This window comes from Limanda limanda, chromosome 10 (assembly GCF_963576545.1).
Source record: "Limanda limanda chromosome 10, fLimLim1.1, whole genome shotgun sequence".
Classification (NCBI taxonomy): domain Eukaryota; kingdom Metazoa; phylum Chordata; class Actinopteri; order Pleuronectiformes; family Pleuronectidae; genus Limanda; species Limanda limanda.
Window position 1 is genome coordinate 27,490,609 of NC_083645.1, and position 71,628 is coordinate 27,562,236.

The 71,628-nt window shown below is 42.8% G+C and overlaps 5 protein-coding genes across 6 annotated transcripts; all 5 read left to right on the forward strand.

Annotated features, from left to right (window-relative positions):
* Positions 1-10,327: 10,327 nt before the first annotated feature.
* On the forward strand, positions 10,328-16,884 carry LOC133012081 (bifunctional UDP-N-acetylglucosamine 2-epimerase/N-acetylmannosamine kinase-like). 2 transcript variants are annotated; one of them, XM_061080044.1, is made up of 13 exons: positions 10,328-10,387; positions 10,618-10,766; positions 10,918-11,164; positions 11,249-11,456; positions 11,547-11,699; positions 11,810-12,022; positions 12,613-12,700; positions 13,147-13,357; positions 13,580-13,709; positions 14,255-14,476; positions 14,863-15,045; positions 16,281-16,397; positions 16,645-16,884. In XM_061080044.1, exons 1-13 carry the CDS (start codon positions 10,349-10,351, stop codon positions 16,878-16,880), a joined length of 2,196 nt encoding a protein of 731 aa, XP_060936027.1. In that variant the 5' UTR covers positions 10,328-10,348; the 3' UTR covers positions 16,881-16,884. The 2 variants fall into 2 exon arrangements, with proteins under 2 accessions (XP_060936027.1, XP_060936028.1); XM_061080045.1 differs by lacking the exons at positions 10,328-10,387; positions 11,547-11,699 and having other exon boundaries at positions 10,672-10,766.
* A 3,977-nt stretch (positions 16,885-20,861) lies between these two features.
* On the forward strand, positions 20,862-21,286 carry LOC133011935 (migration and invasion enhancer 1-like). Its single transcript, XM_061079873.1, has one exon. The coding sequence runs from the start codon at positions 20,901-20,903 to the stop codon at positions 21,186-21,188; it is 288 nt and encodes a 95-aa protein (XP_060935856.1). The 5' UTR covers positions 20,862-20,900; the 3' UTR covers positions 21,189-21,286.
* Positions 21,287-25,599: 4,313 nt separating this feature from the next.
* On the forward strand, positions 25,600-26,718 carry LOC133011503 (minor histocompatibility antigen H13-like). Its single transcript, XM_061079228.1, has one exon. The coding sequence runs from the start codon at positions 25,600-25,602 to the stop codon at positions 26,716-26,718; it is 1,119 nt and encodes a 372-aa protein (XP_060935211.1).
* A 3,490-nt stretch (positions 26,719-30,208) lies between these two features.
* On the forward strand, positions 30,209-31,414 carry LOC133011978 (phosphatidylinositol 5-phosphate 4-kinase type-2 alpha-like). The gene has a single exon (XM_061079929.1). The coding sequence runs from the start codon at positions 30,308-30,310 to the stop codon at positions 31,400-31,402; it is 1,095 nt and encodes a 364-aa protein (XP_060935912.1). The 5' UTR covers positions 30,209-30,307; the 3' UTR covers positions 31,403-31,414.
* Positions 31,415-37,362: 5,948 nt separating this feature from the next.
* Positions 37,363-38,718, forward strand: LOC133011262 (nuclear factor 7, ovary-like; the record flags this gene model as incomplete). The annotated part of the gene is made up of 1 exon (XM_061078947.1): positions 37,363-38,718. A coding segment is annotated over exon 1 (1,356 nt), but the record flags the coding sequence as incomplete, so codon positions are not given.
* Between the last annotated feature and the right edge of the window lie 32,910 nt (positions 38,719-71,628).

A 71,628-nucleotide genomic window follows, 5' to 3' on the forward strand; every position in this document is an offset into this window, starting at 1 on the left:
GACGTGGCTGAAGACAAATATTAACTTTGATCACTTGTGTTTATGATTTTAAACGACAGGCTTGTTTCAGGGACATATTTTATTAACCTGCAGAAATATCAGACAGACCTGGACACTGTTTGTTAGGATTATGTAAAAAATGTAATGATTTCCATGACTTTTCCACATTTTCATTGAGTTTCTAAATAATTAAATCTATCAAATGAACAGGATGAGTGAGAAAAATTTGTTGAATTCAAACTTGGTTCCATAAACGTATTGTTTTTAGGAGGAAGGAGATCAGCTGTAGCGTTTCCAAACATCTCAATCTAATGTCGTATTGTGGATGTTGACGCCACACTCAGAAGCCCATTATTATTTTTAAATATTTGCCATATTTGACGTCTAATGCAAAAGAGCAGAACTTGACAGAGATATTATTACATAAAGTCTCTGTGTATTATTAATATGAGCTGTATTTAGTTTGTGTTGTGATGACAGGGTCAGTGAAGGGTTCAGTCCTGTCTCAAGCAAACACAATTCAATCTGAGTATTATTGATTATGTGCACAGAAGGCGTCTGTGTGTGTATGTAAGTGTGTGTGTGTGTGTGTGTGTGTGTGTGTGTGTGTGTGTGTGTGTGTGTGTGTGTGTGTGTGTGTGTGTGTGTGTGTGTGTGTGTGTGTGTGTGTGTGTGTGTGTGTGTGTGTGTGTGTGTGTGTGTGTGTGTGTATCCCAAGTGGCTCATTGTCATCAAACCAATAAGATGTAAATTTGTCCGTTTTTAAAATCTTCCTCCGAGGACTGAGACAGAACGAGCAGATCAATCCAGCGGAGGCGTGGCCTGTACCACCCCCCCGCTGGGCCTCAACTCACTTTCACATGCACTGGATTTAAAGGACGGACTTTGATGTGTTGTGTTAAATAGCTCAACCCTCTTTGTGACCAATTAGGCTTCTAACAAAAGCGTTTGAGAGCCACGTCCTTTATTTGTTGATGCTCCACTTAGAGAGCCGAGAGACAATACTGTCCATTAGCAAGAGGGAAAAATCAATACACCAGAGATTAATGGGCTTTTTAATACAGCACAATTATATTCAGATGTGTCTGGATGTAGCCTCCAGCTCTAAAAGGTCTATTTAATTTCCTGCGTATAAGACCACACACTCACGACTGTTATTATGTCGGACAGAGGTCGTTCCTCCGGTGGCAGATCTCCAGCGACGGGAGCCGAGTGATCCCGGGCGGATCGATACCTCGCCGCTCAGGTTACCAGGGAACGAGCTGTAGGACTCGGCCTCTGGTGAAAATGCAGAACTCTCGTTAAAAAGCAGAGAAGGAAAATGTAAAAATCTCAGTGGGCACCTATACTCATTGTATCTGGTCATGTCCTAAAATACAAGCATATCGGACGGGTGTTTTGCAAGATTTGGAATAAATATTTGGTGGTGTTGCACATGGACCCTCTTTCCTTAATCCTGGGTTATAGTCCAGGCAAAGTAGCCCATTTTGGAGCCAAAAATAGAAGTAATTGTAAAAGAATTTTTTTCAGCATAGATTATTTCTATGAGGTGTCCAGAACAACATACTAAAAGTCCTAAGAAATCCTAGTTGAGGAAATATGTTTAATTCTCATCAATGTGTGCCAATAAGGCATCAATACACCCCAAAAGACTATTTTTTCCCTTTACTCCAATCAAAATGAGACTTTACACAATGAAAGTAGCCATGAAACGTAACATTTTTTATATTACAAGTTTCTTTGAAAATGAATTTATGTATGTATTTGTAATAAATATGAATGGTATTTGCCTATGCAAATTAGGACATATTCAATGTCTGCTTCACTCTTCAAAGGGACAGTTTATGAACATTTGGATCCATATCTTGACTTTTCCAGCTCTGCAGAGGCTTCAGTGCTCTCGAATGTTGTCCTCGGCTAGCCTGAGGCTCTTTGTCTGTATCTTGTTGTCATTGCACTGATTGGGTGAATGTGAGTTGTAAGTATGTATAGACTGTGTAGACCAATGTTGTTCTGAGTGTTGTTTTATTGTTGTTATGTCAATATATAAAAAGCTCAATAAACATATTTGTAAAAAAAAAAAAAAAAAAAAACAGTGTTAACAACTAAACATGGTTTCGAAGAGAAGTTGTTTTCCTCCAACATCTCAGAACGGAAACGGCTCCGTGTTCATCCCACAGACGGAGTCGATGCTCAATACGTTTCTTACGAACTGGAGTAAAAAGGAAGTTATTTTGTTTTGCTTATAACACTGACAGTATTCGAATATGTATTTGAGAATCAGAGTTTTCACATGATATCATCAGAACTGCAATATACTCTTCATGATGTTTTAATCTGTGTAAAACCACCTGAGACTAGGAGTGGTTGCACTTTGCAGAAGCAGCATCCTCTTTCACGGAGTCGGCCATGTTTCCACAATAGCGCTGAATGGACCAGCTGCCAACTGCAACCTCACCACTAGAGGCCACTAAATCATCCACTATTTATCGGGATTGTGTGTGCAAGCGTTTAAAAGTCAACTTCCTGGTGGTAAACTTGTGATAAAGACGTTTCTCCACTTTCCTTTTTCTGCTTTATTTAAAGAGACACACACACACACACACAAACACACACACACACACACACACACGGACATGCAAGTGTGGAACATTATAATAAGTTTGTGGAGGCAGGGTGAGTCCACCGAGGAGACGTGGACCCACTTGAGCGTGACCGAAGGGAGCCACACAAATCCAAAAGAACACCTCGACTCTACAGGGGAAAATAATATATTATCAAACACACACACACACCAAGGAACTCCCCCATTAAGTTTAGACACACACACACACGGGCGGAGTGTTGTTATCGGTGGCTCCGTGCTCCAGCAGAGGGCCAGTTATCTCAGAAATTAATGACAGCAATAAGCAGCAGCAGGAAGACGCAGGATGATTAGCAAAAGCAATCAGGCTCTTTATTAGATTTATAGGAACAAAGACGCAATTCAGTCTGCAGCAAAAAACCTACAGGAAGACTAATGACTCATCTGTCCCCGAGCTTCAGTGACGAACGCACACAAAACTGCAAGGAGACGCCCGGCTCATAGAGCAATACCAGAGGAAATAGATTCAGGACGTGAGGGCGAACACTGGGAAATGCAAAGGGATGTTTCCAGGAGAAAATGGATGTGAGAGCCGAGTCAGCGAGGGAAGATAGAAAGAGGAACGAGTAAGAAAGGAATTAAAGTTAAAGTAGAAAGTTTAAAAGCAGGAAAGATGGAGAGCGGTGGAGAATAAGATGAGAGAACATGGAAAAAGATAAATAGGAAGAGATACGGAGAAGAATATACGAGAAAATGTAAAGAAAGAAGTGAAATGGAAATAGAAAGCGGCAGAGAAGGGAAGAGAAACAAAGTGATGCACAAGGAAGAATGAAGGGAACAACAATCACTTGTTTTCAGGAAACATTCTTCACAGTTTAATGAAATGTTCTGTACGTGAGAACAATGATGTCTGAGTCGCACGTTATGATGAGGTTTCTGTCTCAGGATGAAGAAGACGAGTGAGAAGTTCTCATAGACTTCTATAGAAACAACCAGTAGAGTCGCCCCCTGCTGGTTAGAGAGAGAATACAGGCACTTAAGCAGTCTACATCCATTTTTATTTCCCGTCTGTTGTTGTTATCTGATTTTACTTTTGTCGAGTGCTTGTTTTCCACAGAATCCCTGGTTGGAATGTGAAGTGAGACTCCTTTGTCCTGCCTGAATAAAGAGGAGGCAGCGCTTGGTGCATGTCAACGAGCCGCGTTCACTTCCACTGTTTGTTTACTGCTTTTCATAATCGTCCCTCCGCTTCCTTCAAAGTGGCGTAAACTCTCCCTTTCTTCCTCTTCCTGTTTTACCGGCGGTAACATCGACTTGTTGCAGAGACTTTTCAATCAGTCGCTTAATGAGCCATCAGACGGCGTGTGTTGCTCCCGTTGCTTCAGAAACCTGCGTCGTTTGATTTCCTCTCGGAGAGTCGCTGTCTGCAGTCAGAAAGTCTGAGGAGTGAATATTCATTAGAGCCTCAGCGGAGAGCAGGCGGAGGCCCGTGGATACTCGCCTTAAATCAGCTGCTGTCTGCTTTACAAATTACTGCCCTTCCTCCGCAAAATAATTGGCCAGTTTCAATTAGCAGCTGTCGGAGGAGACGACTCTGCAGCCGAGCGTTACACAAAATACTACAGCGGGAATTTTAATGATCAAAATATGTTATCGCAGCGTCACGCCACCGTACGTTTGCTCACTACTGTCACCTCCTCGGGAAAGTAATTACACAGGGCAGAGTGTGTGTGTGTGTGTGTGTGTGTGAATTCTGATTTAAATCACACATTTAAGAGGCTGTAAATAACTTTTGACTTTTGACCGACAGAATAACAGATCCTCCAATAAACAGCAGCTTGTTTCCACATCCAGCAAACACGTCACCATCACGCTGTGGAAGTGGTTCCCCAACACGGGCGGGAGCTTTAGAGGATTTCCAGAAATCAAATGAAATCATGTCGTTCAGTCCGAGTTGTTCTGAGTCAAAGTGAATTTAAAGCAGAGCAGATATAATATTTAGAGTTTTTTAATGACAGCATTTTACACGAAGGAAGAGAAGAGACACAAACACGTAAAAGCAGCAAATGTTTTTTGTGGATCAGCTTCACTGTAAAAACACAAATATCAAATCAAATTAAAAAAAAATCCGTCAGTCAGTTTTTATCTCCATCTTGTTGTGATGACACTCATCTCAATTTGAAGTTGATCCGATGAAAGCCCTGGTACAAGTACATCAAAGTAAAAATGCGGAATAAGGCCAAAATGGCCAATAAATGCAAAATAGCAGACTTCCTGTTGTGTTTTTCCAATTGCACCTAAGACTTTTTTGTTTGTCTGGTCATGATACACATGTGTATTGATTTTTGTGAAGACCGGTCAATGTGAACACGTTCCAGGGGTCTCGGGGGGGCACCGTTGAGCCATTTTGCGACGCCCATTGAAAATTCCTTCAGAATACGTAAATTTCTCACCACTTTCTAACTTTCTAAAAAATTTTGGTAAGAATTTGAGCATGTTAAAGCCCTCAAAAAGCCAATTCATTTGCCTGAATAATAATAATAACAATAATAAATAATCCTTACAATTTCAATAGGGTCTCACCTGACCTTTGATGTCAGTGCTCGGGCCCTAATTATAAAATCATAAATGCTTCTGATGTTGATTTGTGTAACGAAGCTTTTTGCTCTTGCATCTTTGCTGCTATTTACCAAAAACATTTTCCTCCAAGTCCAACTGAAATCAACTTTCAACACACAATTTTTTTCAAATGCATCTTTAACATTTTAAAATTACGAAATGACTCTATGAAATGTTGGTTTGTTATTGTTCTTCAACACAGGACGAATGATTCACAGAGCAGACAAAAATAAAACATGCCACTTAATTGTTGTTGCATTTTAAAAATATGACCAAATGCAAAGTGTCTGTGTGACGCTGAGCAGTTCCTCCGACTATCACAACAAACGTCTGGAGACTCGGTGGAACTCAGCTAATCCTGGACTTCTCTTGAGTTATGTTCCCACTTGAAGTCGGAGCTGTCAAACCTCAGAGCCGCTGATTCTAATAAAATCACAGCTTTTGTTCAAACAACAATGTGCTCGGGTTTTATTGGAGACAGACTCATTTATCTTGAGACGTGGACGGAGAGCTTGGTGGCTGCAGCGTTTCAAACCTCCTGACTTATCTGCCTCAGGACAGCCGAGTCCTCAGGCTCAAACTCCCGGCATCCAAAACACTGTTTCTCCTCTTTTGTGTTTTCATTTTGGGGCTGAAAGGAAGTGGTTGAAAGGCTCAGCTCGTGGCTCTAATCCCTGATAGCAGGTTTGTTTTTGTCCCCTGTCGAGAGTTTGTCTCCCGTCTCTTTCTCCTGGCAAACGTTTGCTGTGTACATTTGTTAGCGGCTGACTCAAATTCTATCTCTCCATCCCAGGTGGTTTTGATCCGCCGCTCCCTCATCTTCCCTCCTCTCGTCCCGCTCTCGTTCTGTCTTTTCTCTCCTCCTCACGTTGAAAGTAGCCAAACTCCTGCCCGGCTTTAAAAGGGAGACGAGAGGGTGACAGGCAGCCGGGGCGTGAAGAGAGAGAGGGAATCAAAGCCGCCGCTATCCGCCGTCACAAGTCGGTGCCGGAGAGGAGCGCTGCCCAGATTCCTGTTTGGAGCTGGAGAGCAGCAGAGAGGGATCTGCCAGGAGGAGCCAGAAGAGGTCAGAGGTCAGAGCGGGAACCAGACAGAGGTAAAACTGAACGTTTCATGTTTTACACAATGTTTGGCTCACTTGAACCTGAACAACTCTGGTTTTAACTCTGATAACAAACTCGCCTCAGGAGACTGTTTGAATGATCTCAGCTCTAAAATAAAAACCATAATAATTAGAACCTTCATTCTTTCCGCAGCAGAACGTCGAGGCCTCTGTCGTCTACTGCATCAGCTCGTATGCTTATTATCATGTTATTACGTTACCTTCAGCTAAAGGTTCAGCAAGTGATGTTAATCAAACCTTATGTTTAGAAAAGAAAAAAGCCTTAACGTGCAGTAGTCGGTGGTTTGATCTGAGGGGACATGGACCAAACTAAACAAATCAAAGTACACGTTAAATAAAGAAGGTTTCTGTCAGTTAAGGTCGTTCTTATCCCACTGATGTTTATATGTTACATCATCGGGGCAAGATGACGCGTTCGTATCCGAGGTATTTACGTGTCATCAATCTTTGTCAAGGTTTGGACTTAATTACCGACAGTAAGTGGGTCATAAAAATGTGTCCCTGCTCTTATGTTATTAAACTCAAATCGAGTACATCAGTCACTTCACTGTGTGGACAATACACAAACACAATCCATTACACTCGCTTGTGCTCGACATCTTGAACTGGAAAAGTCTCGTGATCGTTCCAGCCAATACTTTATATCGTGACGTCACACGGACAACCTTTGCATAACGCACATGCAAGCAGCTTGTCTGACACGCCCCCTAACGAAGCCACAGGTACTGTAAGTGGTTGACCAATCACAACAGACTGAACCAGCTGGCCAATCAAAGCAGGCTGGTCTGTATCAGGAGGCGGGCCTTAAAGAGGCGCTAAAACCAAGAGTTTGAGACAGAGGCTGCAAAGAGGAGCTGCAGCGATGGACAGTCTGAGGACAGCGATATGTTTACTGAACATTAGAGCGTGTGAACATTTTCAAGCATCAACCTGAAGATGAGCAGAATGTTTAAAGCTTCACCGACGACCTGGTGTCAAGTCGATATGAGCCGACGTCAGTAAATGTTCAATAAGTCGAACCTGTCCGTCCTCCATCGAGGGTTGTGTGAATTCAAACCTGTAACAATGCTCATGTTCACCTCGTGAATTCACTGAATGTGAGAGTTAAACATGATCTGTCGGATTAGAGCAGAGCTGAGGAAATCCAGATAGATTTTAAAATGCAAAATGGAAAAAACACAATATGTTATAAGGGCTGTAATTACCACTCGGTGAAGATAACATCAGAAACCAGCAAAGCAGAGACTGTTTGTTTGGCACGGAGACGACACCATCTATAAATTAAATTACTGGTAACTAACGGTGATTAAGAACAGAGGGTCTGAAGAAGGTTCTTAATTAGAGCAAACGCTATTATCCACACAGTCGCTAATCAATGAGGTAAATGCCAAAATAATCAATAGTCATATCATCCAAACATCGAGTTCATCTGCGAGCGATCGTTGAACACAGCGATCAATGGAATCTCGGTGGGTTTTAAAAAAGTGGACACCAAAGGCTGAAATATCCTCTATGGGGGTTTTATTGTGGATTATTTTTCTTATTCGCTTTTCTTTATGTTATGTCAGACTCTCTTTGTGGATTTTTCCTGGAATCGGCCTCGACAGCGTTCGTCCTTGGATCCGACAACGAGCCGCTCATCGGTGCAGATGATGTTGAATTGATGATCGTGCAGCATGTGTGTCTTTTATGTTATTTTCATCTTTTGAGTTGCGTTTTCTCTTTAGACTGTGTTCGTATAAAATAACTGAAATAGACAAGAATAAAGAACACTGGTCACACGCACTGTTTTTCCTACAGAATCTAACTTGATTAATTAATGTTGATGTGTGAAATAAACCTTTTACAGAGGAATTTAGAGGTTTTAATTTTTCTTACAGTATATCGTCTTAATTATTAAAAGATTAACTTATTTGTTTCAGGCTTCTGTAAGTAACACATCCTCACATGTGTGTCCCAGTGTTTTTAATCCGTGTGTGAGGCATGTTTGTCATTGCTTTCTAGTTTTAATTCAGAGAGTGAAGAAGCTGTAAACGAGCGTCCTCGTCATGTGCTCACATGTCGGCCACATGTTTAGATTCCAGAGCGGAACCGTTAACAGTCGCTCGGAGTTAAACAATCCCGGCTGTCATGCACAGGAACTCAACATGAAAGCTGAATACATCAGAAATGGATTTTCTTCCGCCATTGCACATTCAGCCTGTCAACCTGCCGTCATTAGGGGTCAGGCCTGATTGGAAGGCTCTTTTGAAAATCAGGAGTCTGTGATTATTCACTATCATTTAGAGGAAAAGACAAAAGCCTTCAGGCAGTTTTATTTCAAGAAGGAGACAAGGTAAATTGTAGTTCTAAGCTTCTCAGGGAGTGAGAAAAAAAAATTATCATCTCTGTGGGTTTGAAGAGTTTTGACACGTTGTGAGAAGAAGAAAAAAGAAAAAGAGTTAGAGAGGAAAGAGTGGCAGCGGTCTCCTGATTCTGACAGGTGTAATAACTGTAATAACTGGTTAACTTCACTGAGTGTTTCACGTCTGACGCTCGTCCTGATCAGCTCCTCGGCCTCAAAGCGCTTCAGACGGTTTCTGTCTAATTAATTTGAAAGTTAATGGTTTGATTCCACAAAGAAACAACTCATATTTTTAGAAATCGGGTTTGTTGGTCGCCCAAAAATTATTTTTGCACAACCATGGAAACCATGGTGAATGTAATTCTGAATTATCTGTGTCAGTACCAGTAATCAATCAGTCGTACATGTTATCCAGAGGAGAAGGACTCAAACCCATGTGATGGAAACACTGTTTTGAATGTTCATATCGTGCTATTATCTGTAAATAAAAAAACGTGTACGTATTGAACTGTCCTAAAATAAACAAAGGCATTTTGGTATTTAAGAAACCACGAGTGTCTCTTGTCCAGCGTCCTTGAAAGAACAAAAGCTACGATACAGTTTCAATTCAAAACGAGCACCGATCAGAGTGGGAGACAGTGAGGCCCTATTTGAAATTGTAAGGATAATTTATTTTTGAGGGCTTTAATTTTTATTCATATTTGTTGTTATGTGCACTGTGACGATTTTAAACTAAAACATGGTTTCTGTGCTTCGTGACCTGTGTCTCACCTACACCTTCCCCGTCTTGATTCCTGCTTCCGTCCCGCTCGACTGTGCAACTGCAGCCGTGTTCTTCTATCGGCCTAATTACCACAGCGCAATATTAACCTGCAGTACTCTGAGCTGTACCTAATAAAGTGGTAACTAAGTGCGTAGACTGTGTATGTAAGAAGTGCAGCTGTCACTGTATGAAGAGATAAAACACTTTGATTGGCACAGGCTGAGTTTATGTGGAGCATTGTGTTATGTGTTTCTCTAACAAATCAGGATCTTCTTCATTGGGTTTGTTGTCGGTTGGCATCCATCTTCCTGGTAAATTACTGCCACCTACTGGTTAAATCATGATAATAATTATTTAAAGACATTAACGACAGCTTTGATGTCTTTGATATAAAATGTGTGAATACGTGATAAGTAGGGATTAGAGAATTCTAGATCAAAGTCACGGTGAGAGGTATATTACACAACTAAAACTCATTTCAGTCACGTAAACCTACTGTGACGAGCTCTTTGCGAAAACGTGGTCCGGCCGGCTCGCGAGGCTTTGAACGTCACCACATACGTCATCAACTCCACTCCTGCAGTGTCAGTGGTCATAGATCAAAGGAATCTTTATATCTTGCAAAGGTGACGTCTCTCTTTCTCTCTCAGAATTAGGACATTTCCTCAAACCGTGTAAACATTGATGTACGGCGAAGGTTTCATCCTTTGCCAAAGGAAACAATGCTGTCATAACTCCACTGTGTATTGTCCTATCACCACCACACTTCTGTCTCATGATCGGAGTCCAAGCCTGAACAGTTCTGTGTCAATATTTTGACGTTTAGAACAAGGAAAATGTCAAATGTAGTTTCAGAGAGCTGACTACTGTTGTCCCTTTACTAACTAATATAAACAGGAGCTCTACTATCGGAGAATGCAGAGGGTGAGGGAGAAAATGACAGGTCAGAATCAGGTAGGTGAGGAAATACATATAAAATATATAAAAAGGCTTTTTCTGTAGCTGATGTAGAAGGAGGTGTGGAGGTGATCATTTTCCTGCAGACGTCAGGCAGAGTATTATCTTTTGTAAGAATGCTGCTTGATGGGACGTGGAGTTGGCTTTAACGTGTTGTGGGTGATAAATCTGAATCACATTAAATGGTCTCCTGATGCGCTTGTTGGTTTCATCTCTTTTGACTGTAGTTTAAGAGGAGGTTGAGAGTGTGTGTGGCAACATGCAACAGAGCAGACTACTCCAAGCTGGCCCCCCTCATGTTTGGCATCAAATCACACCCTGAGGACTTCGACCTGGAGGTCGTGGTGCTTGGTTCACATCTCATCGATGACTATGGGTAAGAACAACCATTACAACAGCTTCCTTTGAAAAAGCTTGTTGCCCATGTTCTCAAACAGTGACATTGTGTATGAAGAACAGCTTTTCTGTCAGGTTTATCTATCCAGGATTCGTTTGTTACTCGTTTTTTCCTACTTTCCACTCGGCAGGAACACTTTTCGCATGATCGAGCAGGATGGCTTTGACATCGGCTCCAAGCTCCACACCATCGTGAGAGGAGAGGATGAGGCGGCCATGGTGGAGAGCGTCGGGCTGGCCCTGGTGAAACTCCCTGATGTCCTGCAGAGGCTGCGCCCTGACATCCTTATCATCCATGGTGACCGTTTCGATGCACTCGGCCTGGCGACTGCTGCAGCACTGATGAACATTAGAATACTTCACTTGGAGGGTGGAGAGGTGAGGAGGCGTCAGTGTTGAGCAACAGAATAGATCTAATGACTCACTCTGTATCTTAAAACGTGGTCTGGCTTCTTTTTGCAGGTGAGTGGTACGATTGATGACTCGATCCGCCACGCTGTAAGTAAACTGGCCCATTACCACGTCTGCTGCACCCCCCGGGCGAAGCAGTACCTCATCGCCATGTGTGAGGACCACTCTCGCATCTTGCTGGCTGGCTGCCCTTCCTATGATAAGCTGCTGTCAACAAATCACAAAGACGACTACATGGATATTATCAAGAGCTGGCTGGGTACGCAGGGACACACTCATTACACAGTTAGGTAGCGTTACACTTTTGTGTGTGTGTCTGTATGTGATATGTGGTTTGCTCTTGTTGCAGGTGACAAGGTGCAGAGGCATGATTATGTGGTGGCTTTGCAGCACCCAGTCACCACAGACATCCAGCACGCCATAAAGATCCATGGACTAATGCTGGATGCCCTCATCTCCTTCAACAAGAAGACCCTCATCCTCTTCCCTAACGTTGATGCTGGTTAGCTTCCCCTACTATCTGTCTCCTATCATTAAGGTTATTGTATGATTTAATAAAATATTTGAATTGCTTCATTAATAAATATGTCTTTTCCTTTCCTACGTAAACAGGCAGTAAGGAGATGGTGCGTGTGATGAGGAGAAAGGGCATCGAGCAGCACCCCAACTTCCAAGCGGTGAAGCACATTCCCTTTGAGCAGTTCATCCAGCTGGTGTGCCACGCCGGCTGCGTGATCGGGAACAGCAGCTGTGGCGTGAGAGAGGCAGGGGCCTTCGGCACCCCCGTCGTTAACCTGGGAACCAGGCAGACTGGCAGAGAGACAGGTGAGAAAGACAAAACCCAAGATTACATTTATTCCTTCTGTTAATTAAGCTAATCCCTGTGTTGTTATTGTAACGTCTCCGCCTCACAGACGACCGAAATTTCTTCTCTGATTTGTAACTTTATTAAAGTCAACACAAACATGTCACACTTTTTGTTCCTCCTACGACACTCCTCACATCAACAACCGTCTTCCTCATTCACCCCTGACCCGCCAAAAAAACAGCCAATGAGAGCCTGTCATCCCACACAACCCAACAGCTATTGGTCTAGATTAGAACTGTCACATGCCCCCCCCCCGACCTGTTCTCGGACCTTCAGGACATCTCAATACTTATTTAACACGGTGTCCTAACTGAACATAAGTCACAACAAAACATAAGCATAAACCTAACTACCAGTCCGTTACATTAGATAGCTGATTCCATCATTGAACACAGGTTATGTTTTATAATGAATAGTAAAGGATGATGGGCAACTTGAAGACAAAGATACCGCTAATGTGTCAAGATCAATTTCTTCATGTAAGCAACCCAAACGAGTATCATTCTGTTAATTCTAACGGCCTTTTTATGACATTTCCCTCTGCCAGGTGAAAATGTTCTACATGTCAGGGATGCTGATACTCACGATAAGATCTACCACGCTCTGGAGCTGCAGTTTGGGAAGAGATACCCCTGGTATGACCAACGTCCTGCTTGTCTGTCTCACTAAGTCTCTGTCTTGGTCATTCCGATTTTCTCTTGCAGATCCTCTAAATATTGATATAGATTTTTTTTTTTATTCAACCAGAGATTTTTCCTCTGGATTGAATCGCAACATTTTCCATGACATCCTTCACAACCACTCAGCCCACTCTGTCCATTGAAACAACTGTAAATTGCTCAACAGGTTATACTGAAAGTAGGGTTGAAATGAGAGTTGGCAAAATGTAATTGTTATACCAACGCTACACCTCTGTTTTTAGTTTTGCTAAACTAGAAAAAGGCTTTCTGATTTCAGTGTGGATCACGTTTTCTTGATTCTGTGATGCTTTTGCTCACATAAACCTTTAAAAGTGTTGTATATATTTGGTAACATAACCTTTCAGTGATGTCAGCAAAAGTATTTTTCGGTTTCCCGTCAGCTCTAAGATTTATGGCGATGGCCACGCCGTGCCTCGTATTCTCAAATTCCTGCGCACCATTGACCTGGACGAGCCGCTCCAGAAGAGCTTCTGTTTCCCGCCGGTGAAAGACTCCATCTCCCGAGACATCGATCACATCCTGGAGACACAGAGCGCTCTGTCCATTGACGTGGGAGGGACCAACCTCAGAGTGGCTATCATCTGCATGCAGGTTGGCTGCATAGCGACAGACACACCAGTGCATTAGTTCTGATCTAGCTGGATTTTCATGGGCCTTAAGTCTTTAACTTGAAGATATTAGTTTGACTTTGCTATTCGTCTGTCATTTGATCGGTGTACCTCTTTAAAAATACTAATTGATCAATAATTAGTGTTTGAATAAGCCTTTTTTCCATGAAGGTATGTCGAATTCACTCCTTCCCTCTCTGTCCAGGGTAAGATAGTTGAGAAGTACGCTCAGCCCAACCCAAAGACCTTTGAGGCCAGAATGCATCTCTTATTAAAGATGTGCTCTGTTGCCATGCGGGACGCCGTGAGCCTCAACTGCAGAATACTTGGTGTTGGTATGTTAACTCTCACTGGGGTTGGGCCGTTGTTAAAAATCTTCACAACAAGGTGTCGTACTTGACTTGGCATTGACTTAACATTACTGAAAGTGACAGAGAGAGTCAATGAATGAGAGTGTAGCAGCTCCAGTCCACAATTGAACTAAATAAGAAGAGAAGTGAGGGAAGTGGTAACTATTATGTTTTTATTACTCAAACAACACAAGGACCATTGAACTAGATCCACTTCAAATCCTCTTGTTCTCATGAAGTTTGCTGCCTTGGCTCAGCAGTATATGGTTCTCTTAATACTGATGTAATACCATGATGACCCTGACGTTAGCTACCGTTTAATTTGTCAGAACTTGTTATTCTGAAAGATGTCAGCCTAGTCAGTAAACAAAGAATAAAACCTGTTTAAGCTCCTTCTCTGAACTGAACCTTAAAAACCATAAAATGCTTCAACTTAACACACACCGTTATGAAAACACTCCATTATGAAAGATCTTTTTGCAAAAGCTATCATCTCATGGTTTTGTTCAAATGTGTTTTCCACTTCTCAGGAGTGTCCACAGGTGGACGTGTAAACCCACAAGAAGGTGTGGTCTTGCACTCAACAAAGCTGGTCCCGGAATGGTCCTCGGTGGACCTGAGAACTCCGATCTCCGATGCCCTGCACCTCCCCGTCTGGGTCGACAACGACGGCAACTGCGCCGCGTTGGCTGAGAGGAAGTTCGGTCATGGCAAAGGAGTGGAGAACTTTGTGAGCATCATCACAGGAACAGGTGAGGAGGCAGGAATTTATCCAGTTATGTTATTTATGGAATCTCAGAGAGTGAGTAATTGAGTTGAGACTTTTCCCAGCGGCTGTTGCAGTTTCAAAATGAAATCCCGAAACAATTTCCATTATCAAACAATTTTTTCGCAAAGTTATGGACAAACCTTCATATCTTTCCATAGACGAGATTTGACAGTGCTGCTATACAAGCGAGAGCACAACGCTGGAGCAGGAGTCTGTAACCAGAGGCAGAAGCTACTTTCACATGTGCTCTGTAAAACACCATGTGCAAATCTGCAATGCTGTTTTGTACTGAGTTCCTTTTATAAACCAGATCTCCTACTTAACAGCACTGACCGTGTGGGAAAGTTAATATCATGAATGTGTCTGTAGGTATTGGAGGCGGAATCATCAATAACAGTGAGCTGGTCCATGGCAGCTCCTTCTGCGCCGCAGAGCTGGGTCACATCATGGTTTCCTTAGAAGGCCCAGAGTGTTCATGTGGCAGCCGTGGATGCATTGAGGCCTACGCTTCCGGCCGGGCGCTGCAGAGAGACGCCAAGAGGCTGCACGACGGTAGGTGTTTGCTTTTAGTGTTTTCGAACCAGGAATGTGCTAAGACAGGAGAAAAGTCACACCCTGAAAACGTTTAAGTCTTGTTCACCCTCAAATAACATGCATTTCCAAAATAGAGAGGCTTGTGCATGTACGCCTGAATGTTTTTCAGGCGTACAGTTCAGACTCTCGCTTTGTGCTGAACTGAGTAGATAATTTGATACTGACAGTTAGGGTTGCAAAGGGGCGGAAAGTTTCCGGTAAATTTCCGGAAACTTTCCGGAAACTTTCCATGGGAAGTTTAGCTCGGGAATTTTGGGAATTTTGAATTAAAAAAAATACGCAAATTAAACGCTGAGCAATAAAAACATCATGCAAAACAGAGTTTCAACCCTCCACTGTGCATTCTTCCATCACATGCACAGATAACTCCCAGCATGCTTCACTCTACAGCAGGGCTATTGAGGCCTGCTGTAGAGTGCAGGACTAGTCAGGTAAGTTTCCATGATATTACTGGGGAAATATATTAGCATGCTGATTGAGGATTGTTCATCTGTTCATCTAGCCTATTTCCATTCATTTATCCATCAATTGTAAAATATGTTTACAGACGATTCCAATTGTTTGGCTAACTATTTATATCTCTGGCATTGCATTAGTGTTTTTTTACAAACTTTTTTCTCATCTTATTCTACAGAACAATGCCACGTGCACTATCTCATGTGTGGAGACATTTCACCTCATCCAATGTAGAAGGAAAGGCTGTGTACATTTGCAAATACTGTGCAAAGACCAATGTTAAGAATGACACAACGATGCAGAAGCATGTAGTCAAGTGCCCAAAGTTTCCTCAGGGCTCAAATCAGCCTATGACAAAACAAAATGTTCATATTTATGTCTGTATATGACAAGGTAAATACAGTTAGTATAAATTAACAACATCATTTCAAGTTTATTTTTGTTAATTCCCGTTAATTCCCATGGAAAGTTTCCAACTTTTAATATTCCCGGAATTTTGCAACCCTACTGACAGTAGATAATGACATTTTTTTCTGCATCATAAAATTAACATCATTAGCAGTGTTGTGTTGCTGAAAAGGTCTTAGGTTGTATTGTCTTAGGTTGTACAACCAAATAAAGTGGTTGAGGCAGTAAATATAGTTTCTGACCACACATTTTCCAAAGGGCTTGATAGACAGGATCATTCACATACTTGAGGCCTTGTAGCATCTGACTTGAGTGTTGCTGTCTCTCAGAGGACTTGCTGAAGGTTGAGGGGATGGATCTGAAACTTTCTGAGCCTATCACCGCTGCCCACCTCATCAGCGCAGCCAAACTGGGGAACTCAAAAGCCAACGCTGTCCTGAACAGGGGTAAGAGTCCGATCAGACACACAAACACGTACACACACACTCAATTTTGTTTAAAGAGATGAAAGTGCAAAATGTGTTTTATTTAACTGTTAGAGGGTTCAAACAAACCTTCCTTCAAACTACTGCAAACAGCCTAGAGGTGTGTTTGACAGTGACTTACTACATGCATAGTGGAGTGTAGTCAAGTCAATAATACTTGGGCTGCTGGCTATAAAATCAGCTTAAAACAATGTCCTCTCCTCTCCAGCCTGCACAGCTCTCGGCGTGGGCATTGTCAACATCCTCCACGTAGTGAACCCGTCACTGGTGATCCTGTCTGGAGTCTTGGCCTCTTACTACAAGACTCCTGTGCAGCACATCATCACTGAGAGAGCCCTCATCTCCGCCCAGGGCATCAAAGTTGTCACATCAGACTTGGAGGAACCTGCATTACTTGGAGCTGCCAGTATGGTGTTAGACTATGCAACTAGAAGAACATTTTGAAGGAAATAGTTACTACACAAATATTATTTAATTTAATATTCCTCACTCTTTCACCCTGTTAACTGCTGCTAGCCCTTCATTTAAATTTAAATGAATTGTTGTACCATGTTATATGTTATTTTTTTCTTCTATTTTCTATCTTGTATTGCCGGTCTTCTGCGTAGATGTTGCCTGCCAGGTCATAATAATTTCACTGCTCTGATGACGCTAAGTTATTTGGTGCATGTGACAAACTTTGATTTGATTTGCTGAGGACCAATACCAAAAACAGCAAAGCAAGACGGAAAGGAAAGTAGTACCTGTTACGCCTATAGATCTATATAGATATCTGTAACGTTCTGTCATTTTAGTTTGTATTTTTCAGCCTATTTGTTAAGAGTGTTTTCTGTTTCCTGTTTTAATTTGTAGGCCCTGCTCCTCGTGTGTTCTTAACTTCCTGTCTGTGATTGTCTGCCCCAGTCCTCATGTGTTCAAATCCCCCTGCCTTCCCTGTGTCTGTATATAAGTCTCTGTGCTTCCCTTTGTACTGGACCGTTTGTCTTGGAAATGTCGTGATCTCCTGTGCTTCGTCTCCTGTGCTTCTTGTTTTGCATTGGCTCCTGAGCCCCCGTCCTCTGCAACCTTTTGTTTAAAACTCTGCATCCTGGGTCCATCTGCGTCACCAATTCCCTGACAGATATCTCTATATAGATATACTGCCTACATAACAGGAAAAAACTTGGGGGTTGTGAGGAGAATATTTGAGACAGCGCAGAATGCAACTTGGATCCATTGTTTTTTGCATGAAATTAAATCAAAAACAAAAAAAACTTTTTTCAGAAACTGAAATTCATCCCTCTTTGGTTTTCTTTAGCTCTTATTAGGCATCTGAATAAGCAAAACAATTCTATCTGAGCTGTGAGGTCCTTCTAGTCTGACGTTCAGGGCAAGAGTGAGTGAGGTAGTGATGTGTCGGTCGTGAACGATTCGTTCACTATGAACGAATCCTTACAAGGACTCGGGAGTAACGAGTCCTCTCAATGACAGATTCGTTCATTTTCTTGTGGCCGCGCATCGGGACTGTTCCATAGGCTCAGTCAAGGAAGCAGAAATGATTCGTTCACTTCCCTACTGGGTCTTCGGGTACGAGTCTTTGGATAATTTTTCACGTGACCTGCATTGGCTCAGTAGAGGAGCTCTGGAGCTGGAGCGAGGGACGTTCACTGTCTCCCGGAGAAATGAACACTCTGTGTTTTTAGTATAGAAAGAGTGAATTATATTCGTTAACAAGTCATTCAGACTGGTTTTGTTATTTCACTTTACATTAACACTTACAGTTTAGTGCAGTGTAATTGTTTGCCGTGATAATTAAATGCCAGTATGATAATAAGTGACAATTTCAAACCATACAAACTGTAATGTTGTACTGTATTTAATAGGTTTACTTTAAAAAATATGATCTGCAGTAAACTGTAAGTGTAAATAACAAAACCAGTCATTATGACTTGTGAACGAATATAATTCACTCTTTCTATACTAAAAACACAGAGTGTTCATTTCTCCGGGAGACAGTGAACGTCCCTCGCTCCAGCTCCAGCGCTCCTCTACTGAGCCAATGCAGGTCACGTGATAAATGATCCAAAGACTCGTACCCGAAGACCCAGTAGGGAAGTGAACGAATCATTTCTGCTTCCTTGACTGAGCCTATGGAACAGTCCCGTTGCGCAGATCCCCCCCCCCCCCCCTCGAAATGAACGAGTGACTTGAAAAAAGATTTGTTCCTTTTACTGAACGAGATTCAAAGAACCGGGTCGGTAAAAAGATCCGAACTTCCCATCACTAGAGTGAGGAGACTGAGGGCTCCTCTATTTATAAGCTTCCTCTCACAGGCCCCTCCCCCTTGAGATGCCACTGTGATCCTTTAATTCTATAAACTGTGAATAGAAATAAACTAATTTATATTATCATTCATGATACCGTGTATCTATGGATATATTATTGGTCTTAGTGATATATTTAATTATTTATATTCTATTTAAAATAAAATTGTGACTTTAAGCGAATTTCGTATTGATATACTGTGATTGTTTTATCTTACATATCAAATTACATGTTATTTATTTCCTTAGTGTTTATTTGAGATGTCTACGTCCATGTATTGTTTTTGTGATAAATCATGTTGTTATTACTACTTTGTGACGTCTACGAATTGTTTTTTTTGATTGAATTGTGATTTGAAAGGAATTTCGTATAGATAAACTGATTTTTGATTAATGTAATTTGGAGAATATGTTGTACAGAATATCTGGACTTAGATAAACACTGTTCTCAAGTTAGAAGGTTTTAGGTCCATAGATGTTAGGGTTAGGGCCAGGATCCATGGTTAGGTTTAGGCATAGAGATCGTGGGTTAGGTTTAGGCAATAGTAGAGGAGACTTAGGTTTAGGCATGGGTTAAAAATCGTTACGGTTAAGGCAATATGCCATGGCCAGTCTTATTTAGCCTAGTTAGGTTAGTTTTGGCAAGGGTCCATAGTAGTTAGGTTCAGGGCAAGAGTCAAAGGTTAGGTTTAGGAAGAGAGAGTGTGTGAGTTAGGTTTAGGCATTAATAGAGTAGGTTTAGGCTCGGGTAGAAAATGGTTAGGATTAGGGCCCTAGTCCACGGCCAGGATTCTAAACCCACTGTACACTCTTTGAATTGTGTCTCCTGGGAGCTGAGTATTACCTTCATTTTTATTAAATGCCCAGTGTTGTTTAGGAGTCAAGAAAGATTCACAAAATTGTTTAATTTATTAGAAATTCAGGCCAATTGGTTCATTCATGTTTAGGAGGAAGATCCATCTTCTCTCCATTTTCTCTCGTTCTGTATCGGTCCAAGACAAATTGTATTGGAGGTCTGCTTCTCTAAGTGAGTGTGGTCCATGTAATATGAAGTGTTTGACTACAGGAGTATTTGTTTTTTTCTTGTGTCTCAAATTATACCTGTGTTGTACCATTCTTGTGGCTATGGACTTTCTTATTTCTCCTACATATTGTTTTCCACATTTTTCACAGAATATAATTTACGTTGGATGTCTGTGGACTGTGGTGTGAAATGCTGTGAAATTATAAAATTGACCTTGGTGTGTGTGTTTCTGACAAATTCAAGTTTACAAAACACTCGTAATAACATATTGTTTTTCTTGTGATGCATTAGTGTGAGTGTTGCCTTAGCTAGCAGGTCTTTTAATTTTGTATTCCTCTTGTAAATCGAAATAACTTAGAATCTGTAAATTGTTCTTAGGTTTGTTGTTCATGGCTTTCATCAGATCAACTTCCACTTCTGGGAATGTCATCTCAACAAGATGGAGATATTAACTACCTCGGTATATTTGATTTCATCACATGGTGTGACCGTGGCCTGGCGTAGCATTTTGATGACACGCCATCAAAACATGAGGTTCTGTATCTCGGACATATTTTCTCCAATCGAGTCCAAACTAGACATGTAAGGCAAGAATCCCGGCTTGATGACATCTACACAGAAAGCCTGACTTAAGATCACAGCGCCAGCTAAGTGACTTTAATGTCCCAGTGTCAGTGGTGTTAGATTCCTTTGATGTCTTAGATGCAAAGTTGAAAGATTTATACAACCTGAAGGGAGAAAAGTGTTTTTGACCTGAACAGATCTATTAGTCTAGTATTCAAGCAGCTATTTTACAACCAAATCTCTTGTCTGTGTGAGCTTGTTGCTGCCAAATGACTTTTGACCAGATATCAAATCCAAGGCTTGAATAACTTTGTACAACCGTGTCCTGACACACCAGAGAAACCAGGAAGCATCTGTTCCTCCCGGAAGAGACGCAGGCTGAAAACCAGACGATCACATTCACCTTCCAAACCAAACTAAACCAAACCAGACCAGACGTCCTGAGTGAGTCCAGCTACAGGAGAGAAGAGTCAGAAACCCCGCCCAGCTGTCCAGCTCAGCTTTACAAAACCAGCAAACGCACCGAGCCTGACCTATCTCCGCACTGGTGACTGAGCCGGCTGAACACAAACGATGGCGTTGACGATACGAGTTGAATACTGTGGCTCATGAGGGTACGAACCCCGCTATAAGGATCTCGCCGCGGTTGTCAAGGCTGAGTTTCCTGATGCGGACGTGTCGAGCTTCGTGGGAAGAAGAGGCAGCTTTGAGATTGTGGTCAATGGGCAGCTAATCTTCTCCAAAATTGAGACTAGTGGCTTCCCGTACGAGGATGATATCATGGGTGTAATCCAGAATGCCCATGACGGCAAACCTATGCAGAAGATCACCAAAAGCCGCCCACCATGTGTCATCATGTAAAACCTCCCTCTGCAGCACAGAGACAGGCCAGTGCCACAGCAAACTGCCAATACCACCTCTGGCTTAGCCCAACCTAGACCATACAACGCTGTCTAGTACAAACTTCACACAAATGCACTATTGCTGCTGGCTACATTCTCTGATGCTGATCAGCGAACTCTGATCTGACTTTTGTCTCCCCTCTCTGTTCCTGTTGTTGTGCTCCAGGCTGTTAATGATTGCCATGGCCTCACCTTTTAAGGGTTATGGTTTGATGAACCCATTCCTGGTGGTGCTTTATTTTATAGGAACAGAGACAGGGAGATGAGGAGTTGGAGGGAGCTCACATTTATTTGACCACAGCCTTATTGCCTAACATACTCAGACTGCCTATTCTTTTATTTCTATTTTTATTTTTTCATTGATCTCACATGCAAGGAACATTTTTCAGTGAACGCAAGTACAGTACAAAGTAGCTGCACTTAATATTTAAGCATAAAGGGAGACTGTCTCATTCACTGCATCACGTGATGAGGACTATGTTAATGTGACTTGAAAATGATTCCAGATCAGTTTACTGTACAGGTTGTGAACAGAGAAGCAACGTCAATTTGATGTGAAACGGCAATGATAAACTCACAAGATCAAACATTCAATTCCTCACTTGTAGTGCTGCCACTGTTTTGGCCATTTTTTTTAAAGTTAAGCTCCTGTTTATTGAACTTGGTCAGGAACTCGAGCAATCATCTGCAGTGCTTCTGAAGGCCACCACCCACTGGTCTGTCAGATCATACTGAGATGTCTGCTGATTTCCCACAAATCCTCTTCCTCTGTTAACTCTGATGTCCAAACTGTACAATTTCAATAAAGGTAATGGTTATTTCTTTAAAAAAAAAAAAAAAAAAAAAAGGAGAGAAGAGTCAAACTACAACCTGCCGACGCTCCACACACTGAGCGTGAGTTTCACTGGTGATCCTGTCTGGAGTCTTGGCCTCTTACTACAAGACTCCTGTGCAGCACATCATCGCTGAGAGAGCCCTCATCTCCGCCCAGGGCATCAAAGTTGTCACATCAGACTTGGAGGAACCTGCATTACTTGGAGCTGCCAGTATGGTGTTAGACAATGCAACTAGAAGAACATTTTGAAGGAAATAGTTACTACACAAATATTATTTAATTTAATATTCCTCACTCTTTCACCCTGTAAACTGCTGCTAGCCCTTCATTTAAATTTAAATTGTTGTACTATGTTATATGTTACTAAGTAATATATTACTGTTATTTTTTTATCTTGTATTGCCCGTCTTCTGCGTAGATGTTGCCTGCCAGGTCATAAGAATTTCACTGCTCTGATGACGCTAAGTTATTTGGAACATGTGACAATAAACTTTGATTTGATTTGCTGAGGACCGATACCAAAAACAGCAAAGCAAGACTGAAAGGAAAGTATTACCTGTTACGCCTATAGATCTATATAGATATCTGTAACATTCTGTCATTTTAGTTTGTATTTTTCAGCCTATTTGTTAAGAGTGTTTTCTGTTTCCTGTTTTATTTTGTAGGCCCTGCTCCTTGTGTGTTCTTAACTTCCTGTCTGTGATTGTCTGCCCCAGTCCTCATGTGTTCAAATCCCCCTGCCTTCCCTGTGTCTGTATTTAAGTCTCTGTGCTTCCCTTTGTCCTGGACGGTTCGTCATGGAAATGTTTGTCATTATCTCCTGTGCTTCGTCTCCTGTGCTTCTTGTTTTGCGTTGGCTCCTGAGCCCCCGTCCTCTGCATCTTCGTGTTAGCCTCCAGTGTTTTCCCCTGTATGCTTTTGGTTGTTTTCTCTTGTTAAATACTTTTACCTATTAAAAGGACACCTTTTGTTTGAAACTCTGCACCCTGGGTCCATCTGCCTCACCAATGCCCTGACAGATATCTATATATAGATATATAGGGTACATTTATAGAGTGAATGAAAATGTATCGTTGTTAAGGAAAATCTAATATTTTATATATTCTTATTTTGTATGTCCCAATTGTTCACAAACTCGATGAGTTAGTTACAGTTTTACTTTTGTTTCCCACAAAAATGCATTTTGTCACATCTGAGAGAATCACGCCTTGACAAGGTCAAAAACGTCTTCATGTGTGAGGTTGGTACACTGCATGTTGGAACAGTTAAAAGAAAAAGTCCCAGGGCTAGAATCAATCTCAAATCCATTTTCAAGCCAAAATTACCCATTCAACACAGGACATGCCCACTTTACTTGTAATGTGATTTCTCACAGAGAGGTCAGCTAAGAAATGGGAACACTTGTTTCAGATGTGACCAAAACTATTGCTGAAACCTGCCCCTGTATCAACTGCTCTATTCTCCCTACATGCTTTTCTCACTTTTCTTTCAGTCCTATATGGAGTTATTATCTCTTTCTTACATTGATCTCAATTCTGCTTCGCTTAGGAAGGAGAAGTTCACATCGGTTTGACCAAAAGCATTGTGAGGGTGACAATCTTATATTCTGGTTTACTACGCCTCGTTAGTATTTTTATTTTTTTCAGGCAAAACACAAACTGCATGCAATGCTTCAAAATGCATGTGCTCAGGTGCGCTCAGTGCCAGGCAAATGAATTGGCTTTTGAGGCTTTAACATGCTCAAAATCTTACCAAAATTTGAAAGTGGTGAAAATGTCTGTATTCTGGAGGAATTTGTTTAGGGCCCGAGCACTGAGGCCCTATTGAAATTGTATGGATTATTATTAGGGCCCGAGCACCTACGGTGGCCCTATTGTATTCCGAAGAATTTGTATTTCCCTTTGGGGCTTTTTCAGGGCCTAGACATGCTCAAATTCTTACCAAAGTTTGCAGGAAATTCAAAATCCAAAAAAGTAATTGTATTCTGGAGTAATTTGAAATGAGCGTGGTAAAATGGCTCAACAGCGCCATCTAAGGAAAAGATCCTCAGTTAGCTTTCACCGATCTTCACAAAAAATCGTAGCCCAGGTGCATCATGTCAGTTTGCTTTAATGTCACAGTGTCAGTGATGTTAGAGTCCTTTGATGAGTGCGATGCACAGAAAGAAAATATTGTTTTTGACCTGAACAGATCTATTAGTCTAGTATAGTGATAGCGATAGCACCACCTACTGCCAAAAGGAGGTAAGCCTTGTATTAAAACTAAATTCGATCTAGATAAAGTTTTCACTATGGGGTCTAACTTGATGGGGTGGACCGTTATGCGTGATTAGTGAGCTTGGTCCAGCGGTGCATGACAGTCGCAGGAAGTGAAGTGTTTATCCTTACCGCAGTGCGATGCAATGTGGAGACGTGCGCTTGGTCATTGATCACTCTCTCCACCGACCGCAACAGGCTTCAAAATGCGTGTGCTCGGGCCCGTCAGGCCCCCGGACCATGTTCACAATAAACGATCTTCACAAAAATCATTACACATGTGTGTCATGACTAGACAAACAAAATAGTCTATAGGTGCAATTTGAAAAACGCATGACCGTGGCGTGGCGTCAAAGTTTGATTACACGCCATTAAAATCGTAGGATATATAGCGGACATACATGGACCATGAATCCTTTGATGCTGAGCCGTAACCAAACAACTCCACTCCTGCAGTGACAGTGGTCATAGATCATAGGAATCTGTATGTCTTGTTTTCATTATTAAAGCCCGAGCACTGACAGACAGTGTCTTGCAAAGTCGACGTCTCTCTCTCTCAGAATTGGGACATTTCCTCAAACCGTGTAAACATTGGGGTGCGGCGAAGGTTCATCCTTCATCAAAGGAGAAGATGTTGTCAAAACTCCACTGTGCATTGTCCTATCACCACCAAACTTCAGTCTCATGATCAGAGACCATCCTGAACAGCTCTCTGTGTCAATATTTCCTCAGTCATTATTCAGGCAAAAGGCAAAATGCATGCAACGCTTCAAAATGCATGTGCTCGGGCCCGCCCAGTGCTGCTTTGCAGTCCTAGAAATTCTAGAAATTGTATTTATAATTATTATTATTATTATCATCATTACTGAGTTTCTCTCCTCTCGTTTTTATTATTTTTTTTTTTTTCAGGCAAATGAATTGGCCTTTTGAGGGCTTTAACATGCTCAAATTCGTACCAAAACTTGCAGTATTCTGGAGGAATTTTCATTTTATTTATTTCTTTACATCTTGTTCAAACGGATCAGTGTAGGTCAAATCACAAAAGCACAGGTGTGTGTGTGTGTAGCACAATCCAGCAGCACAAACTACAGCCTTCAAATAATCACACAGTGAAGTCAACAGTCTTATCTGGGTTTGGTTTATTTTGTTCTTTATGTTCAAGTATGTGTTGTGTTATTTAATATTAATTTGTTGTCTTTTTGAACGTAGCGACTCTGGAGCGAGCAGCCGCAGCAGCCTCAGAGTGAGCAGGAGCCCGCAGACCTCAGCTGTCCACCACCATGTCCGAGGCTCAGACTGCCCCGGCGCTGAACGCCACGGTGAAGTTCGTGGCCAGCCCGGAGGGCACAGTGCTGGCGTATGGGAGCCTGGTGCTCATGGCGCTGCTGCCCATCTTCTTCGGAGCCCTGCGCTCCATCAGCTGCTCCAAGTCCAAGGAGCTCGGTGACAATGATACCGATTCTGGGTTCAGAAATGCATCAGAAATGCCAGAAAACATCACCAGTCGTGATGCGGCCCGGTTTCCCATCATCGCCAGCTGCACCTTGTTTGGCCTCTACCTCTTTTTCAAGGTGTTTTCTCAAGAGTACATCAACATGCTGCTGTCCATCTACTTCTTCGTGATGGGCGTCCTGGCTCTGTCTCACACTATGAGTCCGCTGATGTCCAGAATCTTTCCAACGTCGATTCCAAACAAACCGTTTCAGCTGCTCTTCACTCAGGGCTCTGGAGACGCCAAAGAGGAAATTGTCAACTATGAGATGGACACCAAGAACCTGGTGTGTCTGGTGATCAGCAGCGTGGTCGGAGTCTGGTACGTGCTCAAGAAGCACTGGATAGCCAATAACCTGTTTGGCCTGGCGTTCGCCCTGAACGGCGTGGAGCTGCTGCACCTGAACAACGTGAGCACCGGCTGCATCCTGCTCTGGGGCCTGTTCGTCTACGACGTCTTCTGGGTGTTTGGGACCAACGTCATGGTAACGGTCGCCAAGTCCTTCGAAGCACCAATCAAACTGGTGTTTCCTCAGGACCTGCTGGAGAAAGGTCTCGGTGCCAGTAACTTCGCCATGTTGGGTCTGGGAGACATCGTGATCCCTGGGATCTTCATCGCTCTGCTGCTGCGCTTCGACGTCAGCCTGAAGAAGAACAGCAGGACGTATTTCTACACCAGCTTCCTGGCCTACATCTTTGGACTGGGCCTCACAATCTTCGTCATGCACACCTTTAAACACGCACAGCCCGCTCTGCTATACCTGGTCCCGGCCTGCGTCGGCTTCCCCGTCATCGTAGCTCTGATCAAAGGAGAGTTCACGGAGATGTTCAAGTACGCGAAGACGCCACCGGAGGAGGAGGCGGCGGCGGCAAATGGCGACTTTTCAGAGTCAGAGAAGGACCAATAACATCCACACGGCCCAGACGTTAGGAGCTGAGAAGACACCTGGATGGCACTAGGCCACCACCAAGGAGCTCTTTATCACACAGCTCAGGAAAACCATCTCCTGCTAGAGTAGATGAGAACAGCCACCTTTAATGAAACCCCATAGGGAACTAGAAAGTCCAACCTACTACTACAACAGCAGAGGACATTTTCAGCTCCATGGACTTGTATTTGAATTCAGTGGGACAAAGCTGGGACATGATGGCACTGCCTACATAACAGGAAAAAACTCAGGGGTTGTGAGGAGAATACTTGAGACAGCGCAGAATGCAACTTGGATCCATTGTTTTTTGTATGAAATTAAATCAAAAACATAAAAACTCAAGGAAACAATCTGAAAATAAAATCAGAAACTGAAATTCATCCCTCTTGGGTCTTCTTCAGGTCTTATTAGGCATCTGAATAAGCAAAACAATTCTATCTGAGCTGTGAGGTCCTTCTAGTCTGACGTTCAGGGCAAGAGTGAGTGAGGAGACTGAGGGCTCCTCTATTTATAGGCTTCCTCTCACAGGCTCCTTCCCTTGAGATGCCACTGTGATCCTTTAATTCTATAAACTGTGAATAGAAATAAACTAATTTAAATTATCATTCATGATACCATTTATCTATTGATATATTATATATTATTGGACTTAGTGATATATTTAATTATTTATATTCTATTTAAAATAGAATTGTGACTTTAAGCGAATTTCTTATCGATAAACTGATTGTTTTATCTTACATATCAAATTAAATGTTATTTATTTCCTTAGTGTTTATTTGAGTTGTCTACATCCATGTATTATTTTTGGGATAAATCATGTTGTTATTACTACTTTGTGACGTCTACGAATTGTTTTTTTTTGATTGAATTGTGACTTGTGATTTGAAAGGAATTTCGTATAGATAAACTGATTTTTGATTAATGTTATTTGGAGAATATGTTGTACAGAATATCTGGACTGAGATAAACACTGTTCTCAAGTTAGAAGGTTTTAGGTCCATAGATGTTAGGGTTAGGGCCACGATCCATGGTTAGGTTTAGGCATGGGATCGTGGGTTAGGTTTAGGCAATAGTAGAGGAGACTTAGGTTTAGGCATGGGTTAAAAATCGTTGCGGTTAAGGCAATATGCCATGGCCAGTCTTATTTAGCCTAGTTAGATTAGTTTTGGCAAGGGTCCATAGTAGTTAGGTTCAGGGCAAGAGTCAAAGGTTAGGTTTAGGAAGAGAGAGTGTGTGAGTTAGGTTTAGGCAATAATAGAGTAGGTTTAGGTTTAGGCTCTGGTAGAAAATGGTTAGGATTAGGGCCCTAGTCCACGGCCAGGATTCTACACCCACTGTACACTCTTTGAATTGTGTCTCCTGGGAGCTGAGTATTACCTTCATTTTTATTAAATGCCCAGTGTTGTTTAGGAGTCAAGAAAGATTCACAAAATTGTTTAATTTATTAGAAATTCAGGTCAATTGGTTCATTCATGTTTAGGAGGAAGATCCATCTTCTCTCCATTTTCTCTCGTTCTGTATCGGTCCAAGACAAATTGTATTGGAGGTCTGCTACTCTAAGTGAGTGTGGTCCATGTAATATGAAGTGTTTGACTACAGGAGTATTTGTTTTTTTCTTGTGTCTCAAATTATACCTGTGTTGTACCATTCTTGTGGCTATGGACTTTTTAATTTCTCCTACATATTGTTTTCCACATTTTTCACAGAATATTATTTACGTTGGATGTCTGTGGACTGTGGTGTGAAATCCTGTGAAATTATGAAATTGACCTTGGTGTGTGTGTTTCTGACGAATTCAAGTTTACAAAACACTTGTAATAACATATTGTTTTTCTTGTGATGCATTAGTGTGAGTGTTGCCTTAGCTAGCAGGTCTTTTAATTTTTTATTCCTCCTGTAAATCGAAATGACTTAGAATCTGTACATTGTTCTTAAGTTAGTTGTTCATTACTCCACTCATAGTAGAGAATGTTGTAATAAAAGGAATCACTTTCCTCAAACTACATTTCTGTAGCAACAGCCCCACACCTTGCAGACATTCATATGGTTTTGAGGAGTGGGCGTGGCAAAATAACTGACTAGCGCCCCCTTTAGGGCAGCCCCAGCACTATGATTGGCCAACATCTAAAAAAAATCGATGGGGACATGTGTCTTTTCATGACAAACAAAAAAGTCTCTCGGATAGATATGCTAGACCAAACAGGAAGCCCGCCATTTTGGCTTTGGTGGTCATTTTGTACAATTTTACTCTGACAAACTTGTCCTATGGCTTTCATCAGATCAACTTCCACTTCTCGGAATGTCAACTCAACAAGGTGGAGATATGAACTACATCGGTATATTTGATTTCATCACACGGTGTGACCGTGACCTGGCGTAGCATTTTGATGACACGCCATCAAAACACGAGGTTCTGTATCTCTGACATATTTTCTCCAATCAAGTCCAAACTACACATGTAAGGCAAGAATCCCGGCTAAGTGACTTTAATGTCCTTTGATGTCTTAGATGCAAAGTTGAAAGATTTATACGACCTGAAGGGAGAAAAGAGTGTTTTCCACCTGAACAGATCTATTAGTCTAGTATTGTGATAGGGATATCACCACCTACTGCTAAAAGGAATTTTGATCACAAACATATTCAAGCAGCTATTTTACAACCAAGTCTCTTGTCTGTCTGAGCTTGTTGCTGCCAAATGACTTTTGACCAGATATCAAATCCAAGGCTTGAATTACTTTGTACAATCGTGTCCTGACAAACCAGAGAAACCAGGAAGCATCTGTTCCTCCCGGAAGAGACGCAGGCTGAAAACCAGACGATCACATTCACCTTCCAAACCAAACTAAACCAAACCAGACCAGACGTCCTGAGTGAGTCCAGCTACAGGAGAGAAGAGTCAAACTACAACCTGCCGACGCTCCACACACTGACCGTGAGTTTAACAAACACCTCGACTCAGAGAGACTGACTGTCTGTGTCACCCCGCTTCACGTTTTTACTGTTTCATGCGTTTATTAATTTAACGACATTTAACGGTTGATGTTTCGCCAGCTGGCTAGCTAGCTAAACGGCTATGCTAACGCCAGCTCAGTGAGAGCTCGCTTGGGGGGTGCGGAGAGCTCCAGGCGGGTCAAGCCGGAGAGGGGACCTGTGATGTGGGCTGAGGGAAGCGTCTGTCTGTCAGGAGAAGGACAGCAGCAGTATTAACTCCAACACGCTGTGTGTGTTTCTCATACTAATCCTCGTCGAGATTCAGGGCCCATAGCGTCTGTCGAGCGGTGTGCAGGGCGTTGGATGAAGCAGGAAAGCATCGGGGCACTTTGATTTGCGAGCAGGCTAAATGAACAGTGTCGGTGTCGCTGAATCGTGAACCGGTGGCCACAGCGCCAGCTCGAAAGGGAGGTCACTCAGTCCAGATTATCTCACAGACTGCATCAACCAGCCAGTTTGCTTTAAGATGGCTTCGGCAATCAGCATTGCGAGCAAGACGAAGACCAAGAAGAAGCACTTCGTCGCCCAGAAAGTGAAGCTCTTCCGTGCCAGCGACCCTCTGCTCAGCGTGGTCATGTGGGGAGTCAACCACTCGATAAATGAGTTAAGCCATGTTCAGATTCCCATCATGCTCATGCCAGACGACTTCAAGGCCTATTCCAAGATCAAAGTGGACAACCACCTCTTCAACAAGGAGAACATGCCCAGCCATTTCAAGTTCAAGGAGTACTGCCCTCTGGTGTTCCGAAACCTCAGGGAGAGGTTTGGCATCGATGATCAGGATTTCTTGAACTCACTGACACGTAGTGCTCCCTTGAACAGTGAGTCCCAGGGACGGAGTGGGGCCCGCTTCCACACTTCTTATGACAAACGCTACGTCATCAAGACCATCAGCAGCGAGGATGTGGCAGAAATGCATAACATTCTAATGAAATACCATCAGTTCATTGTGGAGTGCCATGGCAACACGCTTCTGCCTCAGTTTCTGGGGATGTACCGACTCACAGTGGATGGAGATGAGACCTACATGATTGTCACACGCAATGTTTTCTCCCATCGCCTCTCTATCTACAAGAAATACGATCTCAAGGGTTCTACCGTGGCAAGAGAGGCCAGCGACAAGGAGAAGACCAAGGAGCTGCCCACCTACAAGGACAATGACTTCATCAACGATGGGAAGAAAATCAGCATTGACGAAGAGAACAAGAAAATGTTCCTGGAGAAGCTCAGGAAAGACGTGGAGTTCCTGGCCCTGCTGAGGCTCATGGACTACAGTCTGCTGGTGGGGATCCACGACGTGGAGCGATCTGAGCAGGAGGAGGTGGAAAGCAAGGACAACGCCGCAGACGAGGAGGGAGAGAGTGACGGGGGGGGCATTGGGACGCCCCCTGACAGCCCCAGCAACACGTTGGACAGCAACAAGCCTCTGTCACCTGGAGAGTTTGATCCCACCATCGATGTCTATGCCATCAAAAGCAATTATAGTGCTCCCAAGAAGGAGGTTTACTTCATGGCTATCATAGACATCCTGCAGCATTATGATGCCAAGAAGAAAGCTGCCCATGCCGCCAAGACTGTCAAACACGGGGCCGGGGCCGAGATCTCCACCGTGAACCCGGAGCAGTACTCCAAGAGGTTTCATGATTTCATCACCACTATCCTGTCATAGCCTCCAGGAGCCTAGGGGGTCACAGAGGCACATCGGGGGGGGGGGAAAGGGAGGACAAGTGGGGAGCAGGGCCGAGAAGAGTAGAGAAAAGTTAAACCCACGGAGAGGCTGAATTAACACAGTGCTGTGATGGCTTTGTATCGCTCTCCCTCACTCGTTCTCCTCATCACGCCCTCTTTGTTTCTCTCTTTCAGTGGGGGTGCTTTGCTCTACGTTTAAAAACATCATTTGTTTACATTTAACCTCTTCCTCTGAGTTTTGTTCATGTGTTACTTTGGATAATAAGGGTGTCAAAAGCAAGTGTTCAAGTCATTACTTTTTTTAAAATTTGTTTTGTATGTGGTTGTTTATGTGGGAATATGGATGATTTTTTTATTGCCTCTAACATAACATCCAGCACCCTGCATTTTTTTTCTATAAATCAATGTGTTAAAGGTAGGATGTATATGAGCGGTTGAGCTCGGTGGAAAAAACTCTCAGGAGGACTTGGAGAGAAGGTGTAAGATGGGAATTTTTATTGTCCCATATATAAGGCCGACAAGGCAGAATTAACAAGGTAAATAGAAAATAAAACAAAAGATCGAAAAAACAAACACTTGGAAATAACTTCCTAGACTTATGTCTTCCCATCAGCAGCCTCCTTTACAGAATGAACAGACCGGCTTAAATGGGACCTAACCCCGCCCCCACAATTGGAACAAACCAACATAGTATCAAACACAGGGGTGTCACAGGTAAGGCAATCCCTGAAGCTTTAACAGCTTATACAGCAAATTTCCAATGGTTGGAAAAATACCCGGCAACATATTTACCAAACAATTGCTCCATGAAGGCATAGCCAACTAATTATAGAACAGCATAAACAATATTAGAACTCCACGGGTTCACTTCCGGTTACCCCGGAAGTCGAGCGCCTATTTACATCCGCATCACGGACTGCTCGCATTTCCCAAACAAACAAACACGAGACACTGAACAACGGTAAGACAAACGCTGTGTAATATGGAATTAATGTGAGATTTTAAACTAAATAAACGGAACATTTATAACACAACACATTGTATGGCGTGGTGATTTTAATAGAAAACCGACGGGTACAAAGGTATTTAAACTGTAGTGGTGTAATGGTTGAAGGAAGCTTTTGCACTATGCACGGAAAAGTTTGGATGAAAAATGGACGGGTTAACAAACATAAACACGGTATACGGACCCGGACAACAGACACGCAACACATACAGTTAACATTTGTAATGAATACACGTGTAAACGGGGCAGTGTGTTACTGCCATGACGGTCGCCGTGCGCACCGTCACACAATGATGTTTATATCCGACTTTTCCTTTATGAGGTTCAGGGGGCGGGCCAGGGGGGTTGTGAAATGATACAGAATGCAGGGGTCAGAATTCGGCTCAAGGTTCCTCTTGCAGAGAGAAAGCTTGAGTATGATGTAAACAAAAGGACGTTTAGGTTGCGACTTGTCTAATGCAAATTTATTTCAGGAAGTAGGAAGCAGTCTTCCAATAGGCCAACAGCCAGACCCCCACTCAAATGCTGTACAAGTTCTTAGCCTAAGACAAAGCAAATCATTCAAATGACACCTCAATGGAGCCGAATGGCGAACTGCAGCCGCTCCGCACCACCAGCTAACCCGAGTCCCTCCGACCTTCGCCTCGCTAGCAAGCTGACGGCACAAAGCAGCGCTCTGCTCGGCAGCTAGCTGCAGCTAGCCTGCGGGCTAACTCAACGTCAGCGGCTCTCCTCCCACACTTCAGTGCATACCCTTCCCTTGACGTCCCGTCGTGTGTACAGATAATTAATTGAACTTCGGGGTCCCTCCCAACAAACTCAAACTAACATCCATCATTGAGACAGGTCGGACAGATGATCAACAGTAACGTAATCAATCGAGAGCTGAGATGTGTAGATGCTGACATTGAGTCTGTTTTAGAAGACATCGACAGCGCATTAATTTTGAAAGAGGAACAGAAAAAAACGCGATCAAGGCATTTGTAGATCGAAAAGATGTTTTTGCCGTCCTTCCTACGGGATTCAGAAAAAGTTTAATTTATCAGCTGGCCCCTGGCATATTAAGCGACCATCAGGGAGTTTTAATTTTACCAATTTTACCAATCACATTATTAAATGTCCCCCTCTGCCCATCCACTGCAGCCACACAAGAAGTCATATAGATAAAAAGAGAGAGAGGGGGGCGCTACGTATTCTCCACATAGGCTTGAGTGGAGAATACGTAATTTACCTTCCACACCCGACATTGACTGGAGCAAACAGCGGAGAAGTTCTTGAAGATGGATGACATTAAATTAATAATTGAAGTGGAGAAGTACAGTGAGCTGTATGATCCTCAGCACATATGAGGCAAAAAAGGCATATGTTGGGACGCTGTTGCAATTAATTTTGGAGCAACAAGTAAGTATATGCTTGAAAAAAATGATCAACTGCCGTTTTTACTCCTCGCTGTTCTCCTGCAGAGCCATGACAGCGGAGCTCTGGAGCACAGATCGGTCTTAAAATCCTGAGCGATTTCTCCCACCAGGCGCTGGAAGGGAAGCTTGACATACGTCACATACTACGTTGCTCTGATTGGTTGTAGGTCTATCCAATTAAGCGAAGAGGCATTTTTTTCCCTGGTTCGGTTGAAACACGCCCCATAATCACAGCCCAATGGAGCGGTATCAGACTCATATTCTGACTAGAATTATGAGTATGACAACGTCAGGCTAGGGAACTCCCCCAAATGTCAGCCAAATATCTATAAAAATGGAGTGGCTGATGGGCTTTTTCTTCCCAATCTGCTATGAAAGTATTGGCACAGGCGAAATTTTTGCCCATTGGCGTACGTTTGATTTGTAAATAAAATTGTCCATTAAACTCAAAATAAATTTGGTGAGATTCATTTCAAATAATTGTAATAGCGCCTGATCCGGCCTTTCGATGTTAGGATATTTTTTCATTATGCTTTTCACAGCCAATAGTCCAGCTTTGGTATCAATATTGGTATATAAGCTATCTATATCCATGGTGAAGAATGAGGAATTTGGAGGTATTTTTCGGTTTTTAACAATGTCTGTAAAGTGATATGTATCTTTAATATACAGTCCTGCTCACCATTATTGGCACCACTTCATTTTTTGCAAAACCTGTACAATATTCTCAGAAATAAATGGAAATGTACTCAATTTATATCATCAGGATCTTTTAAATGGAGGTCAAAGTAATTAAACAAAAAAAATAGTTTTTTCAACTTGCATATTGTTATTTCAAAGAAGAAACAGAAAAAACATCATGTGCAGCAATAACGGCACCCCTCTTTAATATTTGGTTCCACACCCTTTGGCAGAGATGACTCTATCCAAACATTTCTTGTAGCCTTCTATAAGCTTCTTGCACTTCTCAGCTGGTATTTTCTCCCACTCTTCTTCTGCAATTTGTTCAAGCTCTTGAACGTTTGCAGGGTTCTTTTCCCCAACAGCAGATTTCAGCTCAACCCAAAGATTTTCAATCGGATTGAGATCAGGACTCATTGCTGGCCATTTTAAAACAGTCCATGTTTTCCTTTTCAACCATTCCTGCGTGCTTTTGGATGTGTGCTTTGGGTCTTTGTCTTGCTGGAGGACCCATGATCTTCGACTCGAACCATGTTTTCTTACACTGGGTAGGACACTTCCCTCTAAAATCTCTTGATAATTCTCTGATTTCATGATTCCTGTGATACGGTCAAGGCCTCAACTACCAGATGCAGCAAAGCAGCCCCACAGCATTATGGATCCTCCACCATGCTTAACTGTTGGTAGGGTGTTCTTTTCCTTGTAGGCTTCATTGCGCCATCTGTAAACAAACTGTTGGTGTGCATTGCCAAAAAGCTCTATTTTTGTTTCATCTGTCCATTTCTATTGATATTTGCTTTGATGGTTTGATGTTTCTACCAACAACCTTTTAGATGATTTATACAAACATTACAATACAACTGTTTTTATTAGGGCCCAAGCACCGATCGACGGGAGGCCCTATTGAAGTTGAAAGGATTCTTATTATTATTATTCAGGCAAAAGAATGAGCTTTTTGAGGGCTTCAACATGCTCAAAAATATTCTAAACTTTGATGTAAATTAGAAAGTGGTGAAAATGTACGTTTTCTGGAGTATTTGGAAAGGGGCGTGGCAAAATGGCTCATCAGGCCACCTGGAACGCAGCCCCTAGGTTTCCCCTCGACCGTTCTTCACCAAAATCGGAACACAGGTGAATCATGACTAATCATACAAAAAAGTCTGAGGAGCATTATGAAAAACCCAACAGGAAGCCCGCCATTTTGGATTTAGTGGGCATTTTGGCCATATTCCACATTTTTACTTTGACGCACTTGTCGTAGAGCTTTCATCAGATCAACTTCAAGTTGAGGTGAGTGTCATCAGAACAAGATGGAGATATAAACTTACTCAAATTTCAACTTTTCGTCACTCTGTGTGACCGTGGCGTCAAAGTTTGATGCCACGCCATCAAAACACAAGCTTCTGTATCTCAGACATGTTTGGTCCAGTCAAGTCCAAACTAGACACATAAGACAAGAATCGTGACCTGATGACATCTACACAGAAATCGTGACATAAAATCACAGCGCCCCCTGGTGGCAATAGGAAATGTCTTGTTTTTGGAACGTCTTACACTTGGAAGTATTCCTCCTCATCCACTGATCGCAACCATGTCAAACTGTGTCAAATGGGTCTCAAGACATTGATAATGAAGATATAAGATTACTGGGACTTTTTGTCAAAAGCCATATTACTGGCATGGCGTCAAATTTCATCAACTCGCCATGACACACGAAATGGTGTCCCCCCCCCCTCCCCGCAGACATTCATATGGTTTTGAGGAATGTGCGTGGCAAAATAACTGACAAGCGCCCCCTAAAGGGCAGCCCCGACACTACGATTGGCCGACATCTAAAAAAAATCGACAGGGACATGTGTCTTTTCAATACAAACAAAAAGTTCTCTTGGATAGATATACTATACCAAACAGGAAGCCCGCCATTTTCACTTTGGTGGCCATTTTGGCCATTTTCTACAATTTTACTCTGACAAACTTGTCCTATGGCTTTCATCAGATCAACTTCAACTTCTGGGAATGTCATCTCAACAAGATGGAGATATGAACTACCTTGGTATATTTGATTTCATCACACGGTGTGACCGTGGCCTGGCGTAGCATTTTGATGACACGCCATCAAAACATGAGGTTCTGTATCTCGGACATATTTTCTCCAATCGAGTCCAAATAGACATGTAAGACAAGAATCCCAGCCTGATGACATCTACACAGACAGCATTGCTTAAGATCACAACACCACCTGCTGGCTACAGGAAGTGACTTTAATGTCCCCCGTGTCAGTGGTGTTAGATTCCTTTGATGTCTTAGATGCAAAGTTGAAAGATTTATACGACCTGAAGGGAGAAAAGAGTGTTTTTGACCTGAACTGATCGATTAGTCTAGTATAGTGATAGGGATATCAACACCTACTGCCAAATGGAATTTTGATCACAAACATATTCAAGGAGCTATTTCACAACCAAGTCTCTTGTCTGTCTGAGCTTGTTGCTGCCAAATGACTTTTGACCAGATATCAAATCCAAGACTTGAATTACTTTTTACAACCGTGTCCTGACACACCAGAGAAACCAGGAAGCATCTGTTCCTCCCTGAAGAGACGCAGGCTGAAAACCAGACGATCACATTCACCTTCCAAACCAAACTAAACCAAACCAGACCAAACGTCCTGAGTGAGTCCAGCTCCAGGAGAGAAGAATCAAACTACAACCTGCCGACGCTCCACACACTGACCGTGAGTTTAACAATCACCTCGACTCAGAGGGAAAGTGAACCTCAGTGAAGTTCATGGAGCTGTGACTGACTGACTGTCTGTTTTCAGCTTCACCTGGAGACTCAATGGCTTCCAGATTAGAAGAGGATCTCTGCTGTTCTGTGTGCAAAGATTTCTTCAGAGATCCTGTCATTCTGTCATGTAGCCACAGCTTCTGTAAAGACTGTGTGGAGAAGTGGTGGAAAGACAAAGAAGAAAAAGAGTGTCCACTTTGTAAGAGAAGATCTTCAAAGCGTAAACACCCTTGTAACCTGGCGTTAAAGAACCTGTGTGAGACCTTCTTACAGGAGAGAGATCAGAGCTCTTCACCTGCTCTCTGCAGTCAGCGATCAAAGAAACTCAGACTCTTTTGTCTGGGCCATCATCAGCCAGTGTGTCTCGTCTGCAGAGATTCAGAAAAACACACCGTGCACAGATTCAGACCCATCGATGAAGCTGCACAACAACACAAGAAGCAGCTTCAGGAAACTCTGGAGCCCTTGAAGGAGAAGTTACAGAGTTTTGAACGTGTTAAAGTAGAGTTTGAACAAACAGCAGAACACATTAAGGTCCAGGCCGGACTCACAGAGACGCAGATCAAGGAGCAGTTTAAAAAGCTTCATCAGTTTCTGGAGGAGGAAGAGGAGGCCAGGATCGCTGCACTGAGGGAGGAAGAGGAGCAGAAGAGTCGGATGATGAAGGAGAAGATTGAGGCTCTGAGCAGAGACATGACGGCTCTTTCAGACACAATCAGAACCACAGAGGACGAGCTGAGAGCTGAAGACGTCTCGTTCCTGCTCAACTACAAGGCTGCAGTGGAACGGGCCCAGCAGCGCCCCCTGCTGGATGATCCACAGCTGGCCTCAGGAGCTCTGATAGACGAGGCCAAACATCTGGGCAACCTGAGCTTCAACATCTGGAACAAGATGAAGGACGTGGTCTCCTACAGTCCTGTGGTTCTGGACCCAAACTCTGCTCATCCAGTGTTCGTCCTGTCTGAAGATCTGACCAGTTTGAGACGAGGAGAGAGACAGAAGCCTCCTGACAATCCAGAGAGGTTTTATGAATACTTCATAGTCCTGGGATCTGAGGGTTTTAACTCAGGGACTCACAGCTGGGACGTCCTGGTTGGAGACAGTACTTACTGGTTCCTGGGTGTGACAGCAGAGTCTGTCCAGAGGAAGGGAGAGGATCTGTCTGGAACATGGGGAATAGGATTCTATAAAGGTAAATACTCAGCAGGGTCACCATCAGCATCATCTGTTCTCTCTGTGCAGAAGATCCAGAGGATCAGAGTGAAACTGGACTGGAACAGAGGAGAACTGTCATTCTCTGATCCTGATACTAACAAACACATTCACACCTTAACACACCCTTTCACTGAGAAGATGTTTCCATACTTTAACACTATAGATCACATGAAGCTGTTACCTGTGAAAGTCTCTGTGACGCTGGATCAGAGACGTTAGAAATAAAGATTTTATTCATCATGTTTATTTCTTCAAGAGAAATCTGCTGAATTTAATTGTTAAACTCGTTGTTCTAAAGCTTTGTTTATTTCTCCTTTTACTTCTCACTCATTTTTATTTCTCCTGTCGACTTTTCCACTTGTGTAAAAAGATTTCATTATTTTCTGATCTTTATCTTTGGTTTGTTTTTTAATTTCATGGAAAATATTTTCTATCATTTAGATTTTGTGTGGATCCATGAAGTCGAGCAAACTGATGAAGATCCACACAAAAACAGATTTATCAATAACAGCTGATCATTGTTAACATTCAACAAACTTTATTAAAACTCACACAGACATGATTAATATTTAATCACATAAAGTCTGTTCACATATGAAATAATCCAAGATATATGAAAATTTGTCTGTTTGATGTGATGAAGCCAAAATGATTCTGTTTGTAAAAGTGTTTATTCAACAGCAGCCTAGTGATGAGATTTTAATATTGTCATCAAAATAATAAAAACTATGAAACTGAAACAGAGTTCTGACCTTTTTTAAATTGAAATGTAAATATGACACTATCTGTCATTAAGTAGGATTCAACACGCAAATAGTTTCAGGATTTTAAATTGAGTTCATTCATGAATTATTACTTTTTTAAATGCTGAGACCTAATAGTTGTGAACAATAGTTGGGCCTACATGTGAGGCCAAAGCCTGAAGGCTCCATTATGCTTCTCCGACTCCGTGGCACGCGGAGAGACGGACGGATCCCACGGACTCTTTTTCATTTATGCTTCTCCGACGACTGTACGTCCTGAAAACAATTCACCGCCAAACAGTAGGTGGCGTAACGGAAAACAAGCTCAGAGAAGCCTACCTCTATGTGCGTAGAAGAAGTCCACTTTTGTTTATGTACCTCCTCCCGGCTTTCCTCACACACAGTGAACGATGGCAACTAACAGAACTAAATAAAGTGACAGTGACAGTCAAAATGCTGATGTTATCGTTTCTTAGCGCAGCGGTTCCCCGGTCTTGTTTCCGAACTGCTTTGCTAATTCCACATCTTGAAGCTACACGGACACAGCTAGCTTCCCCTCCAGCTTCCACACACAGTCAGCAGGGACTCCCGATACTAACTACTACCAACTGTTTGCTTCTAAATTTCGGCGCATGCTTCTGCGTTTTCACGGGCCCGGAAGCGCAAGAGCCCTTCCGGGCCCCTTACGTGCTTAGGTGTCCCTTCTTACGTGCTTACGTGCGTCGCCCAATTTTTCTAACTAGACGGCAAAGCTCCGCAGGCCTCACGTAGCCGGCAAGGCTGTGATTGGTCTGCCAACTACATCCTTTTCCGGAGTCGCATTTCGGTTTCATGCCCGGAACCGGCGGAAACCACGGAAGATTTAGAAGAACAAATATGGACCAGATAGAAGAGCACCTGGCAGAAGAGATCTGAAACTATGACCACTAGTAAAACCCGTCACTGACTGGCGGATTTGTCCGCCAGAAAAAGGCTCTGAGGACTCACCGTGGCGGTGTAAATAAACGGCTCTTCTTCGTGCCACACTCTGAGAAGAGCCGACTTCGACAAAAAACATTACTCCGCCTGTGGTCTGGCGGGGAATTGCATGGCAACACGCGCAACGCTTGGAAAACCATGAATGACAACGAGTCCTGCGTCACGACGCCGTTGCAGAAGCATGCGCCGGCCTTTACCTGATGGTATTTGAGAAACAGTGTTAAGACAGGGCGTTACAACCGTATGTGACCGTACACACATGCCGTTAGTGCTCTAACCAGCCACCGTCAGCCAGACAACTACACTGGCTTAACACACTTGTCACATTAATCGTAGTTGTGTTTGGGTTTTGTGATGTAGGGATTAGAACAGGTAGTTTGAGGTCCGGAAATGGTGTCATTGTGAAATGCTGTCGTTAGCGGACAAATCACAGCCAAGGGCTATCCCTAGGGTCTCATTCATGCCGACGTGTAGTTAGACAAATCGGAGGTGCACCAAAAGCTCTCCGAGGTGATCGGAGAGGGCGTTTCTATCTGTCCGTTTCAGTCCGTGTCAGTAAAAACGGAGAAGCATATATCGGCCTTGAGACCACATGTCTTCTTTGTTCTGGAGACAAAGATGAGCTTCCAGAACTCAGTGTCCCAGGGTGCTTCAACTTCACACCTCGGTGTGAACCTGCCCCTGGACACAGCTTCCAAATCCTATTGGTCACTGTGTGCCCCCCGAACCATGAGGTCACCAGGACAATAAAAGCCCAGTTCCCCTCTTTTCTACTGAGCTCTGCAGGAGGAGGAGGTTCCTCTCCATGCTCCAGCTCTTTGGACCTCCAAGCAGGCCGGCCTGAAGCAGACTGCTGAGACCTTCCAGAAGGCAGCGACACGAGAGCCTGCCTAAGAACTGCAGCACAAGCAACTGGCCACGACACAAAGTCTGACCAGCAGATGCACAACAACAGGAGCCACAACCAGCAAAACCAGTTCACTGGACTTTAAACAGCACCTCAAAAAGGACCTTTCCCCCTTTTCATGAACTGGTAACATAACTGGGCTCATTACACAAGGCCTATGCACAGTACTGTTATATTCTATTCATGTGATGTTTTATAAATTGGATTTGTGTTGTTGTGATATTTGGTAATATGTTATTTGAAAGCTAATGTTAGTTATGTGATGCTCTTCGTAGAATCAGATGATCCCAACACTCCAGGGGCTCTTTGTCTTCATAGTGGTCAGCCTTTTCCTTCAGCACCACAATGAGGTTCAGAGCCTGACGGGTAAAAAAAATCCAAATACCTTTATCAAATATTGATAATTGGCAATCAGTCCTCAATAGGAATGGCTGATGTACTCAAAGATGCTATTTAAATAAAAAAACATTTCATATCAATATGATCTATGTCAATAATTATCATGATGAACATCACATTACTATTTCTTTCATGTTTAAAGATGACGTTAAAAACTCTTAAGAAGAAGAAAAAAATGCTCTCAATCTGAGATAGAACATTCAAACCAATTATTACACCTTTCTGCTCCTGTACCATGAATAATCATTAAATCAATATACATTAAGCTTTTATAATATCAATGAAAGTTTTGTTCCCAAAACTATACATATTGTTTTATCCTCAGATGTCATTATTAAATCCTATTGACAGATCAGCTGCTCTATTGGCATCAGAGGAGTTGAGATTAGTCAGAGAAGAATAAAAAGCCCTTTAGTTTAGTTTTCACTCCCACCTGATGTGACCACGCCTCCTTTCATTTCACTGTAAATAGATCGTAGGAAATCATTACGTTATAAAACAGGTCTCAAACTCATGTGTTCTTAGAATTGACCTGTGTGCGTAACAGGCCTGGAGGCAAAGTGGAGGTGATGCGATGTCCATGGCAACCGTCCTACCAACCAGGTCAGGTCAGGGTGTCATGGTGACCAGGAGAGCTCCCCCGACGCCATATTTACAACCAGAGAGCAGACAGCTCACAGAGCAAGACAGACAGAGTGTGTGTGTGTGTGTGTGTGTGTGTGTGTGTGTGTGTGTGTGCTTTCAACTCTAATTGGCAGAACCTTCTGTCAATCACGAAGCAAGAAGGGTAGTCACACCTGACTTCACCGGCTTGATTGACACGCCCAGGGGACCAATCACAGAGCCAGACGGGCTTCAGACCACCTGGAGAACGGCTCTCTCTCTCTCCTTCAAAGCTGCAGGTGAACTTCAGCTTTTCAAACTATTTTATCTTTATATTTTTTAAAAGGACACTGTTTATATGTTTTCTCTTTCCCTGTCGGTTCTACATATGCATGAGTGTAAGAGTAGAGAGGATTTTAAAAGACAATATGACGACAGCTGAGTGAGTGAGTAGAGAGATCGTTCAGACCACAGGAAGAGACGGATCGGTCAGAAAACAACAGATCGATTGATCACTGTTTCTCATTCATAATTTAGACTGCAGCACAATATTTTAATTGTTTATTCACAATTTCAAAAGGAACCAACTAAATTTGACACTTGTCACAATGACATAATGATCTCTAACTCTGTGTTTTTAAGTGTGTAGCTTTTAGCAGCTCTATTTTGTCTGCATATATTGTTCATACATTCATAGATTCAAAGATGAATTGGTCAAAAAGAGACATTATGTGACAATATGTGCAGAATAACCTAATATTACAAAGAAAGATCACTCGGCTGATAGAAAGATACATCAGAAACAAAGATAGAATGAAAGGACGTATATTAATACTGATCAAAGGGATCAGCCTAAGGTTTGATGAGACATTGGGACAGCAGAGCAATTATTTGATTAATAAGTATTTGAGTTAAAAACTTGATATTCTAACGTTTGGTCAATACTTTGACAGAGCAGTTTAATTCTTCACTTGTTCAAAAGACAGAAGTCGAACTCATCCGGCTCATCACGGGTCGAAGAAGCTTCTTTAGTTTTTTTTCCCGAAGACCGAGTTTCAAGCCTCTGTTGGGTCGTTTTCTAATCACTGAGCTCTTCATGCTAACTACAGTCGTTGGGTTGTTGGAGTGAATCTCCTGGGAAGGGATGAAAGCTGGAGGATAAGTGGTGTTGTTGACCTCCACCTTCGTTGAGGGAGGTTTTGTCTTCTTTGCCGTAGAGGACCTCTTTCACTCCCCTTAAAAACCAACTCTCCTCCACGTCCACCATATGTTCACAATGTCGTCGACCTTCAGACGTCCTTCAGGCCTTCCCAGGAGATTTAACCACCGCTCAGACTTTTAAGAACCGTTGTTACCACAACCAGGACCACTAATGAACCAAGTGACACCAATGGCGTTGACAAACTCCCGACAGAGGTTAAAGACTTGGAACAGTAAGAGCTGAAGAAACCTCGTCAATGACACAAGAAATATCTTCAAGTATCAAGTTCAGATGAACTCACTCAAGCTTCTCTTAGATGACTGATTGAAAGATTAATCTGTTGGAACATTGAAACTACTTACTGAGATACGATTGATTGATATATATCGAAAGACCAATCAATACACACAAGCACTTGTAAGATGCATAGGGCAACCGACAGACAGACAGACAGACAGACAGACAGACAGACAGACAGACAGACAGACAGACAGACAGACAGACAGACAGACAGACAGACAGACAGACAGACAGACAGACAGACAGACAGACAGACAGACAGACAGACAGACAGACAGACAGACAGACAGACAGACAGACAGACAGACAGACAGACAGACAGACAGACAGACAGACAGACAGACAGACAGACAGACAGACAGACAGACAGACAGACAGACAGACAGACAGACAGACAGACAGACAGACAGACAGACAGACAGACAGACAGACAGACAGACAGACAGACAGACAGACAGACAGACAGACAGACAGACAGACAGACAGACAGACAGACAGCACACACATCCAAACTCGACACTGGCTGAAGGACAGATATCATTATCATGACAACCAGAAAACGAGACCATCAGACACACCAGTGAATGCTCCTGTAAACTCAGACGTCCTCTGAGAAAGGATCCGCACATTGGATCCTTGCATGGAAGGACACGTTTGACGGAAGCGTTTGAAGGAACCCTCGAAGTGTTACAGTCTAGTTGCTCATTGTGACGCCATCGATCTTCAGATGCAGCCTCTGAAGGACGCAGCCCCTGAGGTGGGACACAGCTATTGTCAAGCTGTCATGGTCCGTCCCTCTTCATGACTTCCTGCCTCAGCGGTGGGATCGACAGCGGCGATAGAGCGGCTGGTAAACAGATCGGTTGACAACTGGTTGAAGGAGAAGTTGGTAAATCTGAGAATCGGTCGATTCAAACATTGAGTGAATGGTTAAAAGACACAGAACAAGTTATTGGTGGAAAGGTCAAGCAGTTGGTTGATGGAGCAATAAGACGACAAAGATTAATTGAATCTAATGAACATTTTAAAAAAACATCAACTGGATGAAAGATAGAGAAACGGATCAAGAGTTCAATGAAGCAGTCGCACAACAGGAGGATCCAGGTTGTTGCTGTGACTCGGTTTCACACAGGAAACAGGAAACAGGAAACAGCGGAACTCTGCTGCACCGACTGTTCCCATCAACGGAATCACTCATTTTTCAATGAATCTAATAAACAGATATAAGAATGACCTCATGTGGTAATGCAATTTATACTTCATATGAACTACTGTAATACACACACAGACACACACAGACACACACTGAGAGGCTGCAGGCCAGAGTGGGAGGAACAGACTTGTTTTCTTCTGTAAAGCAGATTAGTGACAGGAAAATGGAAATGGGATTAACATGGAGAGAAGGTCCAGTGAACACAAACACAAACACACACACACACAGACACACACACACTTCATCTTCCTGAGTCCCTGCAGCTCACTTGTCTCCTGCTGAGGGTCGGGGCAGTTATTTTATTGGTCCATCTCAGAACATGAGCTGGTATCTGAGTGGGTTTCTGATGAGTTCTAAAGGAGCAGAGTGGGTTAGCCGAGCTGGCGTCTCCTCTTTGCCTGTGGCTGTAGATTTACATCTGAACTCGTGTTTCTCAGGCTGTAAAATCTTTAATTGCTCAGTAATTATAATTTAATGTGGTTAAAACTGAGTATCCAAATAATGTAAAACATCAATATTTGCTAAAGTTTTATTTCAAGCTCTAAATCTGAAATCATCCAGGGCTGGTTTACAGCAACGATAAAAAACCACAGTTTAATGAATTATTCCCCTTTAATCTGATTTAAATCTCACCTGCCTTCATCGAGCACACTTTCCTTAAAGCTTAACGTTATATCTTTCTGAACCACACTTTATTTTATTGACAACAATATGATACAAGTAAGTTGTTGGTCCTTATAATCCTCTGACTTTCATTCTAGCGCCACCTTGAGGTAGATATTCACGGTTTGGGTGACATATTCATGAGAGAAAAGTATGTTTGTGAATAAGAACCAGTGTTTATCTTTGACCTGCGACCATTTGACCAAATGTTGTTCTGTTCACTTTGTGCATTCGACGGAGCTCTGAAAGGAAAACGATCGTTTGAGGAGCAGAGTGAAGAAGCCGCAGCAGTTGATTAAAAATTAATGGCAAACAACAGCGAGTAATAAACTAGAAATTGCTCATCATTAAAAAAACAGCGGAGGAATATTCTATTGCCATCGCGGCGTCAGAAGTCGACCGTCTTCACCCTCGCCGCGTCCTTCTGCCTCCTGACAGATTAATTAATATGCATTAATGCTTTCTGAAAAGCTCACCTTTTAATTTGCCGTGGAGTAATTGGAACGAGTGATAGTGTTTGGTCGCAGCAGGTCCATTAAACGACAGTCATTTCTACAAGTAGCTGCATATGAATTATAGACGGTTATCTACCCGTGGTTATTTTCTCGTCTTTGTGAGGAGAACCAAAGACGGGAGGTCGAAGGTCGTTTGTGTTTCAGGGTCTGGTCTCAGTGATACCGTGAGAAGCTGTGAGGGAGAGAATTCACTGTTGATACCTTTTAACCCTGATGCTGCTGCTGCTGCTGTCTGGTCGGAGTGACAGTTTAAATTAACGTGAAACATAAATGTATTAGCTATAATTGTTTTCATTACTTCATCCTGATGAAAGCTTTATTGTCTAGTTTCAATATATCTGTTCCACTTTGGACTTGGACCAAACAAAACCAAATGTAGACGTTAAATATATGATTCTTCAAGATGGTTTCTGTCATTTTGGGGCCAGAAGAGCCCGAATCGGATCCGTTAATCGTCTGACGATGATTTAGCCTCTTGGGACAACGACCAACATTTTGTGTAGACATCTGATATCCAGGCCCAGACTCCGTCCTCCATTTTCACTGTTTACGGTTCAGCTAGCTTCTTTTATCACAGGAGTCAGAACAGTGACACGTTTTACAGGTGCTGTTAACGTCCAGGAGACATTTTCACTTTCCCTCTTCACTCAGACTTTCTACCTGAAACAGAAGCTGCTCAAATTGGTCAAAGTGGAAACAGAAACCAGACGTAGGAACCAAACCTTGATCTGATCTAATGATGCTGATGTAGGTCCAGAGAAACCAGACTTGTGTATGTTGGTGTGTCAGAAGAACAGATATTGATCAGTTACTTCAATGATTAGCTGTTGGACTGAGAGAACATGGATTTACTGCAGGTTTTATAGATTCTGTGTATTCTGTATTTATTCGGTGAAGGGGCATCATTGTCTTTGCAGCCGAGGAGCAAATGAAACTGAGGAGGATTCGTACATTTGAAGGGATGAGACAGCTCAGACAGTTCCAGGTCTCTGTGGATTTCAGTTTTAAAATAAAAAGGCGGATCATGGATGTTTATCAGATTTTAAGCAGCCGGCTTTGCACGGTTTGATTTAAAGCAGAAACATCTGGAGTGTCATTTAACCCAAATAAATCACAATCTACTGCTCATTAATGTGTTTAAGGCTTTTAAATGGACTTCGTGATGCTGGTTTAACGGTGAGGACGCTCGGTGATGAAAGCAGCTTTGACAGGTTTTTAAAAATTAAGTCATGAAGTGGAAATTAATGGGTGATAATGGGGGGGGGGGGGTGCAAAATGTACACTGGAGGATTTCCAATCGCTTTATTCGACTATTTAATTTGTTATTTTCTGTCCCTGTTTGATTTCTCTTAATCTCTGCAGCTGAATTTCTCTCCTCACCTGAACAAAAAATATAAAATGACTGACGGCTGATTTAAAGCAGGATTGATTGACAGGCTCGGTTTGAAGAAATCAGTTCTTTTAAGTAAAGCAACTCTGGAAAGACAGAAATGAAAAATTATAAAGAACAAATCAAGTAAGAATAAAAAATATGGGATGTTTAAAGGATTCATCAGGGAGAATAATCACTGTCAAATCGGATGAAGCTGATTCATTTCACAAACACACAAACAGAATCGTTTCAGACTGACGGCGTCACACTGCGCACGTGTGATTTTAATTATTTTTCCCTATTTTTACTCTCCGTCCCTGCGGGTTTGGTTCTTTTGCTGTTTGCGTGTTTCACGTTCCAGTTCTTTCTTCTTTCATCAGTGTCGGAAATTAAAGTTTGAACAGCGACGCTGCTGCTGCTGCGCTTCCCTCAAGTCGACTTTAAATCAAATCAAATCAAGTTAAAACACTAAGCAGCAGGATGTTAAACAATTTGAAACATTCACGGGATTGAAAAAATAAAAAGCAGCTCATTGATTTTCGGAGGAATAAACAACTTCGAACGCTCTGATCTCAGCAGCAAAGACGAGGAAATAACTGCAGAACTGCGGCAAAGTCGATGAGTCAGATGTTCTTATTTCTAGTTGTTCAAAATATTTTAAAGGAAACGGAAAGAAAACGTAAAACTGGTCCTGGACCATTTGGAAAAAACGCTGTGAGAATAGGAATAATAATCTGCCCCTGAACTCCCTCAGAGATAAATGCAGCTCTGAACGTGTCGACGTCAGCGTTTGTTCACTTTGGGATTTGAGGAGTGAAGCATTTTCTTTGAGAAAATATAATAATAATAATAAAGTCCTGAGTCAGCAGGAAGTGGGTCGCCATCGCTGTCAGAGGAAGCTGACGACCGGGGACCGTGGCAGGAGAAAAGGAAAAGAAAAGGGAGAGATGAGGAACAATAAACTATGATTTTTATTTTAAATATTTGTATTTCCATGCACACGGAGCTGAGCCGCTGTCAGCCGTGGAAACAGGAAGCTCCGGTGTGGCTCAACGCTGCCGGAGCTTCTGGAGCAAAGATCTGGAAACACAGAGATGAACAACAAGAGAGGTGGTGTGTGTGTGTCTGTCTGTCTGTCTGTGTGTGTGTGTGTGTGTGTGTGTGTGTATACGTAGGGGGGGTAAGACAAGAGTTTTAATGCTTATGCCAGCAGGTTGAAAAATGATTATCTTGCTGTCTGGTTGTGACGGTGCGTATGGAGGCCTGACAGGCGCCAGCGGCTGCGCTCATTAATAAGAAGGAAAAACTGAGTATATATGGGTGTGTGTGAGTGTGTGTGTGTGTGTGTGAGTGTGTGTGTGTGATATGTTGTCAACTAAATCCTGACATGCCCTTTACCATCTGACTGCAGGCAGAGCAGCAAACTCAGAACTTTTGTCACGTTTAACTATTTCATCACATTTTGCTGTTCTGCATCAGACTATAGGTTGTGATATTCTTATATTCTATATTCTTACACAGCAGCTCAGTCACCTGCAGGTTTTACATCACATGGTACGTCACATGGTACGTCACATGGTACGTCACATAGTACGTCACATGGTACGTCACATGGTTCATCACATCGTCTACGAGCACACGTTCCTCAAAATAAACTTAACGCCCTTAATTAATGCAAATGAGTTGCAGGAGATATTCATGTTGATTCGTTAACTGTGATTTAGTTTGTCAGAAGACTGCAGCTCATTTTTAAAATAGAGGCCTTTAATTTCTTTAAGTTGATCCTTTTCATTAATTCACAGATTTTATGCTGATTGATATATAAAAAGAAGCTTTACATCTTCCCTTCAGAACATTTATGTTTATGACAGTAAATATATTTTATTAAACACATATTTTGCTTCAATCCTCATTTTCCCCGCAGTGTTCTTATTTCTGAAGTTTTGTTTTTCGCAATTTTTCTGTGAATTGTTTCTACAAATATTCCGACGTCACATGAAACACATTTTTAATGCAGGACTTTGAGTATTTCATTAAAACCTATACTCCTGGTGTAATGAAACACGGGGGGGGGGGGAGAAGTGGGAATACTAGTACTGCAGAAAATGTACTTCACCCACTTCCCCCTACAGTCACTAGATCAGTTTAATTACGTTCGCTGAGAATTCATCAAGTTATGTGACTTTTAATTAAAATCTTACCTTATGAATATTCCCACTCGTCCGATCTGATCTGAGGAGCAGGATTTCTGTCCGGAGCCGACGAGCTGGTTTCCCTGAGCCGACGACAGCCGGGACTTTAAGTGAGCAGCTAATCCTCCAACTTTAAAGGTCTGTGTAACCTTTCTAACACAATTTCACAAAAGACTGCTCTGTTTGTTCTGCTCGCAGAAATAAAGCTAATTACAAAAACCCATCCAAACGCCTTGACCTTTCCTTCCGGGTAATTACTGCTTCTCATTTCTTTTCTTTATGTTTTCTCTCGTTCTTCTGTCCCTGTGGTGCCATCTCCTCCTGCTCGGCACTTCTCCTCCATCAGCCGGACCATCATGAGCAGTGTGTTTCTGTGTGGGTCTGTGCGTGTGTGTGTGTGTGTGTTGCTTAATGAAGGTCGCACACTGTTTGTATGCAGTTGTACAGTAGCTCTGTTTTTTTAGTTCAGTGGAAACAGCTTTTCTGATTAAATCTGTCAAACATCAACACGCAGAATTAAAAAGTTAAAATTCAACTGTGAATTTCTTTGCTCGATGTTAACTTGTCCCAGTTCTGTTTCATATTCTGTGATAAGATAAAACACCCAATAAACAACAATGATAAAAAAATGTTCTCATGTAATTATATAACACAAAAACAGAGCTGCAAACTCCTGACCCCCCCCCTTTCCTGATCTCATGCTAACATTTCATACGATGTCAAACTTGTGGTTTTTAATTGAAGGAAAAACAATGTGTTCAACAACAAGACGTTAATGTGTTTTTGTTTTTTGCAACATTACCATGAAGTATTATTTAAGTTGCACAATTAAGAGAATAAAGTTGTGATAGGAAAAAAGGTTTCGGTAAATATACAGTAAGGAGAATCCATGGTCACTGGAGTTTTATTTCTTCTGGATCCTAAATCTTACTTCAAATAATGAGACTTTTTCTTTCCCCGTTAAATGTTCCTGACACTTTTATGATGCAAACATAAAAACATTTGCCTTCGAATATCCGAAACCTCAAGAAGTTCTCAGACGAATCCCACGATGCAAACCAGAGCGGAAAATAAATGAAATGTCCTAAGTTCTAATAGTTTTGGCTCAGATGCAACAACCTGGTTTCATGAATGTTACAGGTGATGTTTCCACCTTTGGAAATCTGAATCCTCATCATTAATTCAAAAGCCTCAGCTTCAGTGTGATTTCTTTGCTATTATTCCACGTCGCCTCAGGCGTGAATTGTTTAACGAGATGAATATTTGACTTCTTCTGTCTTTCATCAGCAGTTTAAAGCTTCAGCTGGAGCTTTGTTCTACTTTTACTTTAAATCAAGGCTTGTTTGTTGTGAGGAAACAGAAACCTGTGGCCCATCAACCAACACGGAGCAGACTCATCCACAGGTTAGCAAAACAGGTAAAAGGATGGAAATCTATAACCGCAATGCAATAAGGACGATCTAATGAAATCCAGGAGCCAATGAGTGTCAGCTAACTGCTGTTTATACTGGGAGGGTTGGAGGACGAGGACCAGCTGGTGGACAGGTGATCTAATCAGGTGAGGGCTCGACGGCGAAAAGTGGCTCAGATGAAAAACAGCAGGAAAGATTAAATTTCACTTTGAATCCATTTTTGTGTCCATTGACTGTGGAGGTTATTTTGGGGGTTTGTAATGAAATGATATAAAGTCAGAGGGACAGGATCAGAAGCTGAAAGTCAACAGGATGTGAACGTCCAACACAAACAGGAAGAAACAGAGAAACAGAGAGAAACAAACTGTTGTGGCTGCAAATAGTAAAATGCATGTACACACTGGAAACTTTCTCAAGCTGTTTTAAAACGTCAACTCCAGAAAGTTGGGTTTTAGGAGGTTGTTGTCAAACGTATAAACTCTGCTGTGGAAAGATCAGTGTTGTTGTTTACAGTGTCGTGTACTCACTAGAGTAAGCAACTTTAGTATGTGTTTAAATAGAATGACAGGCTGATATATATGATGCTTATTTTGGTGACTCAGACAGTCTCCGAGAGTCTTTCAGTTGTTTATTTAAGTAGGTATTTCCTTCTTTGGAAGGACCTTTGACCTAGGGAGTAACCTCTGTTCAGCAAATGGTTAGAGGTGAAGGGACAAACGTTGACCAGTGTATTCTCATCTTCATGTACTAAACACGTCCTTATTAGGAGGCCTTAGGTGAGATGACATGTTACCCAAAGTCGTGGGTGGAACTAACCTCTCTATATAATGTGTGTTTGACCACGGCCTGTCAGACTTCACCATTTGGCTGTGTGATTTCTCCGAGTTCTAGAGCTCGTCTTGACCTGTACTACTTCGTGTAATAAACATTGTTATACTTGTAAGTACTGGGTCCGTGTTCCTTCACCATCAACTTCTACAACAACCACATCAACCTCTCGGCTGACCAGAATACACCTCAACAGCTCCTCCACGCCGGCGTCGGCCTCATCACCAGAAGATCTGGAACCTCCTCGTGTTTCCAAGTGGACGTCTTCGTCTTCTACGTGTCCGGCTCCTCTTCTTCATCCTGAGATCTTTGTGTTCTTCCAGTTTCATGTCCGACCACGTCTGATGCTACAGCTGCTGAGGTTAATAAAATCAAAATCATGCAACTAAAAATCAACTAAAGATCCTGAATAAATACAAGCAGATGCTAAACAACCACACATGGAAGCTACATAACTACTAAAAGACACAAAAAGGACAACAATGGGATGAGAATTAATGCAAATGTCTCTGAATGAGTTGAACAGCTGCTGAACATCATCAACATCCCTCCTGTAGCTGCAGAGGAGGAAACACAACACGTCTCCTGCAGCTCCAATCCAATCAGACCTTCTATCGCTGAAACACATCAAGAAGAGAAACTCTGGATTCTGCTTCGTGTGTAGTTTAATATCCGACACTTAAAGTTCTGCTGGAACACGCAGTGCACAGAGGAGAGGTCGAAGGTCAAACTGTGTCTGAGTGTTGGAGTGAGTCTTCTTCCTCCTCTTCATCAGCTTCTCTGCTTTGTTCCCTCCTTTCTCCTCTCATCCTTGTTTCCTTCATGGATTTATTTTCTTTCATTGGTTGTTCTTCCTTGACTTGCTTCCTTCCTTCCTTCCTTGACTTGCTTCCTTCCTTCCTTCCTTACCATCTCACTTTTCTACTCTCCTCGTCTTTCCTTTGCTTGCTCCCTCCTCCTTTCCTTCCATCCTCCATGTTCCTCTCATGATAAATGTGTGTGTGTGTGTGTTTGTGTGTGTGTGTGTGTGTGTGTGCACCGTACAACATTTAGCTTGCGCTCCATGTTCTATTATTATCATCACCTCAGTGTGTAGGCGTCCATTAGGCAAACTCGTATGCAACAATATGCAGATTCCTCCATTTGCACGGATCATAAACTCCTGCAGGCCTTCTGCTACATCATCATCATCACCACCACCACCATCATCATCATCACCATCATCTCCATCAGCAGCCGCCAGCGGCGGCGGGCGGGAAGCCGAACATCACATGAAGCAAATTCATGGAAAAGATTCACTCGGAGATGCTTTCATTAGATTTCACCCGCGGCGCAAGAGTCAGTGAAGGCATCATTTGAACATTTGCATGAGTTCGACAAGCGGAGGCGAGAGTCTCAGGTCGCAGGAAGCCGGCGTCACGTGGTTAAATTAAAATAATCATCTTTTAAGAATGATTTGAAGACGTTGGCACGAATGTGACAAGAAGAAAAAAGCAGCTTCTTTAATTTGTTGTTGATGAAGAACATAATGAACGTGTCTCTGTCTCCAAATCAAATCCTCTCTGTTTAACTCCCGACAAGCTTTAAGCTGTTTTCAATAAACAAGAGTAATTTAACGTGACAACGAGCGTTAACCAGGCGCTGGCGTCGGATCGTAGGCGCTGCTGGAAGCTGCCTGTTGATTTCAAGCAGCTTCCTGTTCCACCAGCGACTGTGGGTGGACGACAGCTCGGCTAATTAATGCAACAACCAACCCCCAAGTACCAACGTGTGAAGTGATTATCCAAATGGAATCTCAAAGATCCTGGAGCCGGCTCGTTGTCCAGATTCTAAGAGTGTGGGCGTTTCCCCTTAAATTGATATTTGGTTTATCTCTCATGAAAGATATCAAACATCTGAGCACATGACAGAAGTGAAATTTGACACGTTCACGTTCGAAGCTGCTACGTAAAGCTGACTGTAAATCTGTGTGAATTAATTTGCTTTGACTTTTTTCTGATTAGACCGACACCGTGTGAAAGTGATTTTTAAATACAACTTTAAGAACCTATTTGATGTTTTATCTGAGAACTCATTCTTGAAATCTCCTGATATTGTAACTGTAAATTCCCACAAAACCTGAGTTGAATTTCTTTTGCGTGATGAGTTTACGTGCAAAGTCAAAGTCAAAGATAAAAACGTGCGTGTCCCCCCGGTGTGAATAATTCACTTCACTCGCTCGAGTTGGAATATTTGAACTCGCTTTTTGATTCTCAATTCGCTGCTTGTGGCAAAGAACAAAATCATCAGCTTGGCTTCGTGTGGAGTTCAACTTCATTCGTGGAATAATAAAAACAGATGTAGTTTAAACTTCTCTCCTGATGAATCTCTGACAGGCCTCATGAGAAAAATACCAGACGTGTCCGAAGCCTGAAAACCATCCGACCCGATCCCTCTCCTCCAGTGGTCGTTGTCTCCTCTCGCCTCCAGCTGCAGCAGCATCATCTGGCGAGCCCCCGGCGGTCCCGGGCCTCCCTCCTCTATCCCACCCACCATCACCAGACCCCTGCCTCTGCATCGATTTCCACCGAGCAGATTCCTCCCAGCAGAACAGATCCCTCCTTGTGCAGCAGCAGCCCGTCTCCGGCAGCTGAGCCGGCTCGCCGCCCGCGGGCTGGTCTGCAGCCGACAGACACTCGGACCAGACAATGACTCGCCTCACAGCGGAGGCAGATGTTCCAGTGATTGCTGCAGACGCCGTCTTTCATTAGACGGCCGAGCGCTCGGCTCACAGCCGCTTTCAGCGACTGGATGAAAAAAAGAAGAAGACCTCTCCACTCGGAGTTCAAGTGGCAGTTTGCACAATAAGAGCTTTTCTGGTTTGGAGAGAGTATTTTTGTACCAAACAAAAGTGGTATTATTGAAGAGAGAGAAAGAGGAAGGCCGCCAGGGACCTGGGTAGTTAACTGTTGAACTGAGCTGAGATCTGATTCCTGCTCGGAGGAGAAAGTCATTCACCGCTTCAGATGACACAGAACAACCGGGCGTCTTATTAAGTGAAAAACAAACTTTGTCTGGTGGTTTCCCTGAAGGTGAAAGTTTCTTTACTTGATAAACATCATAAAATAATGTTTATGATCTGAAGATGAACGTGAGAGCTCGTAGGAAATGAAGTATAGATATTCTTGTAAAGAGAAAAAGCAGAGATTGAAGTTCGCTGAATACAAAAGGGAAGACATGAGGCTGACCTTTGACCTTTGAATCACAGCCGACCTTTCTGGGTCATAGTGTTCACCCCCGCTCTTCTTCTGTGGAATCTTCATCTTCTCGTCTTCTGAGAAATTCATAATGAAAGTTTTAGATTCCTGTGTGAAAGTATTACAACTTTAAACAATAACGCAGGCCTTTTGGAAAACCCATAATAACTTTAAAATGTTATGTTACAACACATTGAATGATAATTAATTGTGGGAAACAATGAGCGAAACTATATAGGATATTAAAAAAATCACTTAACACCCCCACAGCACTACAAGATGGAGAACTCTCTCTACTGTGAGTGATTTCTGACTCAGTACTCGAATTTGATGAAAATTATATTAATGAGGCGTTGAAGTGATGCTGTTTGATATGTGATGTTACTCATATACATTAGTAGCTGGTTCTGACATATAATGTACTGATGTTATATAGTGATTGTACCTTGGCTTTAAGAAAGTAACTTATTTCAACAGCAACACATCAAAATAATAAATGAAATGAAAGTTGGTGTAAAGTTTAAAGGAATCAGGCAGAAAGGAATCAGGAAGGAGGCAGGAAGGAGGAAGGAAGGAGGTAGGAAGGAAGCAGGAAGGAGGCAGGAAGGAAGCAGGAAGAAGGTAGGAAGGAAGCAGGAAGGAGGCAGGAAGGAAGCAGGAAGAAGGTAGGAAGGAAGCAGGAAGGAGGCAGAAAGGAGGCAGGAAGGAGGCAGGAAGTAGGCAGGAAGGAGGCAGGAAGGAGGCAGGAAGGAATCTGGAAGGAGGCAGGAAGGAGGTAGGAAGGAGGCAGGAAGGAGGTAGGAAGGAAGCAGGAAGGAGGCAGGAAGGAAGCAGGAAGAAGGTAGGAAGGAAGCAGGAAGGAGGCAGAAAGGAGGCAGGAAGGAGGCAGGAAGTAGGCAGGAAGGAGGCAGGAAGGAGGCAGGAAGGAATCTGGAAGGAGGCAGGAAGGAGGAAGGAAGGAGGTAGGAAGGAGGTAGGAAGGAAGCAGGAAGGAGGCAGGAAGGAAGCAGGAAGAAGGTAGGAAGGAAGCAGGAAGGAGGCAGAAAGGAGGCAGGAAGGAGGCAGGAAGTAGGCAGGAAGGAGGCAGGAAGGAGGCAGGAAGGAATCTGGAAGGAGGCAGGAAGGAGGTATGAAGGAAGCAGGAAGGAGGCAGGAAGTAGGTAGGAAGGAAGCAGGGAGTAGGTAGGAAGGAGGCAGGAAAAAGGTAGGAAGGAGGCAGGAAGGAGGCAGGAAGGAATCTGGAAGGAGGCAGGAAGGAGGTAGGAAGGAAGCAGGAAGGAGGTAGGAAGGAGGTAGGAAGGAGGCAGGAAGGAGACTTGAAGGAAGTAAGAAGGAGGCAGGAAGGAGGCAGGAAGGAGGTAGGAAGGAAGCAGGAAGGAAGCAGGAAGGAGGCAGGAAGGAGGCAGGAAGGAGGCAGGAAGGAGGCAGGAAGGAGGCAGGAAGGAGGTAGGAAGGAGGCAGGAAGGAGGTAGGAAGGAGGCAGGAAGGAAGCAGGAAGGAAGCAGGAAGGAGGTAGGAAGGAAGCAGGAAGGAGGTAGGAAGGAGGTAGGAAGGAGGCAGGAAGAAGGCAGTAAGAAGGGAGGCAGGAAGGAGGCAGGAAGGAGGCAGGAAGGAGGCAGGAAGGAAGCAGGAAGGAGGCAGGAAGGAGGCAGGAAGGAGGCAGGAAGGAGGCAGGAAGAAGGCTTGAAGGAAGCAGGAAGGAGGCTTGAAGGAAGCAGGAAGGAGGCAGGAAGGAGGCAGGGAGGAGGTAGGAAGGAAGCAGGAAGGAGGCAGGAAGGAAGCAGGAAGAAGGTAGGAAGGAAGCAGGAAGGAGGCAGGAAGGAAGCAGGAAGAAGGTAGGAAGGAGGCAGGAAGGAGGCAGGAAGGAGGTAGGCAGGAAGGAGACAGGAAGGAAGCAGGAAGGAAGCAGGAAGGAGGCAGGAAGGACTCAGGAAGGAGGTAGGAAGGAAGGAGGTAGGAAGGAAGGAGGTAGGAAGCAGGAAGGAGGCAGGAAGGACTCAGGAAGGAGGTAGGAAGGAAGGAGGTAGGAAGGAAGGAGGTAGGAAGCAGGAAGGAGGCAGGAGGAATGTGGTCTCATAAAAACATGTGTCGGATCCAGGAAACACACTCAGCATCTTCGGATTAAACCGAAGTGATCGCAGACCCACCGAGGTTATTTGAACCTTTATTACTTCTCCCGTGTGAGTCTCTTGTCGGAGCTGGTTAGCTTCCTCTCCCACCTACATGGTTGCTGGAGGATTTGAATAATTCATGCTATCTGCGTTATTTATGTATTCGCTTATTCATGAAGGCACAAATGTGTATGTGCCATGTCGCTGCCGGGGAGGAAAATGAAGACATCCGCTGGGTTCACGGTGGCCGAGGAGACGCTTTCATTCCACATGGCTTTTGTCCCCTCTGTTGTTCTAATGGTGTCATGAAATTGGATTCTGTACGAGTCATCGTTCCACAAAGGGAGCGTAACCGATGCGTGTTGTGTGGCGGCGGCTGAGCGGACAGACGGAGGCTTGTTCTGCCTTTTGTCTTCCTCCCTGACTGACTGAATGTCACCCTCACTTCCATCGCTTCTCCGGGAAAAACAAAACAAGGAGTGTGGAGCCCGCGGGAGCCCGGGGCCGGGGCTTCCCTCAGCCACCAGCACTAATCTCATTCACTGCACTGGTCCTCTGACAGGAGGCAGAAACAGACGGAGAGTAATCTGGAGAAGATGAGGGAGTGGAGGAGTCCCGGAGAAAGACGTGGAGAGTCAGGAGATAAGAGTGAAGGCAGGAAGCCGGCAGCAGATAGCCACGGCTCAGATGATAACGGCTCCATCACAGAGCGCCGCTGCCGGAGCTGATGGAGCTGATGGAGCTGATGGAGCTGATGGAGCTGATCCGAGAGCGTTAACATGACGGAGAAAACCCCCGAGTATCAAACTCCAAATCCTGTTAAACTCCGTAATCCTCACACACAAACTGCAGCAGTTCCATCGAGACACGTTGCTCCTCACTTTGAAATCAGCAGAAGTTCAGTGCGTCTTTAAATCTCAGTGAAAAAGTGCAAATCACCAATAAGTTTAAAATCTCAATCTTACAAAATAAGGTTTTTGTACATTTTCAGCCCAAAAAACTGTACATTTCTTGGAGAAAAAGAATAAAGTATTGCAACGTATTTTATTTTTAAATGGACTGAATCGGTATTTAGAAATATACTTTTCCGGAAATACTCACTTAATTGCACTCATTTGTATATAACTTTTTTATTCAGCTGCCAATAGGGAAGCTTAAGTATCTTTATCTCCCCCTGGTGGATGACTGCAGTATTCCCTGTCTCCTCCATGTTAGCAGATGGGAGGTGAAAATGCATTTTACATAAATGTGTATTGTACATGGTGCTCGTGTCTGGGATATGTTGGCTTGCTCTTTTTATTTTATACTTACGTGTTTCTATTTATTGTTATTGTCTTGAGTTTCTATATATTTATATTCTGTGCTGGAGCAACTGTAACGAAACCCAGTTTCACTGCAGTATTTCAGGTTCTGATTCTCCTCTCAGCGCCGTGTCTCTGTAAACTCTGTGAGTTTATTTAAATTGCTCCGGTGATGAACCAACAGCTCGGCTGACAGATGTACTTTCATAAATCTTGTCAGGTAAGATTTACCTGGAAGCTGATAGAGTTGGCTGAGAGCCGGGTCTCAGGGCGCGGATGGAGATTTGACGGATTAGCGCGGGTCTGTAAATGACGGTCTGCTTCCTCCTCGACTCTGATTGGTCGAGCTGATGCACAAGTGGGGACTGAGTCGGCTGTTTGCTCTCAATTATCCTGGCGGGTGAGTCGGCGTGCGGCTGTTAGCTAAACTCCTCCGACGCGCGGAGGCCGAGAGCGGCGGATCCATCTGGGCAAGAGTATTTCAATGTTCAGTTTCTGATTTGACGGTTTGGCGGTCACAGCGGTCCCCGGAGATGGAATCTGATTCGCTGCTGCTTTCCTAATATTTCTGCTGCTCCAAAGCGAGAAGAGCTGCAGGGAAACCTGGCGGCGTGACTGATGGAATTAACGGCGGGGAATCTCCCCAGAAAACACTCGGCCAAATGACGCCGCAGTCATCGGCGGCGGAGGATGATTATGGCGAGGACAGAGGGGGGTCTGACAGCTGAGAGCGGCGGGAGGAGACAGAGGGAGGAGACGCTCTGGTGATCGAAACGACAAACACGTCGGCTGCAGAAAAACGTTCGGTTAACAAGTCGTCGCTTAAAAAAAACGGAATCTAGAAAAACCGAGATCACAAAGTCATTTGGCCTTTTTGTGTTACTTTTATAAATAACTATAAAAGGAAAATACAACCAAACATGTGATAAACATACATGAAGAACTTCAATTAACAAAACTAATTTGAACTAAGAAATTTAAGTCTTTGTTTTACCTGTAAAATAAAAGTTTTGCTTTCTGCAAACGAACACAGAAACAGAAAAGACTCATTAAGAACGTTTTTTATCGGACTGATTAATTAGTTGGGCTCAAATTTTAATACTATAGAGAAATATAAAAATTATGACGTTGCCTACTTCGTCAAACTTGTTTAAGAATTGTGTAATAAAAGTTTAACTAAATCAGACTTCATGTTAGGAATGCTATAGATTTTACGTCTTGAGACAAACTTACTAAGACCAGTAACAACTTTGGTTGATATTTGTATTTTATCTCTGTGTCGTACTTTGTCTTTGTTGTTAAATTAAATTAAATAATTGCACTAATTAATCTTTCTCTTTATATTGATAAAAACAAACCAGGTTCGAGTCTTTGACCAAGTCCCATGAATTTCTGTTTTCCGACCCCAGAGAATAAATCAAACAACCACAGAACAGTGTAAAAAAACCCTCTTCTCAGTCCTCAAGTGATTTTATAATGAAATTTAACGTGATGTACAATTTCCCTTCAGATTTTAACGTTTAAAGTTACGATTCTTTCTCATTAACATCCGTCCCCTCCTCTCTCCTCTGTCTGATTTACAGTGTGACTCCAAATCACCGGATTATTCTATATTCTTATTAATTTACCGCTGTCCCTCACCTTCGGTCCCTCATCACACTTTCATACAGTGGGAACTCTGTGACCTCACCAGCATCTGAAATACAACTTTCACATAAGTTTCCAAAAGTTGCCACCAAATGTATCAAATTGTATAAGACTTGTCCTGAAGTTTAAACAAGTGATGGATGCTGCAGCTTAATAACAACACTGGAGCTGAGTGACTTCATTCATTGTTTGTTTCAATGAAGAAACAATTTGACCTGTTTATTAAAGTTTATTCAATCAGACATTTAAACATGAAACTGTAAATGCAATGGGAGGACGAATTAAATAAACCCAGTGAAGCCAAATTCTCTTGATCGCCCTCTGGTGGCTGGCGTCAGTTCCTCCTCCATGTTGACGATGGGACACGGACCAAACCAAAAAACATCACACGTCGTTAGTTAGTTTGTTTCTGGACGGTGGGAGGAGGTGAAGAAGCATCGTCCATCTTTCTACAGTTTATGATCTAATGTGGGATGGTAAGTGTGTGTGTGTTTGGGTGTGTGTGTGTGTGTGTGTGTGTGTGTGTGTGTGTGTGTGTGTGTGTGTGTGTGTGTGTGTGTATCTTTCCCTCATCGCACAACCCATGAATAAATAAACATAAAGTTTGGAGTCGGAGATTCCTGACGCTCTCGGAGACAAAGGGGACGTGGGTTTTCTTCCCCCCCCCCCACCTCTGCATCGGGGGAAGCTGACCTGAATCCATGATGGCGCCCGAGGCTCCGTGAGCAATAAGCGGGCGCCGTCCGTTTGCTGCCGTGCACGAAACAAACATCCAGATCAAACCGGTCTCGTCGTGCGATCCCTCCACACGAGGAGCGAACGTGCTCATGACACTTTGGAACCGTTGGGCGGGCGGGGGGGCGGGACGTGAGTTTATACGTGTGGACCGCCGTCGCTGCGCCTCACTGCGTCTGCTGGTGATGTGGAACCCGAGGAGCCTGAAGGCAGCGCCGGGTGCGTCCGGGTCCCTGCAGACGCCCGAGTCCTGTACCTCGGGGCCGAGTGAAGTTATTAAAACCAAATGAGCGATCGTTTGGTTTTAATAACTTCACAATAACAGTGTAATTCACACAGAGAACGACTTCAGCTGCAGTTTTACTCACAGAGAAAAGAAGACAAGTGAGATTTTTCATGAAAGATTGAAACCGGCAGCAGGTCGGAGAACCAACCTCTCGGCTGCTGGAGTCTAGAAACACAGTTCACCCCCCCCAGCTCCAGCACAGATGGGATCAACTCCTCTGTTATTATTATTTGGATTCTTCATATTTTATGAATCAATGTTTGCTGCTCACTGTTTGAATAAAAGTTGTTGAAACTGAAGTGAAGAAAGTTCCTCTGGAAATCAAGTTTTTTCAGCTTAAACAAAGTCTCGCAACAACTTTGAAACTGGAGTTCGGCTTCGGACGCAATTTTCTGTCCTAACCTGACCCAAGAATGATGATGCAAGAATATGAAAAAATATATAGAATATGATATGATTCTCTTTACACGTGTTGTAAGAACCATGAGTAAAATACAAATGATCCTCGAGCCAAACACTTTGTGTCTGGTGTGAATTCAGCTTAACTAGAAGTGAAGGACTAGTTCTTCACAGGAAACGCTGAGAAAATGTAAACAAATTATATTAAGTATTAAAAATCATGACATTTTTCATTAACGACAAAAAATTAATCAAATTTAGATATTCTGATAAAAAAAATACTGAAATCAGCCTAAAACATGCAGGTTTTTAAAGAGGACACGTCCTGTTTGCTTTGGAAATCCACTCGTCTAGTACTAGTTCTTCACAGGAGACGCGGAGAAAATGTAAACAAATTATATTAAGCATTAAAAATCATGAAAAAATTAATCAAATTTAGATATTGTGACTAAAAAAATACTGAAATCAGCCTAAAACATGCAGGTTTGCAAAGAGGACAGGATTTCATGCTGAAGAGAAGAGGACATGTCCTGTTCGTTTAAGAAATCCACTCGTATTTGTTCTTTATCGTTTTACATTTATTTTTTATATATTTTTATTTTTATTTATTTTTAACTTCTTATCAGTTCACTGTTTCAACACCAGAGAGGAACTCATGGTTATTACGTCTGCATGTGAAATTTACACATCTCACATCTTGCCCTGGATGAATTTAAACTAAACACAGAAATCAAGAGAAGGAAACAGTTTGTGTTCAGGTTTCACGATGTGAAGCTCAAGGTCCATTTAAGGAACTAAACTAAATAAATAAACATCATGAATTATACATATAATAAGTGATTTACAGTTTTATTTCTGACTCTTTTCCCACATTTTATTGTAAGTAAATAGCCGATAGGTGCAAACACTGGAACACAATGATTCATATTGTGTGAAATTATTAATTTATAACCGACATTCAACATTTTTCTTTCCTGCTCACTTTGGTTAAATCTATGTTGTTTCTTTTTTCCTTCGGGACTTTTCAATGTTTGAAAATCTTTCAGGCTTTCCAGGAAACATTAATTAACATTTCAACCCTGTGAGATTCTATAGTTTTGTAGAATTAAAGGCTCTTTCGTTCTGAAACGTTCACGGAAACAGACGCTGCGGCGGAAATTAATGCAAATGTGAGATAATATAGTGATTTTAAATTCTTGCTATTTGTTTTTTTAAAAGTCTCCGGGCGTCCTGAGACAGAAAGGGTCCAAAAAAAAGAGAAATATTAGGCGATGAGAGGCGGAGAGAGGCGCTTTGTTGTGTCTCATTATTCGTAGGCGTATCAGCTTCCTAACACAGCGGCTCCACGCTGCCAAGCCTTTTCTGGAGGCAGAGGCTAAGTAAGCACGCCGCCGCTGCCAGCAGTTTGTTGGCAAACGCTAAGCGCCACCTGCTGCTGCTGTCGAGGTGGCGTCGCTGCGACCTGGCACCGCGTCTGGCAGCCGGAGCGCCAGCCACGTCCCCCCCGAGGGCCCGGCTCAGGCTCCGGTAGCCAGGACCCATCTCTGACTGGGGAGGAATTCAAGGGTGTAACGCACAATGTAAACTTTTCCTATTTATATCTGAGACGACTGAGACGGAGAGAGGAGAAGAGAGGAGGAGGAGAGAGGAGGAGAGAGGAGGAGAGAGGAGGAGGAGAGAGGAGGAGAGAGGAGGAGAGAGGATGGAGAGAGGAGGAGAGAGGAGGAGAGAGGATGGAGAGAGGAGGATAGAGGAGGAGAGAGGAGGAGAGAGGAGGAGAGAGGAGGAGGAGAGAGGAGGAGAGAGGAGGAGAGAGGAGGAGGGAGGAGGATAGAGGAGGAGAGAGGAAGAGAGAGGAGGAGAGAGGAGGAGGAGAGAGGAGGAGAGAGGAGGAGAGAGGAGGAGAGAGGAGGAGAGAGGAAGAGAGAGGAGGAGAGAGGAGGAGGAGAGAGGAGGAGAGAGGAAGAGAGAGGAGGAGAGAGGAGGAGAGAGGATGGAGAGAGGAGGAGAGAGGAGGAGAGAGGAGGAGAGAGGAAGAGAGAGGAGGAGAGAGGAGGAGGAGAGAGGAGGAGAGAGGAGGAGGAGAGAGGAGGAGAGAGGAGGAGGAGAGAGGAGGAGAGAGGAGGAGGAGGAGGAGGAGAGAAGAGGTGTCTGTGTCGGTTGTTTCAGGTTTAAATAGATTTCTTAAGATTTGATCTGATAACTGTTTTCATCATCTGTCCCCTGACGACGAAGAGGAGCAGCTCCGAGCTCCTTCGTGTCCCGGCTCCTCACTCTGTCTCCAACGCCGAGTCCAAACTCATCAGTAGCGTTCACCTTGTTCTTTCTGCTCACTGCCTACGAGGACGTTTGGATCCTGAAGTAGATCGACTGGTGACTCGATCACAAACAAGACCCGAGCTCATTTAACTGCTTCACTCGGGGCAGAAATTCGCTCCAAACCCAAAGAGAGCAATCACCAATTTTACAAAGAAGATAAAATCATGATAATAATAGTTCATTTATACATTTTTCTAAATTTTTCTAACCCCAAGCTAAGACGTGTTCCTGTCCAAGGCGATTACAGATTGTGGAAGATGTGAAAGCGACAGGTAAACACTGGAGACTCTTCAGTGAGACGCCTCCTCCTCCTCCTCTCCTCCTCCTCCTCCTCCTCCTCCTCCTCCTCCTCCTCTTCATCCTTCTCTTCTTCCTCCTCCTCCTCTTCATCCTCCTCTACCTCTTCATCCTCCTCCTCCTCTTCCTCCTCCTCCTCTTCTTCCTCGTCCTCCTCCTCCTCTTCCTCCTCCTCCTCATCTTCCTCCTCTTCCTCCTCCTCCTCCTCCTCTCCTCCTCCTCCTCCTCCTCTCAAAGCTGCATTGCAATATTTATATTTTCCTTTATACTATCTTGTAGTATTATTTATATTATGGTCACTTACTTTTAATTATTTTTTCTGTATCATGGTCACTACTGTTGCAATATTACTTATAATACTTTTGTTTTCATTACAATAACACTTACATCATTCCACTTTCTCCCCAGTACCTGCTTTTGCACAGTGTCTGTTTTGCAGGTTGTTTTTGTTTTCTGTATATTTTTACTCTCATTATGTGTAGTTTAGTAAGTGTATATATTTTGATCTTTCTTTTTTATTGTTGCTTCGGCACTGTTATTTAAATTCTGTTTTTCTCTTTTTGCTGTAACAAGTGAATTTCCCCGTTGTGTGGATAAATAAAGAAATCTAATCTAATCTAAGAAACCACATTTATATTTAACAGCCAAATAACCACAGGACAGATTGAAGGTGAGACGCTGGTCAGTTCTCAGATTCTCAGTTTTCAGATTCTCAGTTTTCAGATTCTCAGCCTTTAAGTCTGAAATGAGATGCGTGTGTTTCCGTGATGGTTCCGGACTCGAGGCTCCGGCTGTTCCTGCTTTTTTCCGTTTGTGTGTGAGAGTGATTTGAAAAGTGTCTGCAGCTGGAGAGGTTTCACGATGGAGGTTGAACGAGCGATGAAAGGAAAGATCTACAAGCTGAGGTTACAGAGTTTAAAGAGACGTATTTTTAAAACAGAAGTGAGACGACAGAGACACTTTCAAACCCTTCATGTGTGATTGCAGACGCGATGCTCACATGTAGAGTGAATCATATCTGATTAGAATATCATTCTCTCAATGTCCTTCATGATTCCACGTCCAGGAATAGAATAAAGACGTTCTATACATGTGCAGAAAATCCTCATGTTTTAAATTGTCTCCAGTTTCACAGTGATTCACATTCATGGGTAAATGAGTATTACATTACATTACATTACATTACATTACATTACATTACATTACATTACATTACATTACTTTACATTTCATTTAGCTGACGCTTTTATCCAAAGCGACTTACAGTAAGTGCATTCCACCCCGAGGGTACAAACCAAGAACAACAAAAATCAAGAAAGTACAATTTCAATTAAATTTCAAGAATACAGTTTTAAGTTTGCAAACTTTAAGGGAGACAGTTTATTTCCTGTAATGTGTTGTGAAGGTTTTTGTGAAAGTATCTGTCTCTTCCTCAATGAGAAGTTTTGTTTTTTTCAGCTGAGGTGAAATCCGGTTAAAACTAAGGTGAATTAAACCTGATGACTGTTGACACCGAGTTCCTCCGTTTTCTGAAGAACTGGACGTTTTCCAGAATCTTTTCTCAGCCTCTGAATCCGACATGAATCATTTCACAGCTCAAACCTTTTGGCTTCTATTATAAATCATTGTCTTTACCTTTCAAACTGAATATGACTGAAAGCAACAGGAGCGATTTTTCAACATTTCCAGTTCATGTTCAAATTGTTTCGGTTGTTTTATTGATTTACAGTAAAAGTCAAAGCTCTCGGTTGATTCCTGTGTTTGCTTCGGAATCACAGGTTTGAGAAAATCTGCTGTTATCTGAACCAGAATTTTCAAAAACCTTCTTCAAGACCATTGAGTAACAAAATACCTGGTTAGTAAATTTCAAGAGTACAGTTTTAAGTTTGCAAACTTTAAGGGAGACAGTTTATTTCCTGTAATGTGTTGTGAAGGTTTTTGTGAATTTTAAAGTTCTGCTAAATTAAGAAGTCTGAGGTAAAAGGAACTTTGTGTCATGATGGCAGATGCTGAAAGAACTGTTGTTGCAAAGTTTGCTTTTCACCTTGAAATGCATCTTCAGGATAAATTAATTTATTTTTAATTGAATTGAAACTGTGTCGATAGTTAGAACAGTTTCCCTCCTCTCGTTGCTGTGCAGCTGGTTTCCATCCGTTCCTCTTCAGATCCCCGGCCTCGTCTCGGAGCTCTGCAGTGAAGACTCTCATCTCTAAACACACCACGTCCTCCACCTTCTCCCTCTCTGGTTTCCCTCCTCCTCTTGAATCCTCACGTTTCGGCTGCAGCTGCTCAACAACGCAACTGTTCGATCTGAGCATCGGCTGCGGTTTCCTTTAATATTCCTCCCGGCCTCCGAGTTCACGTTCAAACACAACGTCACCTCCCAGCTTCCAGCGAGTGTTTCTGTCGGGATAATGTGAGCGGTGTGATGTGTTGACCTCTGACCTCCTCTGAGTGTTTTCACTCCTACAGCATCTCTCTCTCTGCCTCTGTCCTCCCACTCATCGCTCTTCCCTCCATCATCCAGCCGCCGCTTAATTTCACACTAATCGTCCGCCGGCGTCATCGCTCTGAGAGACGAGAGAAACACAAACAGTTAACGTGACTGTTACTGTTCAGATCTAACTCTCGGCCCAAATCTGCTCCTGCGTCCCAGCAGATGACCTCATATCGGAATATTTCAGCTGCTCGATGACGCAATAACTTAAATAAAGTAACTATGAAGTGTCGCAGGCGATCGGAACCGTGACACTACCATAATAACCTCCTTCTCTAAATCTCCACGCCGACAGGAGAGCGACAGGAGCTTTGAGGAAGTTCCTTTGAGTCGGTGGTAAAAACGACCGGATGCTGGACGACTCCTGAAGCTGAAACATCAAATGAACTTCAACAAATGAATAATGAAAAATGAGTTCCCTCTTGCAAATAGAAGTGAGGAGGTTGGTAACAGTTGCGTGTTGTTGCAGAATCCCAGCAGCAGCCAGGCAGTGACAAATAATGGTGAGGAAAACACATCCAGTGTTTCTCCGTCTCTTCCTCCAGACGTTTTCATTATTCATGTTCATCTCTCAGCTTCACAGAGGGAAGGGACCAGGATGAGAGGAGGAGGAGACGTCTGTGGATTCAGTTCACGTTGGATCTTTTAAATTGGTCACACGGATCATTTCTCATCCTGTGACCAGGTTCACTTCATCTGCTTCCTGGTGACACCAGCACACGCGTGACCAGTGTCGGTGACCGCTCGTCCATCCAGTGACCTCAGCTTCTCCAGGATCGAGCACCAGAGGGAACCAGCGGAGAACCGAATCCCAAACATCTATCTCCAGCTCTGCTTGGGGGGATCCTGTGGTGTTCCCAGGGCTGATGGGATATGTAGTCCCTGCAGGAAGTGTCTGGGTCCACCAGGGTCTATATTCCTTATGTGGAGCTAATGGGTCTGGATGGAGATTGATTTCTTTCTCGAGCTGAAACCAAATAAGATGTGCAATACTTACCCTGCTGTGTTCTTCATATATGAAAGACGAACTCCAGACCCAGATTTCCAGAAATATTCCACAGCTCATGTTTGAAGTGGCTTCGATGTGGATCAAGCCTTTGTCACATTTAATATCTGAGGTGAAAGTCTGATTAAAACTAAGGTGAATTAAACCTGATGACTGTTGACACCGAGTTCCTCCGTTTTCTGAACAACTCAACGTTTTCCAGAATCTTTTCTCAGCCTCTGAATCCGACATGAATCATTTCACAGCTCAAACCTTTTGGCTTCTATTATAAATCATTGTCTTTACCTTTCAAACTGAATATGACTGAAAGCAACAGGAGCCATTTCTCAACATTTCCAGTTCATGTTCAAATTATTTTGGTTGTTTTATTGATTTACAATAAAAGTCAAAGCTCTCGGTTGTTTCCTGTGTTTGCTTCAGAATCACAGGTTTGAGAAAATCTGTTGTTATCTGAACCAGAACCTTCAAAAACCTTCTTCAAGACCCTCAAGTAACAAAATACCTGGTTAGTGGAACTTGGTCAGTGGTTCGTCTGTAGAGCTTTGGTGCTGAGAAGTAAAGAACTTCGTTGGTTGTCTGAAAGCTCACGGACCAATCACAGCGGGGAATCAAAACGCTCGCAGACCGATCTGGAGCTGACGAGCTGATCAGGAATCGATCTCACGAGAATAAGAGATGTTTATATAAATGATCTGTTGATACAAATCTGTCCGGCTGTGAAAAAGTAAATAAAGCTGATGTTTTGATCCTGTGCTTATTTAAAGAATTCATAATAACGACACAGTTATTACTGTACGAGTCGTCCTGTATCGAGCTGCTCATCATTATTCAGAACAGCTGATCGATAGCTAACAGTAATAATGATAATAAAGCTAATTAACAATAATAAATAATAATTAATCAAAACAGCTGACGAGATGCTCAGGAATCGATTTCACGAGTATAAGTTTATTTAAATTATCTGATGAAACAAATCTGAGCAGAGATTCAATACGGGTCCGTCCGGCTGTGAAAAGTAAATAAAATGATGTTTTGATCTGTGCTTATTAATAGAGTTCATTATAACGACACAGTTATTACTGTACGAGTCGTCCTGTATCGAGCTGCTTGCAATAATGCTAATAAAGCTTATTATGCTCTTAATCAGTCATTTCCTCTTGAGAACAGAAATCATTAGAACCATTAAAGTGCAAACTGACCTCCTGTCACCTGACCAGATTCTTGTCCTAACAGGAAGTTGTGTCTTCTTCTATGTCCTCAGATAAACTACAGCTGCAAGTAACTGATTTTGAGGATTTGATTATTTCATTATGCATACAACCACTTCTTGTTTGACAATTTGCCTTCAAGTTAAAAGCCTGTTTGTATTGTTGCTGAATTACACAACTTTATTTTTGATAAATGAACAGCAATAAATTATTCTATGAAACATTAATGATGATCATTATTGTGTTGTTTTATTCCTCATGAGTAAGATGCTGGATAAAATCCCAGGTTGTCGTCAACTCTTGTTAAATTATTAAAAACACCGTCAGAAAAGTTGCATCATTCCCAGGAAGTGAAATCTTCTTTCTTTTCAGAAGTTGTTGTTTCTCATTGTGTGTCACGTCTGCAGCCACAGTCAGAAACAACATGTGAGCACGGCAGGTGTGTGTCTCAGACTCATTGTGTGTCGCTGCAGTTTAATAAGACACACACCTCCATGTTATTCATTCTCTGTTTAAAAGATGTAAATGAAATCTGTGCTGAGGATCATGGCTCGTTTCCTATAAGACCAGCAGAGTGTGTTACTGAGGTGTGTGTGTGTGTGTGTGTGTGTGTGTGTGTGTGTGTGTGTGTGTGTGTGTGTGTGTGTGTGTGTGTGTGTGCGTGTGTGTGTGTGTGTGTGGAGGTGTTGGACAACTGTGGCTGGAAATCTAAAAAATGTAAAAATTATTCAGCCTGCAGACTTAGCAGAAGATGAATTATTGATAAAGAGTATCAATAATGCATCATCAATATAAACCAGGAATTTTTCCTGAGGCCGCTCACACACGAACACACACACACACACACACAGTTTAATACTTTATATGTTCACACAATATTTCATAAATAACGGCAAAGCAATAATCACAGTATTAAACAATGTATGCTACTGTTTACATACGACTGTCGAACGGTCAAATGTTCGACCGGGAAACGTGACTGTTAATCTATCATACACACACACACACACACACACACACACACACAGACACACACACACACACACACACACACACACACACACACACACAGAGGAACAGTGACTCTGCTGTCGCATGTTCCCATAGTGACATGCCTGACGGGAGAGGAATGCTAACGGAATGCTAACAGAAGCTAACAGTCACACAGGCTGCTGCAGTCAGATCTTAATAGTTCAAAATTCTGTATATAACTGTTTTTCTCCTAAAACCTTTTAAAGAAAAAGAATGTAGCTCGGAGAACGCTCTCCAAGGCCAAATACCTTAAATTCAATCAAGCTGCACCAAATGTCACATACTCATAAATATCAGCTCCCTAAATATGAAACTGTTGAAAAAAGCCAAACGTCACGATGTGAAGAAAGTGAAAAACTTGAACCCGATCCTGATCTTTCACAAAATCTCAGGGACATTGATTCTGTGATTTTTTTTGTTCCTACTTATAAACAAACACAATTTAGATGAAAAGATTAATTCATGCAAAAATTCATCAATAACGTCAAACTCAACAAAATTTGTGAAAATGAAAATCACAGTTGCTTGTTCTTTGACTCTGTTTGGTCATTTCTCTGTTTCGGGTCCGAGCAGCGAGTCGTCAGATCTCAGATTTTACATTTCAACGGTTTTAAGAGTTTGTGGAACGGCGTGACAACTGAGAAATGAAACATTTAAAGTATTTACATTAATGTTATGAACTTGGTGACATGAATGTGGTCACGTGTTCCGGAGTCGGGAGTTCGGGGGGGGGGGATAGCGTGTCGCTGAGAATGAGGAGAACCAGGTTCACATGAGAAGCTGAAGACACCGACGCTCCCCGAGGTTTTGAGTCACGCAGCGCTGCCTGATGGCTCCTGTCAGGAGGAGCTGAGGGAGCGACGCACAACCAGGCAGCGCTACACAACAACCAGGCAGCGCTACACAACGACGCACAACGACGCACAACCAGGCAGCGAGCAAAGAGAAAACTCGGCCCCGACTTCTTTCTTTCATCCTCAGAAACCCTAATATTCGGTCAGAAACAGGAGAAAACGAACGAGAGGGTTTAACAGATGGAGGAGAGAGAGAAGCTTCTGATGGCGTGAAGATACAAACACGGTGACACTCGCTTGTGATTCGTCACAAAGTCGTCCAGCGTTCGTGAGTCTGAAGAATCCACAAAGAGAAGAACAGTCTTTTTATCAGCAAGTGGAAAAAAAGTTGGGTTTGTTTTTTACCTGTTTTTTCTTTCAAATATAAAAAATGTGAAGCAGCAACGACGAGAAACAGACGAGAGTTTTTCTCTGACACTATTTTCAACGTTACTCGTTCTCAGTCTTTATAATAAACCTTTAAACTGCTCAAATAAAGACAAAGTGTCACTAAACACTTGGATGAGGGTGATTCATAAATCCACTGAAAACAAACTACTGCATAAACACATTTATTTACCAACTTAATTATCAGGAAAACTGTGACAACATTGAGGAACAAACGCTGAAACATGAATGTAAAATTACCCAGAGTTCATCAGTGCTCAGGACTGAAGAGGTGTGGCCTCACTTGAGAGAGATTTAGATTTTTGTATATTCCACTAACACATGTAAAATAATGTTGGACATATATTATGGACATCATCCTAATAATTAGCAACATCATCCTACACTGTGTATCTGTACATATTAACATTTGGGTCATTTTTAGTATCTGTTTTATCTGTTCACCTCTTTTTTCGTCATAA

Bases quoted from the DNA above. Each gene is read 5' to 3' on its own strand.
- LOC133011503 (XM_061079228.1), top strand. From the start codon at position 25,600: ATGTCCGAGGCTCAGACTGCCCCGGCGCTGAACGCCACGGTGAAGTTC.
- LOC133012081 (XM_061080044.1), top strand. From the start codon at position 10,349: ATGCAGAGGGTGAGGGAGAAAATGACAGGTCAGAATCAG. The intron at 12,023-12,612 runs GTGAGAAAGACA...TCCCTCTGCCAG, and splicing joins GCAGACTGGCAGAGAGACAG to GTGAAAATGTTCTACATGTC. The intron at 12,701-13,146 runs GTATGACCAACG...GTTTCCCGTCAG, and splicing joins TTTGGGAAGAGATACCCCTG to CTCTAAGATTTATGGCGATG.
- LOC133011978 (XM_061079929.1), top strand. From the start codon at position 30,308: ATGTGGGGAGTCAACCACTCGATAAATGAGTTAAGCCATGTTCAGATT.